This window comes from Arachis hypogaea, chromosome 16 (assembly GCF_003086295.3).
Source record: "Arachis hypogaea cultivar Tifrunner chromosome 16, arahy.Tifrunner.gnm2.J5K5, whole genome shotgun sequence".
Classification (NCBI taxonomy): domain Eukaryota; kingdom Viridiplantae; phylum Streptophyta; class Magnoliopsida; order Fabales; family Fabaceae; genus Arachis; species Arachis hypogaea.
This window is the reverse complement of record NC_092051.1, coordinates 113,853,754-113,925,842: the sequence shown is the minus strand read 5'-3', so window position 1 is coordinate 113,925,842 and position 72,089 is coordinate 113,853,754. Positions and strand designations below refer to the sequence as shown.

The 72,089-nt window shown below is 34.2% G+C and overlaps 1 protein-coding gene and 1 non-coding gene across 2 annotated transcripts; both read right to left on the bottom strand.

Moving 5' to 3' along the window:
- Nucleotides 1-47,700: 47,700 nt before the first annotated feature.
- Nucleotides 47,701-47,808, bottom strand: LOC112760615 (small nucleolar RNA R71). Its single transcript, XR_003181047.1, has one exon. It is a non-coding gene; the product is annotated as a small nucleolar RNA R71 (small nucleolar RNA).
- A 13,002-nt stretch (nt 47,809-60,810) lies between these two features.
- Nucleotides 60,811-64,600, bottom strand: LOC112754683 (translocase of chloroplast 34). The gene is made up of 8 exons (XM_025802394.3): nt 64,446-64,600; nt 64,000-64,112; nt 63,749-63,856; nt 63,536-63,660; nt 63,157-63,421; nt 61,832-61,900; nt 61,588-61,749; nt 60,811-61,331 (listed from the first exon to the last, which is right to left on the bottom strand). Exons 2-8 carry the CDS (start codon nt 64,096-64,098, stop codon nt 61,218-61,220), a joined length of 942 nt encoding a protein of 313 aa, XP_025658179.1. The 5' UTR covers nt 64,099-64,112; nt 64,446-64,600; the 3' UTR covers nt 60,811-61,217.
- Nucleotides 64,601-72,089: the final 7,489 nt, after the last annotated feature.

Genomic DNA, 72,089 nt, shown 5'->3' with positions numbered 1-72,089 from the left:
TCCCAGCATTTTCTGTCTTTTCTGCACATTGCGCATGTCACGCGTACGCGTCAGTCACGCGTACGCGTCGATGGTCAATTTCGCGTGTCACACGTACGCATCAAGTACGCGTACGTGTCGCTATGAATTTCTCCAAATCACGCGCACGCATGAGCCATGCGTGCGTGTCGATGCTCGCTGGTTGTCTCCTTTATTTCTTGTGTTCCTTCCATTTTTGCAAGCTTCTTCTCCATCCTTTAAGCCATTCCTGCCCTATAAAGCCTGAAAATACTTAACACATGGATCACGGCATCGAATGGTATAAAAGGGAATTAAAATACACAATTTAAAGGCTTAGAAAGCAAGTTTTCAATCATAAAACAAAACTAGGAAGGAACTGTAAAATCATGCAAATAGTATGAATAAGTGTGTAAAGACTTGATAAAAGCTACTCAAATCAGCACAAGATAAACTATAAAATAGTGGTTTATCATGTCCTAGTAATAATAGAAGACTAGTGAAGGAAAAAGAGTATGCTGTCTTGTAATATGTTAGGTAGCTATCTCGTTAAAAACTTTACCAGGAAAAACCCAAAGTGGGATAAAAACCATGGTTAAGAAAAAGAGTACAGCCCGTATTACTCTCCCTAATAATTACATCACTTGATATCTCTTAGTCGGCGCATTCCTATCTTGTATACTAGCTTCTCAAATGTTGAAGTAGGTAGTGCTTTAGTGAACATATATTATCATTGGAACGGATTTGTTGAACGTCTATATCACTACTTTGTTGAAAATTATGAGAGTAGAAGAGCCTTGGTGAAATGTGTTTTGTTCTATCTCCTTTGATGTATCATTTTTTTAATTGATGTATGCAAGTAAAGTTATCTTCGTGTATGACTATTCACATTTTCTTCATAGGTAAGCCACACATATCTTGGACATGTTGGGTGATTGACTTAAGCCAAACACATTCTCGAGTTGCTTCATGAATTGCTAATATTTTTGCATCATTTGAGGATATTGCAGCTATAGTTTGCTTTGTTGAGCGCCAAGATATAGTTGTGCCTCCACATGTGAATAGATAACCTGTTTGTGATCTACCTTTATGCGGTTCAAAAAAAAATCTGCATCTGCATATCCAACTAATTGAAACGTTAATTCATTGGAGTAAAATAAACCCTTATCAACAGATCCTTGAAGATATCTTAGTATATGTTTAACACCATTCTAATGTCTTCTAGTTAGACAGGAGCTAAATCTCGATAACAAGTTTATTGAAAAAGCTATATCTGGTCTTGTATTGTTAGCGAGATACATTAGTGCGCCAATAGCACTAAAATAGGGTACTTTAGGACCAAGGAGCTCCTCATTATTTTCACATGGTTGAAATGGATCTTTATTCACATCTAGTGATCTCACCACCATTGGAGTACTCAATGGGTGTGCCTTGTCCATGTAATTTTTTTTCAAAAGTTTCTCAATATAAGTTGACTGATGGATGAATATACCGTCTTTCAAGTATTCAATTTGTAAACCAAGATAAAATTTTGTTTTACCAAGATCTTTCATTTCAAATTCTCTTTTTAAATAATCCACAGTTTTTGAAATCTCTTCAGGTGTCAATTATTTCAACTAAATAAATCTTTATTATTAATTGAAAAATTCACGTTAAAATTGGTTGCTTGTATCATTAACCGTTTCTCCTTTTTTGGATGAGAGGAACTTATCATGAATCCACTGATTGCTGCTGCTTCCATTGTTGCTGCTGGATTGGTTGTAGGGCTTGCTTCTATTGGACTTGGGGTTGGCCAAGGCACTGCTGCAGGACAAGCAGTAGAAGAGATTGCACGACAACCAGAGGCAGAGAAAAAATACGGGGTACTTTATTGCTTAGTCTAGCGTTTATGGAAGGGTTAACAATTTATGGGTTGGTTGTAGCATTAGCACTTTTATTTGTGAATCCCTTTGTTTAATTCTAAAAAATAGAAAAATATAAATACATATCTGTTTTTACGTGTACTTGATTTGCTACTTTTGCTTTTTAGAATTATATTATTTTGATTTCACCTCAAAAATTCTTTTTTCATTTGTCCAAGAATGCAGTGCAGGAGAAGGACTCTTTTAAGGTAAAGTTGAGAAATTAACATACTGCTTACCTTATTCCTTCCCTTTTTAGCACAATGTCACCCTTTTTATTATTATTAAAAAATCTTTTTAGAAAGTGTTTATTTATTAAAATAAAACAACTAGAGATTTTGCAATTGAAAAAAAAACTAGCTAAAAAATATGATGTTTAAATAATTAACATATACTACAATAATAACAAATTTGGATTTAGATTTTTTTTATGAACACACATGGGCATCGATCGTTTATGTATCCATCTTTCAATAAGTACTCACTGAGACGTTTATACCACAAAAGTCCAGATTGTTTGAATCCATACAAGGATTTTTTAAGTTTTACTGAATAAATCTCTGGAGAATTATTGTATGCTTCAGGCACTTTGAGTCCTTCAGAGACTTTCAAATAAATTTCTTTATCAATTGAGTTGTATAAATAGGCTGTAACAACATCCATTAGGTACATGTCAAATTTTTTATGCACAGCCAGACTAATCAGATATTTTAATGTTATTGAATCCACCACAGGAGAATATGTTTTCACATAGGTAGTACCAAGTTTTTGTGAGAACCCTTATGCTACTAGTCATGCTTTGTATCTTTCTATTTCATTTTTCTCATTTTGTTTGTACACAAAAATTCACTTATATCCCACTGGTTCTAAACCTTCAGGGGTTTTGACTATAGGACTAAAATCTTCACGTTTTCTAAGTGAAGTTAATTCAGCGTGAATTGCGTCTTTCTATTTTGGCCAATCATCTCTCTATCTGCATTCTTTGACAGATTTTAGTTCATAATCCTCATCTTGCTTTGCTATTTCTACAGCAATATTATAAGCAAAAATGTTGTCGACAACAGTATTCTTTCAGTCCCATATTTTTCCAGTAGTGACATAACTTATCGAAATCTCTTCATTTTCAGGTACCTGAACCTCTTCGGAGATTTCATCAATAGTTATATCTTCGGATCTCCTTTGAGTATTTGCTTCCATATTGTGACCATTATGATTGATTATCTCTCTCCTTTTTCGGGGATTTTTATCCTTTGAACCGATTGGTCTTTAACACTTTAGGCGTGGATTGCTTTTATTTGCACTAACAATTTGACCTTCTAAAATATTTATTTTTATTGGTGTATTTACAGCTAGAATGTGAAATTTTGTTACTCTCTTTAGGTCAGTAAATGCGTCTGGCAATTGGTTTGTAATATTTTGCATATGAATTAACCTTTGTAATTCTATTTCATATTGTCTAGTGCAAGAATCTAAATATAATAACAACAATGTATTCCAAGTAATTTTCTTTTCCAACTGCTTATTTTCTCCCCCTTAATTTTGAAAATTTTGTTTCATCGAAGTGACAATCAGAAAATCTTGCCTTAAATAAATTACCCGTCGTGGATTCAAGATATTTTATAATTGACGGGGATTCATAACCAACATATATCCCCAATCTTCTTTGGGTCCCATCTTTGTATGTTGTGGTGGAGTAATTAGGACACAAACTGCACATTCAAATATTCTAAAATGAGAAATATTTGGCTCCTGACCAAAAGCCAGTTGTAAAGGGAAAGATTTTAGGTAACTTGTTGGTCTTAAGCGTATAAGTGCTGCAGCATGCAAAACAGCATGCCCCCATGCTGAAATGGATAGTTTATTTCTCATAAGTAATGGTCTAGCTATTAATTGAAGGCGTTTAATCAATGATTCTGCTAGACCATTATGAGTGTGCACATGAGCAACAGGCTCTTCTATAGTAATTTCAGTTGACACACAATAATCATTAAATGATTGTGACCTAAATTCACCAACATTATCAAGGCGTATTGCCTTTTATAACATGGTTTGGAAAATGAGTTTTTAATTTATTTATTTGAGCTAACAATCTCGCAAACGCCATGTTGAAAGTTGATAGTAAACAAACGTGGAACCATCGTGAATATGCATCTATTAAAATAATGAAATATTTAAATGGTCTACATGGTGGATGAATGGGCCCACATATGTTACCATGAATGCGTTCCAAAAAAGATGGTGATTTGATCCCAATTTTTTTTTAGATGGTCTTGTAATTAACTTTCCATGAGAACATGCAAACACATGAAAATTCATTAAATTTGAGGATTTTATGTTCTTTTAGAGGATGACCAGATGAATTCTCGATGATTTTTCTCATCATAATTGAACTCGGATGAGCTAACCGGTCATGCCAAATTGTAAATATATTTGTATTTGTAAACTTCTGGTGTACTATGGCATGTGATTCCACATTGCTAATAGTGGTGTAGTACAAACCTGAAGAAAGAGCGGTAGTTTCTCTGACATGCATTTTTCTTCTGATCTCATAGTTGTAATATAAAGATATTCGTTGTTTTCTTCTCTTGCAGTTTCTACATGGTATCTATTTTGGCGGATATCTTTAAAACATAGTAAGTTTCTATGAGACTTACTTGAAAGTAGTGCATTATTTATGAAGAACTTAGTTCCTTTAGGTAATACTATAGTAGCTCTTCCGGAGCCTTCAATCATTTTTGCACTACCTACAATCGTACTTACATTTGCTTCCTTTGTAACAAGAGAGACAAAATATCTTTTGTCTCTAAGTATTGTATGTGTTAAAGCACTGTCAGCAAGACATACTTCTTCATTGTTGAATTTGAGCAAAGTGTGAGAAATATCCATATATTCATTACGAAAAAAATAAAAATTACCATTAATGGAAAAGATTAAAAAAAATTAAAAGAAAACTTGAAATTACAATCAAAGAGAGAAAGGAAAAAAATAGCTAAAAAGATTATCTAAAATGAAAGATTTCTTGATTAATGTTCTTCTAAAAATAAAATTGCATCATCCAAAAAAAAATGTCATTGCTTGGGCCACTAAAATCAAAGGTTAATGAAGTCATTGATGAGGATAAATGTTGGCTTAGAAATTTTCAAAGGATTTTCAACTCAATATCGCAAGTATAGCCTAAACTGACAAGTGATCCCCAATCGAAGTTTAGAAGAATGTCATAACAATCAAATCAATTACCGAGAGTAGAATCTCGGGTCGTTTTCTTTAGAAATTGCAATAGGATGCACATCATTGGTTAGGAGTTTTTGGGGATTTTTTAGTTGAATGCGGAAAAAGTAAAGTGACTAGAATATAAAAGTAATGATAACTAACAATTAAATTGAAACAACTAGAACTATCAATCAAACAATTAATTAACCAACAAGCATGCAACAAAAGGATAGCAATAATAGTGGCATATAACTAAATGTAAGGAATCAAGCTAAGAAAGATAAGAAATCAAAGTCAACAACAGAAATGACAAAAGATCAATATAAGAAACTTTGGCTAGGGGTGAGAATTAGAATTTATATCCTTATTGTCTTCCTCAAGTGTGACAGTAAATACCTTTTGCTCTCACTGGTGTGCGAAAACTGAACTCGCACAACTTCACCAGTAAGTGCACTGGATCGTCCAAGTAATACCTCAGGTGAGTGAGGGTCGATCCTACGAGGATTGTTGGATTGAGCAAGTAATAGTTGTCTTGTAGGCCTTAGTCAGGCAAATAGAAAGAGAGTTGTTGTTGTTGAATTCGCATAAACAAGAAAGTAAAGAAAAGCAATTAAAGATTGGTAAAGAGATAATATATGAAAGCAGTTAAGGCCTCGGAGGTGCTTATCCTTCCGGATTAATCCTTCTTACTCACTATTCCAACAATGAGTGATTCATTCCATGGCAAATCATTGATGATTAAAACCTAATTTATTAGCGAGTTAATCTCCCCTAACCTTACTAAAACGCCACAAACAAGGTCAATTCTTTCAGATTAGAGGGTGAAGCTCAGAAATCTAGTTTAGCGCCACAAAAACCTCAATTACCCAAAGCTAACCAGATTATATGTCACATATCTAATTAGCCCAGATAAATTGCGATTTAGGAGGAGTGCTTTCAAGCTGTAGCCCAAGCGAGATAACTTTATCGAGAATCATAAGTGCTCATGTAGAATAAGGGATCATACTGTCATTTCACCCCATATTTATAGGATTAAGAACGAAAACAACACCTTAGAATTGAATCAAACATTAATTGAAATAGAAGAGTAATAGTATTAATCCATAGAAATAAGTAGAGCTCCTAACCTTAACCAGGAGGTTTAGTTACTCATGCCTTAGAAAAGTAAAAGATGATCTGAAAATAATGTTCAATGCTTCGCTAAACCTTAGTGATATCCTCTTTAAAAAGGAAATTCCTACCTTAAAATATGTTAATGTAAATACAAAAGTTATAAAGATAAAATTAGATAAGTTAAGGAGTGCTAAAATCCACTTTGTGCCCACTTTGGTTGTGTGCTTCGGTCAAGCCTGGAGTTCAACTTGGGATATGGGTGTTAAACACCCATTAGGGGGTGAGCTCGCTGGTCTTCTACTCCCTGGTTGGCGTTGAACGCCAGTTTTGGGCGTTCTACTTGGGAGGTCAGTCCTTCTTGGGCGTTAAACGCCAGGTGTGAACGTTTAACGCCAGTTTTGGCAGTCATTCTGGACAAAGAGTATACACTATTATATATTGATAGAAATCTCTAGAAGTTAGCTTTCTAATGCCGTTTAGATTGTGCCAATTGGACCTCCGTAGCTCAAGATATGCTTGTTGGAATGCACGGAGGTCAGGATTGACAGCATCTGCTATACTTTCTTTGTCTCTAAACAAGATTCTGCCAAATTCGCCCAAAAATCACCTAAAATAATAGAAATAACACAAAAACTCAATGTAGCATCCAAAAGATAAATTTTGCACTAAAACATACTAAAACTTAATAAAATATAACCAAAAACACTAAGAAAATGCTATGAAAAAGGGTACAAAATGCTCAGGCATCACAACACCAAACTTAAAATGTTGCTTGTCCTCAAGAAACCAAAAATAAGATAGGACTAATTGGGAGAGAAAAATACATCAGGTTTCAGAGTTGTCAATGAGCTCAGTTCTAATTACTGAATGGGGCTATTAACACATTATTTCTGAACAGCTTTAGCATCTCACTTTCCTTTGAAGCTCAGAAATATTGGCACCTTTTGGAACTAGAATTCGAATGATATTATTGATTCTCTTCTTTTTAATTTTTCTTGATTCTTGAACACAGCTTTTTCTTTTGGTGCTTTGCACCTTTTGAGCCTAGCTGTGACTCCAAGCGTTTTGTTTTCAAGTATTACCACCTAATAGATAAATGCCACAAGCACTTAACTGGGGGGAATCCTTTAGATTCAAATTTAGCTTTGCTTAAATTCCCAGACAGTGGTGCTCAGAGTTCTTAAGCGTACTCTGTATAGCTTTGGATCACGACTTTAAATGCTCAATCTCAAGTTTTTCTTGACACCTTCACACCACAAGCATATTGTTAGGGATAGCAACTCATTTAAGCTTTTTAGGCCAATGTTAACCCTCCTAACCATTGATACTCAAATCCTTGGACCCTTGTTCTTTCAATTTTTTTCTTTTTCTTTTTGTTGTTTCTTTTTCTTCAAGAATAAATCTTTTTGATATTTCAGAGAATCAATAATACTTCTCTAAATTCACTGTTCTTCAAGAGTCAACATCCTCAACCTCAATATCAATTATGCACAGTTAATTCATACATTCAAAAAATAAAGGTAAGGCCACCACATCAAAGCAATTGGAATAACATATGATATTACTCGAAACCTTGTGCATCTTTTCTATTCCTTTTTCAATAAATTTTTCTTTTAAGCTTGATGTGAGATACATAAAGCAACTTAAAATGAAACAAAGAAAAGAAAATAATATTAGAAAAGAATGAAATTCTAAATGTGATCAAGCTCTCGAATAGAAAACAGATAATAAAGTAAAGTACAAAGAAAACGGAGATATAATAGGTAAAGGGAGAATGAAACTTGACCACCTCAGTGATGGTGGTCACTGCTCCCTTCGGAGAATCCTCTGGAGTGTTTAAACTGCTCAATGTCGCGCACCTATCTCAGCTGCTCCTCTCCATGCTCCTTTGATCTTCCATCATCTGATGGAGGATGGCAAACTGGTCTTAATGTTCTATCCTCAGTTGATCAAGAGATGAAGTCAATTCCCCTAGAGATGTGTTCAATTAATCCCAATAGTCACGGAGAGGGAAGTACATCCCTTGAGGCATCTCTGGGATCTCCTGTGGAGGTGACAGAATGGGCTCTTGCTGTGGTCCGTGTGCAGCCTCCCTGACGTGCACTGATGATCGGACTTTTGCTAGTAAAGAATTCACAATAAATTCTCGTTGCTAGTATAGTTTATAAACTAACAATAATCCTTTCATACAAAAACTTGTTTGTCACTTAAGCAAATCCAATAAAAATAAACCGAAGTATTTAAACCTCGGGTTGTCTCTCAAGAAATTGCAGGGAGGTGTAGTTATTATTGGTTATGGAAAAGTATCTTTTTGGGGTTTTGAATAAGGAACAAGAAAAGTAAATTTCAAGGTAAATTAATAACCAGAAAAGCTCTTGGCAAGGTAAGAGAACTAGACGTCCTATCCTAGTTATCCTTATCAATTGGGATGAGAATTGTCCATTGCTCCCACTTAGTTAACGTCTAACTATGAAGAAAAGTCAAGTGGACCAATCAATTTGATTCCTCAAGTCTTAGTCAACTCCCAAAGAAAGACTAGCTTTAGAGGGATCCAAATCAACCATCAACGTTCAATTATCAATCAACAAAGGAGTTTGATAACTCAAGAGTCTCCAATTACTCAACCAAGGCCAAGAGCATAAAAATCTAACTTAAAACCCTCCCAAGCATTTTATCTAACACTTGGAAGGCACAACATAAAAATATAGAAAAGTAATAAGAGATAATAAATTTCAAATAACCAATTGAAAGCATCAATAACATAAATTGAAGAAAGCAATCATAAATATGAAATACTTCAAATTGTATTAAATAGAAAAGGAAATCTAACATGAAGAATTCATAAATTAAATTAGGAAAATAAATGAACCAACAAGAGAAATAGATAAACTAAAGGACTAAAACAAATAAGAGTAGAAGAAAAACTTAATTAAAGGAACATTGAACCTGAAATTGAGAAGAAATAAACCTAAAACTAAGAGAAATCCTAAGACCTAGAGAGAGGAGAGAGCCTCTCTCTCTCTCTAGAAACTACATCTAAAACCTAAAATTATGAATTATGAATATTGTGTGAATGAATGATTCCCCCACTCCGCAGCTTCTAATCTGGGTTTTTCGGGCTTGAAACTGGGCCAAAAACAGCCCAAAAATCGCAGGGGGCGAATTCTGATACACTGACTTTTTGCAGATGCACACATGTACGTCGCTTATCTTCAGAGAAACTATGGCAAATTATCTATCATTACGAAGCTCCGAATGTTATCTTTCTAACTCAACTGAAACCACCTCATTTGGACTTCTGTAGCTCAAGTTATGATCGATTGAGTGCGAAGAGGTCAGGGCTGACAGCTTAACAATTCCTTCAGTTTTCTTCTATTCCTGCCCTATAAACCCTGAAATCACTTAACACACATATCAAGGCATCGAATGGTAATAAGAGAGGATTAAACATAGCAATTTTAAGGTCAAAGAAGCATGTTTTCAATCATAGCACAAAATTAGGAAGGAAAATGTAAAACATGCAAATTCTATGAATAAGTGTGAGAATAATGGATAAAATCCACTCAATTAAGTACAAAATGTACCACGAAATAGTGGTGCATTATGTACCATACCCCTTCTTGTGATAGGTCTTTCCTTATCAATTAGGGTATCCCCTCCTCTGCGAACTCCAGCTGCATTGCATAGGCAATAAATGACGTGAGGGAACGCTAGCTTGCTTGGGTGGAGGCTTTTTTGGCTACCTTGTAGATTTCCTGAGGTATTACCTCGTGCACCTCCACCTCATTCCTGAGAATGATGCAGTGGATCATCATTGCTCTCTCAATTGTAACCTCAGAGTGGTTACTTGTGGGGAGGATGGAGCGTTAGATGAGCTCCAACCATCTTCTGGCCACGGACTTAAGGTCAAGCCTACCTAGTTGGTAGGGCTTGCCTTGTGTGTCCCTCCTCAATTGAGCTCCAGCCATACAAATATCAGCAAGAACTTGCTCCAGTCTTTTGTCAAAGTTGACCCTTCGAGTGTAAGAGTGCGGGTCACGTTGTGACCGAGGCAATTGCAGCGCCAATCTCACACTCTCAGGGCTAAAATTTAGGATTTGCCCCCTGACCATGGTGTGCTAGTTTTTGGGCTTTGGGTTCATACTAGTGTCATGTTTTTTGATGAATCAAGCATTGGCGTAGAATTCTTGTACCATTAATACTCCCACTGCTGAAATGGGATTGGCCAGAATTTCCCAATCTCTTCTCCAAACTTGGTGTAGGATCTCCGGATACTCATCTTCCTTAAGCCTAAAGGAGACCTCAGGTATCATTCTTTTCTGCCTCACCACGTCAAAGAAGTGGTCTTGATGTGCTTTGGTGAAGAATCTTAAATTTTCCCAAGGTTTGGAAGCAGAAGCGGGGGATTTTCTTTTTCTCTTTCTTGAGGATTCTCTGATTTTTTGTGCCATGGAGATTAGGAATAGAAAGCAAAAAGCGGAGCTTTCCAACACCAAACTTAATAACTTTTTTCGTCCTCGAGCAAATAGTAATAAAAGAAAAGAAAAATAGCAGAAGAAGGAGAGGGGTGGGTTCGGTCATATAGGAGGGAAAATAGAGGGGGAGGGGGAGTTTGGATTTGAAGTGGATGGGATTGGTGGAAAAAGAAAGTGATATGATTTATGAATGGGTATTGGGAAGAGAGAAAGTGGGTTGCGAGAATCAAGGAAAATGATGGGGATGTGATGGATGAATGGGGATGGAATATTGGGTGTAAGAGGAGAGAGAAAGAAAGGAATGAATGAAAGGTAGGGTAGGTGGAAGTTGGGTGGGACCCACTGGTTTCTTAAAGCTTCGAATTTGAATGCCCATGCTCCCTCCCTGGGTGTTCAACACCAGGTTTGGGCGTTGAACGCCAGGGGTAGACCTCTCTTTTTTTAATGTATGGTGGGGCGTTTAACGTCCAAATGGGACCAAAAATTTGGCCCTGGGTGCTCCTGAATGGGCGTTGAACGCCCTTGCTTCCTCCCCTTTCTGGTGCTAGGTGCCAGTTTTGGCATTCAATGCTAGTAAAAGGTACCTCTAGGGTGTTCTGTTTTCACTCCTATGCATTTCTGCTTCTATTCTAGGTGCTACACATGATCACAAACGTTAAAAAGAAGAGGAAAACTATGGAAATTAATAGAAAATAAAATAATATGAAATCAAGCTAAAATGAAAGAAAGAAAAAGTACTATACGTATGGTTGGATTGCTTCCCAACAAGTACTTCTTTACCGTCATTAGCTTGACGGACAGCTCCTTTACGGAGGTTGATAGGGGCTCAAAGCTTCACCCCTCATGATGAACTTCCTCCCTGTTCTCTCATTGATCAACTTAACATGCTCCAGAGACAGGATCCAGTTCATTGTATGTGGAATGACTGGACTTCTAGTGAAGACAACTCGCATGCCAGGTGAGAAGTCTTCAATTGGGATCTTCTTGTTCCGTCAGCCCTTGGGTACTTTCTTCTTAGTACCTTCCTCCTCAGTGGTTAGTGGTGGCTGCCCAACACCAAACCTAGGTTTGATGTCTGGGGGCTCTGTAAGGCTCTGCACTGAGAGAGAAGGCTAAAATACTAAGTGTTGCACAGTAGTACCTCATTTATCCAAGAGAGAGTGAGGGTTGGGAATCTTAAACAGGATATGATCCTCCCAAAGCCTCAGAATCACTCTCCTTTTTCTACATCAATCAAGGCCTTTGCAGTAGCTAGGAAGGGTCTTCCAAGGATGATGGAGTTATTCCTGTCCTCCCCAGTGTCAAGTATCATGAAGTCTACAGGGAGGTAAAGGCCTTCTACCATTACAAGGACGTTTTCACCAAGCCATATGCCCGTTTCAGGGACTTATCTGCCATCTCCAGATTCTGGTGGGCTGCACCTCTTAGATCCCCAGCTTCCTCATCACAGAGAGGGGCATAAGGTTGATGCTTGAGCCAAGGTCGCACAATGCCTTCTCAAAAGTGATGGTCCCTATAGTACAGGGAATAAGGAAGCTTCCGGGATCTGACAGCTTTTGAGGCAGCTTCTTTTGGACTAGGGCGCTGTATTCCTTAGTTAGCACCACCATCTTATCTCCCTTCAGGGCCGTCTTTTCAGAGATAGCACTTTTCAGACAGGCCATATAAGGGGGTTTCTTCTCCAACACCTCATCAAAAGAGATATTGACTTGCAACTTCATGAGGACTACCAAGAACTGAGCAACTTGCTCATCCTCAGGCTCCTCTTGCATGTTTGGAGAGGGTTGTTCTTCAGGCTCCTCCATCTTCATAGGGACGTGCACGGTGACACTCCCAGTCTCCTTCTGAGCCTTGATCTCCTTCAGTTCCTCAGTAGCAGGTTCCTCCTTGGGTTCGGCCTCAGCTTCCATAGTGAAGGCCTTGCACTCTTCCCTTGGATTCACCTCAATATTACTTGGAAGAGTGTTGGAGGGTGCCTCGGGTATCCTCTTGCTCAACTGACTGATCTGTATCTCTAAATTCCGAATGGAAGACCTAGTTTCTGCCATAAAATTATAAGTGGTCTTGGAGAGGTTAGAGACTATGGTAGCCAGGTCAGAGAGGCTCTGTATGGTCGTCTCTATCTACTGCTGAGAGGGTTGGAACTGTCTATTGTTGAACCTAATCTAGTTAGTTCCTCCCTGATTATTGTTGAAGCCTTGTTGAGGCCTCTGCTGATCTCTCCACCCGAAGTTGGGGTAATTCCTCTATTTCTGATTGAAAGTATTCGAATAGGGATTGTTATTGGAGTTTCTGGAGGAATTTTCCATGTAGTTGACTTCCTCCATGGTGGTCCAAGCGTTGTCACCAGCGTCCCCTTCATAAGCTGCCTCTTGAGAATTGGTAGCTGAGCTCTGCACTCCACTCAAGTACTGGGAGATCATGTTGATCTGCTGGGACATGAGCTTATTCTGTGCCAAAATGATATCCAGAGTGTCCACCTCCATGACTCCTCCCTTCTGAGTAGCCCAGTGTTCACAGGATTCCTCTCAAAAGGGTACATGTATTGGTTGTTGGCAACCATTTCAATGAGCTCCTGCACCTCCTCAGGCGTCTTCTTCATGTGGTGTGAGCTACCAGCCGAGTGGTCCAGTGACATCTTAGACATCTCAGAGAGGCCATCATAGAAGATATCCAACATGGTCCATTCTGAGATCATGTCTGAAGGGCATCTCCTGATCAGCTGCTTATACCTCTCCCAGGCTTCATAGAGGAATTCTCCCTCTTTTTGTCTGAAAGTTTGGACCTCCACCCTAACCTTACTCAGCTTCTGAGGTGGAAAGAACTTGGTCAGAAATCCATTGACCACCTTCTCCCATGTGTCTAGGCTCTCCTTAAGTTGAGAATTCAGCCATAGCCTTGCTCTATCCTATACAGCAAAGGGGAAGAGTATAAGCTTGTAAACCTCCGGGTTCACTCCATTAGTCTTGACAATATTACAGATTTGTAGGAAATCAGATATGAACTTGTTGGGGGTCCTCCTGCAGGAGTCCATGAATCTGGCAATTCTGTTGTACTAGAGTGACCAGTTGAGGCTTTAACTCAAAGTTGTTTGCACCAATGGCAGGGATGGATATGCTGCTCCCATAGAAGTCAGATGTGGGTACAGTATAAGAGTCAAGGACCTTCCTTACGTCTCCTCTATCGTTTGGATTATCTGCCATTGCTGTATCTTCAGCTTCTTGCTCAAGAGATTCCGTAAGATTTCTTCTGGCTCTGCTATCTTGAGCTTGTTGCAAACGCCGCCTCATGTTCCTGCTCATAAACAAGAAGAAACAAACCAAGAAAAGAGAAAGAAGGGAGTTTCTATGTCAGAGTATAGAGGGCTCCTTGTTAGAATACTTTAATAAAAATATCAAATGAGATAAAGTATTGAGAATAGAGATGGGAGGTTTTGTTCAAAAAGTTTTTTTTAAAGAGTTTTCGAAAATAAAAGAAAAAGAAAAGTTAAGAGATTTTTCAAAAAAGAAAAAAAGAAAAGAAAAATTAAAGAGACACCAAACTTTTAAAATTAAAATAAGATAAAGCATGATTTGAAATTTAAGATGCAATTTTAGAAAATTAAAAAATCAATTAAAGATTTTGAAATTCAAAAATTAGGAAGAAAAAGTCAAGAGAAAGAAATAAGATATGATAAGAAAATCTTTTGAAATTCAAATTTGAAAGAAAGAAAAACTAAAGAAACGCCGAACTTAAAATTAAAACAAGATAAAAAAATAATTAATTAAAAAGATTTGAAGATAAAGATAGAAGATTTGGTTTTAAATTTTTTTCAAAAATTAAAAGGGAAATGTTAAATAAAGATTTTGAATTTCAAAATTTAAGAAAGAAAAACTAAAGAGACTCTAAACTTTAAAATGTGAATTTAAAATAAAGATAAGATAAGATAATAGAATTTGAAAATCAAAGAAAAAAAAGGAAAAAAATAAAGATCAAAGATTAAGAAAGATAACAAGATGTGATTAAAAAAATTAGATTAAATAAAAAAATTACTTACGGGACACCAAACTTAAAATTTGAAATCAAGATAAGAAAAAGATAAAGAAATTTTCAAAGAGTCAAAGGAAAAAATTTTTTGAAATTCGAAAAGAAAAAGAAAACACTAAAGAAATACCAAACTTAAAAATTTTGAAATCAAATAACACTAATTTTGAAAAAAAAATTGAGAGAGAAACACTAAAAGAAACTAAACGTAAAACTTTAGAAATCAAACAAGGGAAAAACACCTAAGAAAAAAATCAAACAAAAGAAAATAAAAGGTAAAAACAAGATAGAAATCGAAAGTTCAATAAGGAAAACAAGATCAATTTTTGAAAATCAAGAAGAAATAATTAAACAAAAGCGAGTAAAAGTACCTAATCTAATCAACAAGACGACCGGTAGTTGTCAATCACGAATAATCCCCAGCAACGGCGCCAAAAACTTGGTGGGCAAAAACTAAACTCGCACAACTTCACCGGCAAGTGCACCGGGTTGTCCAAGTAATACCTCAGGTGAGTAAGTGTTGATTCTACGAGGATTGTTGGATTGAGCAAGCAATAGTTGTCTTGCAAGACTTAGTCAGGCGAATAGAAAGAGAGTTGTTGTTGTTGTTGTTGAATTCGCATAAACAAGAAAGTAAAGAAAAGCAATTAAAGATTGGTAAAGAGATAATATATGAAAGCAATTAAGGCCTCTGAGGTGCTTATCCTTCTGGATTAATCCTTCTTACTCACTATTCTAACAATGAGTGATTCATTCCATGGCAAACCATTGATGACTAAAACCTAATGTCTTAGCGAGTTAATCTCCCCTGACCTTACTAAAATGCCACAAACAAGGTCAATTCTTTCAGATTGGAGGGTGAAGCTCAGAAATCTAGTTTAGCATCACAAAAACCTCAATTACCCAAAGCTAACCAGATTATATGTCACATATCTAATTAGCCCAGATAAATTGCGATTTAGGAGGAGTGCTTTCAAGCTGTAGCCCAAGTGAGATAACTCTGTCGAGAATCACAACTGCTTGTGTAAAATAAGGGGTCATACTGTCATTCCACCCCAGATTCATAGGATTAAGAATGAAAACAACACCTTAGAATTGAAACAAACATTAATTGAAATAGAATAGTAATAGTATTAATCCATAGAAATAAGCAGAGCTCCTAACCTTAACCAGGAGGTTTAGTTACTCATGCCTTACAAAAGTAAAAGACGATATGAAAATAATGTTCAGTGCTTCCCTAAACCTTAGTGATATCCTCTTTAAATAGGAAATACTAATCCTAAAAGATGTTAATTTAAATTTGAAAGTTACAAAGATAAAATTAGATAAGCTAAGGAGTCCTAAAATTCACTTTGGGCCCACTTTGGTTGTGTGCTTCGGTCAAGCCTGGCATTCAACTTGGGATATGGGCGTTAAACGCCCATTAGGGGGTGAGCTCCCTGGCTGGCGTTGAACGCCAGTTTTGGGCGTTCAACTTGGGAGGTCAGTCATTCTTGGCCGTTAAACGTTAGCTGTGAATGGCAGTCATTTTGGACAAAGAGTATACACTATTATATATTGATGAAAAGCTCTAGAAGTTAGCTTTCCAACACTATTGAGATCATGCCAATTAGACCTCTGTAGCTCGAGATATGTTTGTTGGAATGCACGGAGGTCAGCATTGACTGCATCTGCTATACTTTCTTTGTCTCTGAACAAGATTCTGCCAAATTCGCCCAAAAATCACCTAAAATCATAGAAATAATACAAAAACTCAAAGTAGCATCCAAAGGATGAATTTTGCACTAAAACATACTAAAACCTAATAAAATATAACCAAAAACACTGAGAAATTGCTATAAAAAAAGGGTACAAAATGCTCATGCATCACTCAATTAGTTATTTTCTAACAATTGAAGGAAAGTTAAGTGAGCACAATTAACTCTAGTCCATAAGTCCTAGTCAATTCATGGTGAAAGACTAGATATAGTAGAGTTCATGCTAATTAGCAACCTTCAATTACCAATCAACACTAGATTCTTACAATTCAAGAGTCTCTAATTACTCAATCCCAAGGCCAAAAAAGAAAATCTACTCCATAATTATAACATTTTCTCAAATACTTGGTGCGCAATGATAAAAGACATCATGAAATTGAGAAAGCAATCCAAATTAAAGCTACCCACTATCAACAATCAACAATAACAAATCAAATAACACAAATGAAACATGAAAAATATCAATACATTATTAGAAATTAAATCCAACAAGATCCAAAATCATAACCCAAAATAACTAAGGTTACAAGAGTGCTAAGTAAAATTAGAGAAGAGGAACTACAATTATAATCATAAAAACTGAAATTAACAATGGTCTAATCCATGGATTGAAATAAAAGTGAACAAAGAACACTAAAACCTAGAGAGAAGATGGAGTTTCTCTCTCTAAAAGTCAAAACTATGTAAAAATCTAACTAATGGAATGTTGTGTTCAAGCTTCCTTCACCCCTCAGCCTCTAATCTTCGGATTGGGCTTGAAACTGGGCCAAAAAGAGCTCAAAAATTGCCCCCAACTTCATTTTTTCATGATTTTCCACTCTTTCTTGCTTATTTTTCCACTTTTTTCAATCTATCCTTGATTCCTATAATCTGAAATCACTTAACAGGCATATCAAGGCATCGAATGGAATTTAAGGAAATTAAAATTAGCATTTTTAGAGCCTAAAAAGCATATTTTTATAATTAAGTGCAATTTGGAAGAAAATCACAAAGGTATGCTATTTAAGTGAATAAATGTGAGTTTATGTGATAAAATCCATTTAATTCAAAAAAAAAAATTATCATCAAACATGGATTCATCAGTCATCAAGATCTGCATAGATATCATTAGTGGATTTCAAATTCATTTCAACACCGTTAGCTTTAACTTCATCTCTTTGAATAGTCAAATTGGTCTCTTATTTTTGCCCTTTTCTCTTGATAGAGATTTGATATAGCTTGACAAAATGTTCAGGAGTACGACATGTACGTGACCAATGATCTTTTAATCCGCATTGATAGCACAAATTTTTTACATTTTGTGAATTGTTGCTCGGAGCACGCTTTTCATGTTTATTCCACTTTCAATTATGGGTAGGAACCCTATTGTTCCATTTGCCATGCTCACGCCCACGTCTACAGTTTTGACCAATATTTTGATTGTGATTTCTTTTATGTTCACGAAATGCCGCATTCAATTCAAGGAAAGCGGTTGAGCCAGTAGGACAGATTTCATGGTTCTACATTAATAATTTATGATTTTGTTCTGCTAATAGAAGATAACTTTTTAGATTAGAATACCTTTTAAAATTCTTTTCACGGCATTGTTGTTGCAACAGCACGTTAGAAGTGTAGAATGTGGAATAAGTTTTTTCTATTAAGTCCTCATCTGTGACATTTTGGCCACACAATTTCAGTTGAAAACTTATTTTGAAAAGTGTAGAATTTTATTCACAGACTATTTTAAAATTTTGCAACCCTAAGTGTATCCACTCATAACGGGCTTTAAGCAACAATACAGTTTTTTGGTGCTCATATCTCTCTTTCAAATTTGTTCATAGTTCTTGTGGACTTTTAACAGTCAAGTATTCTACTTTCAACCCCTCATGGAGATGATGACACAAAAAATTAGTGCCTTAGCCTTATCTTTACTTGACGATTGTACCTCTTTTTTTTTGGTATCTCCAAACTTTTTGGACCAAGTGGGTTTCAACATCAAGCACCCATTCTAAATCATTTTTACCAGTTAAATAAAGAGAGGCAAATTCAAGCTTTTGAAAATTTGACATGATAGCTCTATAAAAACAAGTAAATAATTAAGAATAATAATATTAATAATACATATAAAAAGAAAAAAAGATAAGTAAAATGATAAATAAATAAAAAAATAAATAAATCAATTTTGCTTCAAAAAATTGATAAAATGTATTATTTCTTTTAAGATAGTAAAAATAATTTAAATAAACTATTAAAGTTATACATTCATGGCTGAAAATGTAAATAAAATTGTGATACTAGCACTACGAATGCTATATCTTTACTTAAAAGAATATTTATGTTTATGATTCAATTCGGGAAATGATTATGTTTATAATCAATTATTATTCACCTCTAAAAATAATTTTGTATATAATTAATTATCATTCACTTCAGGAAATGATATTAATATTAAATAAAATGTTATATTTATACAAAAAAAATAAATAATATAAATAAATCAAATAAGAATAATAATATAACAAACTAAAGAAAAAATGAAAAATTATCAAAAAAAAAGAAAGGAAAAAAATGGCATATATATATATATATATATAAAAGCATATGTATATAATTTTTTTATAAATGCGTTTTTCTTTTTTTTTTATTTTAATCCATATATACATATGCTTTTATTTTGAATTCATATATATATATATATATATATATATATATATATATATATATATATATATATATATATATATAATTAATTAACAATGATGTTTAAGAAAATGAGAGAAAATAAAGTGAGTAGTCAGAAAAAGATAATTATTTAGTCATAGAGTAGAACTCGTGTTGATAACATGTTATGAAATAAGGATTAGGGTTTGAGAAAAGGAGGAAAGAGAATAGAAAAAATGATAGATAATTCTATTATTGATTGTGTAAATTAGAAAACATGAGAGGGACTATTGATAGCCAAGGATCCAATTCTTAGCCAAGAGCCTAACGCCTTGCTAGGGCATCCACAATAAATATATTTAAAACAAATCTATTTTAAATAAAAATATGTTTTGAGTATGTATTCAATATATTTATTATTTAATTTAGTTTAAAATTATATAATTTTGAGTATATATATTGTTCTAGAACTATTTAAATATTTGAGAAAAGGACAAATAAGTCCCTGACCTTTTACCCCACAGACATTTTTGTCACTAACCATTGAAAAATATATTTAAATCCCTGACCTCCTTAAAAATAGGACGAATCAGTCCCTGCGTCAAAAAGCCACCGTCAGACCCAACGAAAAAGTCTGACGTGGCTCCCCTTCTGCTTACCTGGTATGACGGCTGCCAACGTGGCACGTTAGGGAGATGGAGCATTTGGAAAGTGGATAAATAAGTCTCTGGAGCCCAGAACGACGTCGTTTATATCGCTGCCTCTTATATACACTGTTACTCCTTTACTTATGTACAATGTCCATAACACCCACACAGTTGAGAGAGAATAACATTAAACCCTAAGAAGACCAACGATCAAACGCAAGACTCTGTTTCTCCCTCCAAAATCACTACCCAGACTGAGAAGTTTCCAGTGCGCATTCATTGTCGAGGAGGGAGAACCATTCAATGTTGTCTGATTTGCCGTCTTCGTCACCGGAGGTAAGAATCCATTGCGCTGCTTAGTGAGTCGATTTTCAGGTTCAATGGTTATGGAAGTATAAACTGTTTTGTGAAAGGATTGTCTGTGCATAGTGATAGTAGTGGTTAAAAAAGTATGTGCATGATTCCCGTGAGAGTGATTGAATGTTAGGGCAAAAAGAAGTTCTTGGTTGATTTCTATTTTCGTATTTTGTTTACGGACATTGCTGTTTGAGTGTACGCTTATTTGATCATTGATTTTTGTGTTTTTATTTTTGAAGATGGTTGATGTGTTTGTGGTGCCAGTTTTTCACTATGGAGGTAGTTTTGTTAGAACGAGTAATGGAACCCTTGTTTATCAAAATGGGAAGGTAGAGAAGTTTCCTGAAATGGACCTAAATTTTGTGAATTTTAGGGACTTGATCGCACTATTCAAAGGCTTGGGGTACCAATCATACAATGCAGTTTATTTGTATGATCCAATGAGTGCTGATGTTGAGTTGAGATTGCATATTTTGACGGGGGATGCAGGTATTAATGCCATGCGTGAGAACAAAATGAAGAATACAAAGACGAATGAGTTTTACCTGTACTTTGACCACCCTGTTGATGAGCCTGAGATTGTGGAGGATGGTGGAAACAAAGGTAAGAGTCCTGTGTTAGAAGAGGTTCAGAGTTCATCTTCGAATGATGGGTATGAGAGTACGGAGGATGAGCCCTACAAACCTCCACCACCCGGATTTGAAAGTGATAGTGATGATAGTGCTGCTGACAGAGGAGGCAAGAGGATTAGTAAGAGAAAGGAAAAATTTGTGTCTCCAAGTAAGGCATCTAGAAAGAAGCCAGTTGCAAAGAAGACAGGTGTGAAAAGGAACAAGAGAAGTTGGGTAAAGAAGGGACAAAACAGTAGAATGGGTGCATCTGAGGTGAAGAGAAGGCAGCAGGGTAGAACTGGGCCCAATGAGAAGCAGGCCAGGACTGGGCCCAATGAACAACAGCCCAGAAGTGATGTTGGGCCGGGCCCTAACGAAAAGCCCAACAGAGATGCATAGCCCAACATAGATCCAACTTTGAGGTTTTATGTGAGTGGGTTCCAAGATGATGATGATGATCCCATATATGACTACTATTCTGAGGATTTACACACTCCTATATCATCAGATGATGAATCCAGTAAGCAAATATTTCCTGAGTTTGATGATGAATATGCTTTTGGAGAGGGACAACTTGAATTAGGGACTAGGTTTGCAACCATAGACAAATTTAAGAAAGTTGTGAAAGACTCATTCATTGCTGAGGGTAGAGAGCTTAGGTGGATTAAGAATGACAAGGAGAGAGTTAGGGTGGGATGCATGGATGATGAGTGCCCGTGGTTAGTTCATTTGTCATACAACAAGTCATTGCAATGCTATCAGGTGAAGACTTATAAAAACGAGCACACGTGTGCTCGGGACCTGGGTAGTAACGCGGCTGATCAACATTGGATTACTAAGAAGGTGGAGAAGAAAATGAGTACACAGCCCCACATGAAAAAAAATGAGGCCGTTGACTTTCTAAGAGAGGAATTCTCACTCACTGCACATCCAAAAATGGTCTATAGAGCAGTTAAAGAGGCGAGGGAAAAGATAATGGAAAATGAGAGGGAGCAGTATAATAATGTTAGGGATTATTTGTTTGAGATTCTGAGAAGCAACCCTGGGTCCAGGGCAGAACTCTGTGTAACATCTATTCCTCAATCCCCTCCTGTGTTTGATAAGCTTTATATAGGGTTAGAGGCATGCAAACAGGGTTTCAAGAGTGGATGTAGGCCTTTGATCCACCTTGATGGTTGTTTTCTGAAGACATACTATGGTGGACAACTCCTAACAGCAGTGGCCCAAGACGCGAATAATCAATTCTATGTTGTTGCTTATGGAGTTGCAAGGTCTAAAACAAAAGAGTCTTGGAAGTGGTTTATGACTCTACTTCAGGAGGATTTGGGTGATGTGCAGACTCACAGGTGAAATTTTATATCCGACCAACAGAAGGTAACATTCATAACTCTTTACTTAGTTGGTTAATAATGCAACTGATTAGTTATTACTGGTTTCTGATTAATAATGTTTAGTTCTGCTTGCTTTTATGATTTATTCACTGATAGGGTGTGGTTAATAATGCAACTGAGTAGTGATTACTGGTTTCTGATTCATAATGTTTAGTTCTGCTTCCTTTCATGATTTGTTCACTTATAGGGTGTGGTTAATAATGCAACTGATTATTAATTATTGGCTCTGATTAGCAATGTTGAGTTCTGCTTCAGTTGGAGAGTTAGGCACTCATTAGGGTATGATTAATAATGCAACTTATTACGCATTACTGGTTCTGATTAGTGAAGATTTGTTCATGTATTGTGTTAGGGATTGCTGCCTACATTGAAAGAAGTTATGCCAAATGCCCATCACCGAAACTGTGTGATGCACATTTAGAAAAACTTTATCAACCGGTTTAAGGATTTGTATATTCGGGAGGTGGTTTGGGAATGTGCAAAGTGCACTACCATACCCAAATTCAAAGAACAGATGGAAAGACTCAAAGGCATTAATCAGGGAGCATGGGAATACCTATCTAAATTTGAGCCAGCTACCTGGATGAAGGCATATTTCTCACACGGACCAAAGGTGGACAACCTCACAAATAACATGTGTGAGGTGTTCAATGCAAAGATTGTCAACTATAGAAGCAAGCCTATCCTCACAATGTGTGAAGAAATTAGATGCTATCTGATGAGGAGGATGGTTAAGCATAAAGATCTGCTTGGCAATTATACTGGAAAGCTCGCACTTGTTCAGCAGAAGAGGATGGAGCGTCTAATAAGGCCTAGCAATAAATGGCGTGCAGACTGGACTGGTGACGAAGAACGTAAGAGGTTCGAAGTAAGTCGTAAAGCTACAAAGGTGGACATGGACCTCATCAGGCAAACTTGCTCGTGCAACAAATGGCAGCTCACTGGTTAGTGTTAATTTATTGTTAGGCATTATATCAATGCATGTCCATTATGCTTTAATTGCTGGCTGAATGACTTGTGGTCCATGATGTTAGTTATTTATGGTTGATTCTATTCTGGTTGTAAGGTTTGGTGATATTCTGGCTTTAATTACTGTTATCCTGTGTTAGGCATGCCATGTATCCATGCCATTGCAGCAATAAGAAAGAGGCATGATCATCCGGAGGATTATGTGCATCCATGATTATGCATGGAGTCAATCCACAAGATGTATGCTCATTGTATTCAGCCTGTCCCAAGTCAGGAATTTTGGACAAGGACTAAGTATTCAAGGCCGGATCCTCCCATCATAAAGAGACCAATAGGCAGGCCAAAAGTGCACAACAGACAGAAGGATCCAGCTGAGCCAATGATGCAGTAGGGTGAAAAGCTGAAGAGGTCATTCAAAGTTACTTGTAGTAAGTGTGGTGCAACGGGGCATAACTACAAAACTTGCAAGGGGGCTCCATCTGACCCCAACTAGAAACCTAAGAAAAAGAAGGCTAAGAAAGGTTTCACATCTCAGGCATTGACAGTCCTCTCACTGTCACAGTCAGCTCCAACTGATAGTGTAAGTAAACTGTTGAAGGACTAATATGTCTTATTAATTTATTGTCAGGGATTTATGTGTCATATTTCTTAGTGTTTAGCTATATCATGTGTCTGATTTTTGTATGCTAAGGACTGTCTGTGTCTAAATGTTTGGACAGGATGCTCCATCTAGTCAGGTTCACAGTATACCTACTCAGCAACCCATGCCTGATGTCACCCCAGGTCCTTCTAACCCTGTGGCAGCAACATCAGTAGCACCCCAAGTCAAGCCAGGTCCAGTAACAAGAAGGATACAGTTTAGGCCTCCACTCCAAGTTCCATCCACAACCCACCAAAACGCTCAAGCAACTCCATCAAAGATGAGGCCCAAGCAAAGGATATTCAGGCCACCAGCTCCACTAAACCCCAGTCCACTCCCACCTCAAAGTCAGCCTGGCCCACATCCTCCTCAAGTCATCCCAGGACCAAATGCAGCAGCTACCCAGGAGACATTAGCAGCAGCAAGCACGACTACAACTGGCATGTTCAAATTCATCCCTAATCCACCTTTCATGGTGCCAAAGAAGTGAAAAACTGTGTGACTTTGGGCATTCTACTATGCCTTGTATTAGCTTTTAGTAAACTTGCTTTTGCATTTTGGCTGAGTTTTAAGATGTGTGATGTTATGTTTGTGAGGCTGACTTTTGATTTGTCATGTTTAGCTTCATCTTCATCAAACTCTGTACTTTAGGAGACTATATCATTTTGGAAAGCTTTAGGAAACTCTTTATGTTATTGAACATCAAGTTTCATGGATTATGTATGCTACTTTTAAGCCTAATTCTTCAGCGTTTCATTGTGTATGTACTTATTCAAAACATAATTTGAACATACTCATATTATAACTACAGTTGCATTTAGATTACAGGATGCATAACTTGCCAAAATAGCATGATTCAATACACAATAAAAAACTTTGCACATCCCTTTCTCTATCATGATGTTAATACTTCATCTCTCAAGCAACAGATACATAAAAAGCAACAAATACAGCACATATAATCACAATAATACACCAAGCTAATGGGTTCTTCTTCTTCTCTAAAGCAACAATCTTCTCTTCCAAAATAGCCATTCTATGATCTAATTCCTCTTCCTCTTCCTCTTCTATATCTTCACCATGTTTCCTGTCACAGATGCAACAATTGCTTCCTATTCTGGCAAGATGCTCATCGACCCAAACAAAAAATTTGCAATGACCTTCCTTTTCCTGTCAAAATTCCCAAAATCAGATACTATCTGCAACCATCTCACATCAAACCAAAGCCAAAATTCCTTAACTTACCTTATAGAATGGACAACCCAAGAAGATTCTGTTAGGGTTGCTAACGGTCTTCGACATATACATTATTGCATAAACTCTGCAGAAACACCTCGGGGCGACGGCATCGTTTCCATCTCCAGCATGAAGCGCAAATGGAACTGAGCTTGAACCAGACTTCTCTTGTCTAACTCCACTTACGCTTCTTCTTGAGGTTGATGATGCCCCCTTCGTAGCCATTGTTAACATACGTGGAACTCTTCTCCTCACCACCAGCCACCAGCCTGAACGAAGAACCCAAACGAATTTCAGGCTTAGGGCAGCGATGTAAACGACGTCGTTCTGGGCTCCAGGGACTTATTTGTCCACTTTTCAAATGCTCTATCTCCCACACGTGCCACGTTGGCAGCCGTCATGCCAGGTAAGCAGAAGGGGAGCCACGTCAGACTTTTTCGTTGGGTCTGACGGTGGCTTTTTGACGCAGGGACTGATTCGTCCTATTTTTAAGGAGGTCATGGATTTAAATGTATTTTCCAATGGTCAATGACGAAAATGTCCGCGGAATAAAAGGTCAGGAACTTATTTGTCCTTTTCTCTAAATATTTATACTTGTCGAGTGAGGTTACTGGGCTCGTTGTGTAGATCTGGAAGCTTCAAATTCGCTGCGACGCCTCAGCTTTTTTTAAGTTGTCTTCGTTTTTTCCGCCTTAGTATTCCATGTGCATACAATTATACTATTGCGCTTCCATGTTTGCTCTCCTCCTTCGGTGGAACTTGTAAATGGCTCTCACGAATAAGTGAGTACCCTTGTAACTGAAGCTATATATATACTAATGATAGTATTACAAATATTAATGATAGTATTACAAGTTAGCCTATGTAATTATCTAAATTAAGTTAGTATTTGACCTTTTTAATTAGGTATTTTTTAGGTATTTTTTAAATATTCTAATGTATATAACTTATTAGAATAAGTTCATTTGAGTTTGGGTATTTGATACTTTATGTAGTAAGTAAAAATGTATATAACAACAACAATAATAACAACAATGTTAGATTTTATAAACAAATTTGAAGAGGAAAATGCACAATGTCACACGCTCTAAAAAGGCATCTAAAAATTAAAATTTGAACTGCTATTATAATTTGCTTTGACATGGTCATACCTTGTTTCATTCAAAATAACTCAGTCTAAGAACAGTATTTTGACATTCGTTGCAGGATACTATATTTTACGTCCAAGAACTTTCTTTGCCATGGAGAAAAGACGAGTTAGTAGACATTCTGCTATTTTTTTACCTTTATAAGGTGGTATTGACTATAATAAATCTACTAATGATTATTTAGTAGTAGCAGTATGAGGTGACGAACATAAATAGAGACTTCAATGGGATTATTTCTCTCTTAGAATCCATTCCTGAAAAAATATTGGAAAAGGAAACATGAGAAAAGTGAAATGAGGGATCAAAAATGGCTATTTAATCTACATTAATAATAGAATTATAAGTTAGCATATGTAATTATCTAAATTTAGTTAATATTTGACCTTGTTAATTAAGTATTTTTTAGGTACTTGTCCATACTCTAATATATATAGCTTATTAGAGTCAGTTCATTAAGATTTGGGTATTTAGTACTTCATGCAATGAGTAAAAGTATATATATATATATATATAGTCACCAAAAAAAATATTTATTATATTATTATATACTATATGTATTTATTGAGAAAATAATATTAATAAATATCATATAATCATAAAAAGAATAATTAAAAGGAGGTTACGTATCTCATTATTTATCTATCTATCTATCTATCTATCTATCTATCTATTTATTTATTTATCTATCTATCTATCTATTAAAGCTTTGAAAAATGGTACAATATTAATGTGTTTCATGTTTGCAGTGACGAGGTATTGGCGACAACAAACAAGTTTAGTAAAATTTGTGACAACTTCAAGTCATTAATTTTCAAGAAATAGGTACATGAGGATGTAAGTGCATAATTAAACTAATATCTCTAGCATAATTTCAATTCTTAATAAATTTATTAATTACCACATAGGTGTTAGATTTGGTGGCTACCGTGAAGGAGAAAGGAATAGAATGTCAAACACACTGGTATTTGCCAGCTGTATTTTCGGTACATCATGGCTTTTTCAAACTTGTTATAGTTTTTATTTATTTTATCTTATTGTATAATTGGTGTCACTGACTTAGTCCCTAACTATTAAATTCAGCAATTCATACTGGAATGTGATACCAAAATTAAAATTTTATTGAAATATTATAAAAAAAAATTCATGAAAAAAGTTGATGAAAGTCTAAAAAAATATATGATTTAGTGTATTTTTTTATTTTTTCATTGTTTAATGGCCTTTATCTTTATGAATTGATCTATACTTTTTATTTAAAATTTTTTGTATCTATTAATATTCTAATACGTGAAAGTTAGTATTAGATTTTTTTTACCTGTCAACGAGAACAACACACATTGGTATCTAGTTATTTTTTATTTGTGCAATCATCAAATAATTCTGCTAGACTCCCTACCAATTATTTCAAATAAAGAGAGAAAGAGATCGAGGATTGTAAAGTTGGCAAATTAACTTTTCTCATCTTCACTTTTATGACATTTTTTTAAAGGCTTCAAATATCATCATTTATTTAATTTTTTTTATATGAATAGGCAAAATATCTTAAAGATATGCTCAAGTATGACTCATTATATAAATACAACACTCCATTTAGGCGACAGATACTTGATTTTGCATTTGTGGATACGCTAGAAATAGGAGAACAAGCTCCTGGCTCATAAGGAATATCTGTATTTGTGTTTTCCTGTTTGAAATATTTATCTGCATAAGTTAATCACATTTTATTTAACACAGTAATGATTATGGAGTATAGGTGGCAACGTGGATGACAAACTACAAAAAGATGTATAGTTATACAATAAATGTAATTTTCTTTTGCTTAAAAAAATGGTACCTCATTTACTAATGTGTATGTATGGTTTTGTTGGTAATCTAAAATATTTATATTTTTTAGGTTAATGATGGTATAAGGATACGACTTGCGTTGGATTTGATTCTAAGGCCTCACAACTTGATGTTGCATAATGTCATTACCTCTGCAACCAAGAATTACAATAAGTATAAACAAAAAGATTCAAACAAAAATTAAAAATTCGTAATTGTCATATAGTCATTTGATTTATATTAAGAGTTGTTAGTTTCATCTTTTTTACTTAAAAAAATTATTATGCACTATATTTTCTATAAATTCTTTTGAAAATTTATGTTTCTATTTTTAGTTCAATTATATTTGAATTTAGATGAGACTTAATTTTTACTCTAGCATTTCTATTCCTTGAACCACTTCTACGTTGTAAGCTAGGCAAGTTCTCATATTTGGAATAATATTGAAAGTTACTAGTAAAGGGTAAAACTCATTCTAATAGAGATAAAATTTATGAATCTCATCAATTTAAAATCTAAAGTGAGACATATCTGAATAAATGAAGGCTTCACTTTACACCCAAACTGTAACACCCTACCATACAGAGCTTTATGCTTAAGCCATAAAATAGAGGTGGTGTGATATTACGACCTCTAAAATAAAATATACATATAATAATATTAAAAAGGATACAGTATACAAGGAGTCTTGAAAAATGGATAAAACAAAATTGTAAAATAAAAAGTGAAATGCTCGGGGAACAAGATTTCTTGCGTGCGAAGAAAACTAAAGATTCACAAGCGTAAATAAACAGAAAGTAGGAATAGATGGTCAAGAATACAAAATAACAAGCCCCTAACTCAGCCTGCGAAACTAAGGCTGGCCGGAGAATATTTACATGCAATATATATATATATATATATATATATATATATATAACCCAAAGTCCAAAATACATATATAAAACCCTAATTCTCCATAAACCTCTAAGAGGTACAAAATAACACAAGTATATATATGAGGAGAGTCTACACACATATAGCAAAAGTCCAAAAGTAAAATCCCAAAATTAATCCACTTCGCTGCAGAAGCTCCAGACGCCTACCGAGGTGCCTGTCGACCTGCATTTGAAAAATAACAACATAGTATGGGATGAGAACCAAAGGTTCTCAGCATGGTAAAGGTGCCACGCACATAAGATATAAGCTCCTGGGAATGCCAGAGGCAATCCTAGAACACCGACACTCAGATTATAAAACTTAAAGAACTAAAGTAGAAACCATAAGTCAAGGTGGTTTACTAGGGATTCCTAACTTAACCAAGTCTTAAGCCTAACTAAATCCCTAACTTGTCTGCCTTTCTTCCGTTCCTCCAACTCCGGTGAATTTACAGAGATAAACAAATAAACAATGGCAAACACAGATAGAATACAAGTAATACAGATAGCAAGTATAACAATTAGCATATTAAAATCATTTAGGCCATCCCAATTAATGCACAAGCAAGCAATTTAAACAATATACACATGATGTATGCCTGTCCTATGGCTGTTGATATCAACTGTCGGTTACATAGCCAGCTGGTGCGGAATTTAAATTCCACAAACTAACCGACAAGTGCACCGGGTCGTACCAAGTAGTACCTCAGGTGAATGAGGGTTGATCCCACGAGGATTGATGGATCACGCAACAATGATTAAGTGATTGGCTTAATCAGACAAATAGAAAATGGTGTTTTGAAAGTCCAATTGCATTAAACAGTAAATCAGAGAATCAGGAAAGTAAGCAATAAACAAGTAGTGAATAATATATGGAGAAACAGTTAAGGCTTCAGAGATATCTATTTTCCGGATTGACTTTTCTTACTAACTATTTTAATCATGCAAGATTCAATTCATAGCAAACTATATGTGACTAAACCCTAACTCCTTAGACCTTTTTAGTCTCCCCTAACCTTTATCAACCGCCAATTTCTTGGTCACTTAATTCCAATTAGAGGGTGAAGTTCAATTCTAGTTATATGCCAAAAAACTCTAATTACCCAAATATAAGAGGATTATATGTCACGTATCCCGTTAAATCTAGACAATTAGTGATTTAGAAGAATATGTTTTCAAGCTGTTATTCAAGTAAAGAACTTTTCCAAGTTATACAAGAACTCAATTAGAACCACGGTCATACTTCCGTTCCACCCAGATTCATAAGATAAAGAATGAAAACAATTCTTGAATGATAAATCAGTACATAAATTAAAATAGAAAAATAATAGTATCAATCAATACAATAGACATAGCTCCTAACCTTAACAGTAGAGGTTTAGTTGCTCATGGTGCAGAGAGAAAATTAGAATTCTGAAAACTGTCAATTGCGGAATGAGGTAAGAGAAGAGAGGAGCCCGAAGGGCTGGTTCTTTTTCCTTTTATATTTAATCCTAATAAATGTAAAATATATTTCCTAAAACTAAATAATATCTTTTCCTAATTATAAAACTAATAAAAGTTTAAATCAAAATTAATTTAATTGATTCACGTATGCCTATAGACGAATTAGGGACCACTTGACACATTAAGGTTGACGCCGAACTTGAAGAACTTCAAGTTTGGCGTGGAGGAGACAGCGTTGCTTTCTCTTGCTTTCCTTGAGTTGACGCCGAACTTGAGAAAACTCAAGTTCGGCGTGGAGATGGCAGTGCGATTTCTCTTTGGAGGCTTTGCTGGAGCCAAACTTGAATAAACTCAAGTTCGGCATGGAGATGGCAGCGTGCATTCTTCCTTGGGGCTTCTTGGTGGCGCCAAACTTGGAAGGATCCAAGTTTTGTATGGAGGTGGCCGTGCGAAATAGAAGAAAAGGGTATACTATTATATATCGTTGGAAAGCTCTGAAAGTTAGCTTTCCAATGCCGCTAAAATCACGTCAATTGGACCTCTGTAACTCAAGTTATTTTTGTTTGAGTGCAAGGAGGTTGGGGTTGATAGCATTATTCGCTTTCTTCCTTTTCTGCTACAAAATTCCATCAAATCCATCCGAATGCTACCTGAAATAAAGAGAATTGCACACAACTCAAAGTAGCATCCATAGTGGCTAAAAGATATTTAAATCTTGATTAAACTCAACAATTTGAATGCAAATTCACTAAGAAAAGATGGAGAAGATGCTCACACATCACCAGCCCAACATATCCTGGTAGCTAACCGTAGACAGTCCCTCTGTACGCGCATCCCTAAGCTCAAAAATAAACCATGGGACAGAAACCAAGCTAGCATGGGGGAGACAACACCTCAAGCTCAATAATATTTCATCGGATAAATCCTAAGCTGACATGGGGGAGACAACACCCCAAGCTCACAATTATATATATATGCATGCCGATGGGGGAACCCAAGGAGTTAGAGTGTCCGGTCACATCTTACATACAGGGGTTAGCGAATGTCTCAATCATATTCAATTATAATTATATTACATCTTTTATTCATTCATTAACTCGTATGTGCACCTCTGACATACTCACAACATTATCGCACCTCATCAATAAATCATAATCATTTAATAATCAATCATATTTAATTGCTCTCAATATTGCCTGATCTTCTTAACAGCCTCATACATTACTTTTATTATCTTATTAACTCAAGTGCGCTCTTCTAACCACAAGTTATATTTCCTAAATCTTTCTTCAAAGCCAAGTTAACTACTTCTCCATAGCTTAACCTCTTCACCATACTTACAACTAAGGTGTAGGGTCTAAAGAGTAAAAATAAAGATTTAGAGGTTCAAAATTAAGTTTTAAAACATAAAAATCCACTTTGCTAAAAACCGAAGTCACGCGTACGCCTGGGCCACGCATACGCATGGGAGTGCATTACTGAAAGGTCACGCATGTACGTGGGCCACGCGTAAGCGTGGGCGTACAATTTTCTACGCTCGTGTACGCAAGCACCCTACTCTCGTTCGAGAGATACCCAAGCCGAGTAGGTTGGTCACATCGCGTGTAGTGGTCGCATACCCAAGTTATGCAGAATAGCAAAAATGCTGAATGTTGCAAAATTTTTAGCTTTGCACTCCAAACTTCCGATGTGCATAACTTTTTTGTTTTAAAACATTTTTCATCCGTTCTTCAAATGGCGTAAACTTCACGAATCCTATTTTTATTTGAAATAAATTTAAAATAATTTGGGAATCCAGAAGCCGAGTTATAACTCACCGATGTTTGGCCAAAAATCATATTTTTCACAAAATCCTTAAATCTCTATCTTTACCAATTTCTTTTACCAAACTCAAACCTTTACCACTCAAATAACACCAACCACATCCAACACAGCCCATATCCTATCACAACCATTCAGACCTCAAATTAATCATACTTATTCCCAAAATCTCAATTATACACACACAATTCTGACTTTATCAATATTCATGTATTCTTATTCATTTTTCTCATTCATCACCATCGAAATCATCATTCAAAAAATTATTTCACAACATCAACTACATTCATGCCATAAAACCAACCAATTTATCATTCCTCATCAAATCAAATATACATTGTCAACTAAATCACCAATTAAATTCCAACACTTATAATTCAATGTATCCTAAGTCGTCTTGCCTAAGTTTTCACAAGACATTATGTATTAAATACGAGAAACCAAAACCATATCTTGTATGATTTCTCTCCTAAGCCAAAAACACCCGAATTGGCGAGGTCACAAGCCTCTAACACCGAAACCTCAGCACTCAAGGCTTAAACAAGCATTCAATCTCTTCAATTGAGTTCCAATCTCACATATACACTACCTAACACATATTATCACATTCATGTGCACCAACTTAATGCTCATTCACAATTAACCAAGGGATTCACTAGGGTTTGAGCATCCTTACCTTGTATGTGCCTTAATCAAATAAGAGCCCGCTAATTCTCTAAGTTAGATCGACCCTAGAACATCAAATTCACCAAAACCTCAACCTCTAAGCTAATAAATTTTGAAATTAAGAAGAGAGAAATTAAGAAAGAAAACGTGACTTCCTTACCCTACAACGTACTGGGCTTTGTAGAGTTCGACGCTGTGGTCGCGTGGCCGCAAACGATGTAGCGACCAGAGTTCTGGATCAAAAATTATCTTGATTTGATTTGAGGGTTAGGATTTGTAAATTCTCCTTCCTCTCTTCCTGTGTTTTCAGCGTTCTTCAATGAAGAAAGAAAGGGATGAGCTGAAGCTCATTTATGTTAAGGGATTGGGTTGGGCCTTGGGCCCAATACAGGCTCGGTTCGCCCGGTTCGATTTGTTCGGTCCAATCTTGGGCCAAATTCTTTAAAATTAGTGTCAAAATTCTTATTTTAATTAGTTCTATTTCATTAAACTACAAAAATTCATATTTTAAATTTCTATAATTAATTATTAATTTATTAGCTAATTACTTATTAATTTCTCGAGTTTTACACAAACTACTTCATTAAGAATTAATAAATAATTGACTCATTCTGTTCAGCGAAAAAATATCAAAGATTATGGAGAGCAGAAACTATTTTCAACAAAAATCAAAGATACATGAAATAACCAAAGTTGAAATTTAGAAGTAACATCAAAGTGAAACTACTATAATTTTCATTTCAACATTTGCCTTCAATATCAATTAAGACATAAATCACTTTTAGTCAGGTATATTTAAGTTATGGCATGAATAACACAAAGGTTATGATTTATGACATCAGCAATCAAGGATGATGACATAGTGAAATCATATCTAAAATGGATTGCATAACTGAATTTGAGCATCTACTATTTTTAATTGCAATAGAAGGGGGAGATAGTATGCATTTATCCATCATAGTTAAATATCTTAGTGAACCTCCATCTCTATCAGATGTGCAATCATTGTCTCTGAGGTAGCAAGTCTTTCTCTTATCTTTCATATCTACTTCCATATTTATGACTTAGACCTGAGTTTTCTCTATTCAAAATTGCTTTCATCTAATTCTTTATATAATGAGCTGCCTCAGTTGTTATGCTCAACCTCTAATAATATTGACCTGGAACGTCTTCTATTGTGATGGTCTGATTTTTTATCTTTAATATCACCCAAAGTAAACAGACTTGGATTTCTATTTTGTTTTTTTTCTTCAATTTCAGGTCTATAAATTATCAGTTTCTTACTTATTTCAGCAGCTCAGGCTGTCGCTAACTCTATTGTAGACTTCATGGTGGCCGCTTTATTGGCAGTCTATTGTACAGTCATGGTTTGTTGTATAAGCAAAGCTTGCTGGAATTGCATCTGTTGCATTGCCAAAACTTACTGCATCATCAAAGAAAGAGATGATGAAGCAAGGGAAGAATTCACAACAGATGATTTTCGCGGAAGAGATTTTGCCATCTCAATATTCAAAGATCGGCCACTGACATCTATGTTATTTAATGCCAAATCAGCAGTTGCTTCTTTAGGTTTTGAATATTCTATATAAGCAAAATTCTTTGAATCAGCAATTGTGCATTCAACAACTGTGCCACAGAAGCCAAAGAGTTGTTTTAGCTATCCAATAGTGAGAAGTGGACTCAGATTGCTAACTTGGAGAGTTTTCTTCAATGCATCATCATTACTAGCTTTTTCAGGTGAGGCTGATTAAGTTACCATAGATGATAAGAATAAAGCAAGAAATACTTAAACAAAAAATAAGAACAACATAAAAAAATGTAACTACCGAACATGACAAAAAGTCACCAACAGAGAGCACTTCTTGTATAAGAGCTTTGTAATACCAAACACAGCAACAAACAAAATTAACACGCCACAACATACCAGCGGAATCTTTTACTGACTGAGCTTGCACCTGAGCTGTATGGGCTTGAAGTGCTTGGGCAACGACTATTGCCTGTACAGCAGCCATTGCAGCAGCAGATGGAGCCATAGGAGCTTGGCTAAGTGTTCCCATTGAGGTCGTTGCAGCTAATGCAGTCATTAGCAAATTATGAGGTGGGTGATTCAACTTACAATCGACTTTTATACAGCGCCCATTAAGATAATCACGGCAAACTTCCCTTAATGAGGTCCCAATTCCAAGCAAAATAGCACCCTCAGAAGCTCCAGCAACAATCCCTTAAATTGATGCTTAAGTTTTTCATTTTATCAAAATTAACAACTAATATAAAATCACATAAATCAAATCAAATTACATTAATTACAAAGATCATAATAATGCTATAATAATTAAAATCACAGAAATCACAGAGAGGATGTTATCAGAAGGGAAAGGCTGACAACGGTGATAAAAAATGAGAAAGACAGCAACGCTCTCTGGAATGAGAAAGATGACAACGCGCTCTGACCCGACGACGTTCTACTCAGCTGGGTGAGGCGCGCGCGAATGCTGCGGTGACCTTGGCAGGGCACCTTGGAGGAAGAGACGAGTATGAAGAGAAGAGAGGGAGTTGAATGAGAAACCCACGATAACAAAGAACAAGTGATATTTTTTTTTAGATTTGTTTATTTTTCTTGATATGAACAATTGATTAGGGTTCATGGAGGATGTCAATAAAATTAAAATAATCTCTTTTAGTATAGATAAATAATTAAATGTGTTTTTGTTTTTGTTCTTTAAATTATTTAAATTTTGACACGGTAAGATTAAACAATTTAATTAATTTTAAAAGGTTATTTTTGTCTAATATAAAAAAAAGGATATTTAAATATTTTAAAAAAATTAAATAAAAATATTTTTTATTTTTATTAAATTATAAGGATGTTTTAGTAAAAATGGTAATATAATATATATTTTTTTAAAAAAAGATTAGATGCTGAAAAATAAATTTTATATGACTTATTATTATTTGTCTATATTTTAAACGTATCGATACATATAAATTTATCATCGTACCAAAATAAACATCAATAGAAATTAAATTTGATTTTAAAGCGCATCAAGTTTTATACAATAATAAGTTATAGCGAATGTTATTTAAGAAAATGTATCATAAAATGTTGCAAACTCGAAATAGAAAACCGGAAAAAATTTGCTACTCATAATATATATTTTTAATAATAACATCTCCAATTTCATAATTTGACTACACTTCTACTTAGATCAATAAGATTACTAATATAAACTTTAATTATGACGTACAACGCACATTACACATGTATGTAAAATAAATATAGATGCACTTGTATACTAAACGATCCTCCACTCCACGTTGACAGGCCTTATTGTTATTATATTATATAGTATATGATATTAGTCGAGTTCTAATATACTTAAAATATAGGTGCAGTCAACTTTACGTGAAGTTGATAACTGAGAGTCGTTAAATGATTTGATTAATTTGACTAAATTTTATCTAACGGCTCTCAACTATCAATTTCACGTAAAGTCGATTGTACCTGAGTTTTCGTCTTATGATAATTATAGTGATTATGAAAAGTTGTTAAAATTAAAATTTTTTTTTAATTTTTTTATATTTTAATAATAGCTATAGTTTTTTTGACAATATTTTTTAAAAAAAGTTCTTAAATAATAAAAAAAATATTATTTTAATTTTAATAATACGTTTTAAAATATTATAAACATTGTAGTTACCGTAGTATCTATGCACTAAAATGATCTAATATATTAATATTATGATATATGATTACAGATGCATTCTTATTCATATTATACTGGTAATATTTCAGGGATAGTGCTCCTTATTTATTTGTATTTTCTTTATCATACTATATGGCTAAATGCCTAAATTTAAAACCAGCAAACAACGAAACGCGCTAACCAATGACTTGAGAACAGCACCAACGATTACTTCGACGACAACATGGGCTACAAGAAATCCTGTTGGAGCAAAATTAGGGCAATCAAGAATTGGGAGAGTCGTATACACTATGCATCTACCAGCTACCATATCAAGAAATAAATCACCATTGAGAGTCGAGTTTTCGACTGTAATGTTGAAGGATCCGATTTGATCCGTTATGGAATTGGCCATGTCGGTTAAATTTGTGCCTTGCCCGCATGACAAGGTTACATTCACACCAGCTGCGCCGCCGCTACTTCCGCCGTTGCAGGGCACCTGACCGCTAACTCGTACTTCTTGAATCAGAGTTGGAATTAGATCTTGAGCATGGCCTGTTGATGCTGCAGAAGCTAGCAGCAGCGCAATGAGAAGCAAGTATGGCGAAGAAGAAGCAGCAGCAGCATTACTTTTCATTATCATCGCCATGTATAAAACTGAAAGTGCTCAGTTATAGAGCAGTATGGAGTATGGACTTGGAGCTGTACGTATGCCGTTATTTATAGAGCATTCAATAGTTATTTATTTTTATAATCTTTTTAATAAAATTTATTGTTGGATTAAAATCTTTAGATCTCAACGATTATTGTCAATGGAATGAAATTTTCTGGTTACTATAATTAAGAAAATAAAAATATTCTTTTACAGTAACTAACAGTGAGAAAGTATTTAAATGTATTTTTTTGAGAAAATTCTACTCCCCTTTCGTGCAAGATGCTAAAATGATACTCCTTCTCCTCTATTTATAAAATGTACATTTCCCTCACTTATAATTTTTAAAGAAAAATTTTTTTTAATCCATTTTAATTTTTTTGTGTTAACTAATGTTAATTTTATCCATTTTTCAAAAAAAAAATATTTTTTACAAAAATACCCTTTAACAAAAATTATTTATTATCATTAAATTTTACTTACCAAAATATTCTTTAATAAATTATTTTTTTATTAATTAAATTATATTTTTATCAAAATATTTTTTAAAAAATTTAATAATTAAATTATTTTTTCTAAGATACCCTTCAATAATTTTTTAATTATTAAATTATAATTTTACCAAAATTTTTATTAACATTTTTTTATATTTTGTTATTAATTTTTCGATATCAATATATATTATTTTAATATTAAAAAAATCTTGATAGGATTATTTTTCAATATTAATATCAATATATATTAATTGTTATACATATTAACAATGGTCAGATTTGTTTATTTAATGTTAAAATAATATACATTGATATTAAAAAAATTAATAGTAAAATATAAAAAATGTTAACAAAAATTTTGATAAAATTATGGAAGGATATCTTAGAAAAAAATAATTTAATTATTAAATTTTTTTAAAAATATTTTGGTAAAAATACAATTTAATCAATAAAAAAATTATTAAAAAATATTTTGGTAAGCAAAATTTAATGACAAAAGAATAAAATTTTTGCTAAAGGGTATTTTTGTAAAAAATAATTTTTTTTCTTGAAAAATGGATAAAGTTAACATTAGTTAACACAAAAAATTTAAAATAGATTAAAGACGAGGTTTTCTAAAAATTATAAGGGAGAAAAATATACATTTTATAAATAGAGGGGAGGAGAATGTCATTTTAGCATCTCGTAGAAGAGGAGAGTGAAATTTTCTCTATTTTTTTATCGAAAAATAACAATAGAACAAATAAGAAAGAGAAAATAAAAAATAAAAAACTGCTTAATAAGTAAAATAGTCTCACTGAATGTAACTCTCAAATTCTTTTTAAAGTAACGAGAGCTCCACTTGGTGAGTATGAGTCCTCGTTGCTATCTTTATCATGATGTCTGCCACTTTGTTTGCATCTCTCAAGATCAACCAGAGGTCAACACGTCACTTTCAAGACCAGAGTTATCCTGAAATTATTGACAAGAATAAGGATATTTACACAATCTATTTTACAAATAACATCTCTTTAACCCAAGTCCCAGGCTAGAAGATATCATCTCCAAATAGCAAATAACTCTCCTTGCAGAAAATTACGACTCTCAATCATTTCCAAACAGCCTCGTTGCCAAATTCCATTCCAATCTCTGCTAACACAGACAAAACCAACACGATCATCAGTACTAGGATAACTTGCATCATAATTAATCTTAAAAGGACCCACCGAGGGGGGAATTCATGAGCCACTAATGATATAGGAGATAGAAACTCGTTGCAACTCAAAAAATTTCGAAGCTCCTTTTCCAAGGATAAAGTCATATTAGTCATCTTATTCAGGGGACAAGACTCGTGTGGATGAAAGATCTCAGTATTCCTGGAATGCCAAATTTACCAAAGACTAGAAAAGAATCTAAAAGGGCGCTCTTTGCTATGAAGGAAGAACTAGTTCATCAAATCCAAAAGTTGATTAGAAATATCCAAAGCCTGCCAAACTAGCTGAATTTTTGGACAATTCCGAATACAATGAACAATTTATTCCTGACCAGAAAAACATCACAGAGAGCTATCCGTCAGTGGGATATCTCTCCTGAAATGAAAAGCAGCAGTGGGCAGAGCCTTCCTAAGACAAAGCCAGGCCAAGAATTTATATTTTTTTGGAACAAACTGACACCAAAGCCAAAGTCAATTTCCCTGGTCCTCCCAAGCAAACTTCTTTTTACTGAGCCACAAGTAATCACTACGAGAGTCATAAACCTTTGACATCGCACTAGACCAAAACCATCCTACCACTGAACCTACTTGCACTTCCGGATTATAGGAAAGAATGTCGCCTTGCAAAAACTGGTTTAGAGGAGAATAGATATTTTGAAGGTATCACTGTCCAGATGACTAAAGATCTAAGATCCATATATCTGAATCAGAAATGTGAATATTATTCATCTTATGACAAAGTTGTCCCTCTTTTCTCCAATTAGAAAACCAAAAGTTCTGGTTTAGATCCCTAATGCACCAAACAAAATCATCCTTTAAGAGATCCCAAGTTTTACATATACTCTTCCAAACATAAGAGTCTGCCTCTCGAGACTGACTGAAATAGTCTCCGAGAGAGGAACAATATTTTTTTGCCAACAATTGAATCCATAACTTATTTGGATGATGAAAAAATTGCCAAACTAGTTTTTCAAGAAGAGTAACGTTAGCACAAAACGGATCTCGAATTCCCAAACTACCAAACTTTTTAGGGGTGACTAACACCTTCCAACTAACCAGATTCATGCATCTACCATCAGCTTGACCTTTCCAGAAAAAGCTCCACATGATAGATTCCATCTTATTGAATATCCCTTTAGAGAAAAAAGATACTTGCATGCGGTAAGAAAGAATCATAGCCACTGCTAAATTGATCAAACATAGTATTCCTGCCTTGTTAAGCAATATCCCTTTTCAGCTGGCCAGCCTCCCCCTGAATCTGGTCCAGAACATCATTGAACACTATTCGCGTCACCTGAGAGTGACTAAGGGTAACCCCTAGATACTTGCCCAAGTTTTGGACGAATCTGATGGATGATACCCTAATGAAATTTTCTTTCTTTGTCGCTGAGACATTCTTGGAGCATAGCGCTTTAAATTTTTTCATATTAACCTTCATCTCAGAGGCTCTGCAGAAGTTATCCAAAGCAACCATTATATTTTGAACTTGCCATTTTCAGCTTTATAGAAAAGAAGCAAATCATCGATGAACATCAAATGAGAAATTCTTGGACCCCCTCTAGAAACAGCAACCGGCTTCCACAAGCCCCTATCAACTTGATGATTAATAAAGTAGGGCAATCTCTCCATACATAACACAAATAGATATAGTGACATCGGGTCTCCTTTTCTGAGTTCCCAGCTAGGAGTGAAGCTATTTAATCTCTCGTCATTCCTCAGGATAGACAACGAAGAAGCAGTGACACAACGCATAATCAGATTGATTGTAGTGTAAGAAAAGCCAAAACTCACAACTCACAAAGGTATGTTTCAGAAATCTCGTCCAATCAACTCTATCATAGACTTTTTTCAGATTAATCTTAAAGGCCAAAGTGCCTTTCTTGGACTTCATTTTCTTCATGAAGTGGAGAACCTCTTGCGTAATAATGATGTTGTCAGGGGTTCTTCTTCCTAGAATAAAACTTTTTTGAAGGGGCCCAACAATGTCTGTGAGATGAGGATGAAGTCTATTGACCAGGACCTTCATTATAACTTTGTAAACTACATTACAGAGATTGATATGTCTGAAATCCTTCATGGAAATAAGGATTTCTACCTTCGGAATAAGAATCAAGAGAATTTTCATCATTCTAGATCAATATCCATACCAGAGAATGCTTGACTAACCATAGTCCAAACATCAAAATCAATAATCTCCTAATATTCTTTGAAGAAAAAAGCCGGAAACTCATCGGTACCCGACGCCTTAAAAGAATGCGTACTAAAAATAGCCAACTTAACTTCCTCCAATGTAACTGGCACTACAAGGTTACAACATGCGTCCTCATTCAAGGAAAGAAGTGGCACTTCACCAAGACATCCCAAATCCGCATCCTCTGATTAGTGGAATAAGCTTTTAAAAAAGGACTCAACTTCCCTAAAAAGGACATCTGGATTTGTTTTCCACACCCCAATCTGGAGAAAGAGACCATGAATTTTGTTATGCTTCCTTTACACTAGAGTCTGAACATGAAAGAAATTGGTATTTCTATACCCGAATTTTACCCACTGCTCTCTAGATTTCTAAAACCACAGAAGTTCCTCTTGCACAAGAGTGCTATTGTAATCCTCAATCAACTGTCGCTCTTTTTTTTCGGATAGAAGAATCTTCCATCGCTTCCAGCCGCTTCTGTAGAAAATTAATTTGGCGCTCCAACTCGCTTTTTCTAACAAAAATATTGCCGAACACTTTAGAATTAACTTCTAGAGAGTTCTTCTGCACTTCCAAAAGCTTTTCATGCACCTTTCTATAGCCAGACCACCATGATTGAGTCATAATATCTCTATACCCCGGATGGGTAGTCTAAGCCGCAATAAACTGGAAAGGTCTATTCCCCTTTCGGCTAGGGCTTTCCTTTACAGCGAACTAGGATGTGACAATGATCAGACTGAAGTCTATTTAGTATTTTTGCATAAGCCTCAAGAAATAGAGATAACTATCCACTATTGACACAAATCCGGTCAAACTTTTTCACCACCTCAACATAATTTTTCACCCTTCTGTACCAAGAAAATTGTCTCGGTAGTCTTTAAGTCAAATAGATTGCTATCCCCTAATGAGGCAGCAAACCAATCTGCGCGTCGACTCAAAAAAAGACAACTCTTAGATTCATGAGAGAAGAAGACTTCATTAAAATCACCAAGAATGATTCATGGCCCACGAAAAGATGAAGACTAAGTCACAAGATAATTCCACAAAAGAACTCTGGTATTAAAATGAGGACTACCATAAATACCACTACACCTCTAAATTACATTATTTAACTGAACTTCCACTGTAACACACTGATCAAAAGCATCTACCCACTTGTAGCAAGCATCCGGTATTGTAGAAAGGAATTAGATACCCCCTTATGCCCTGTTGCTTCCACTATACCAATAGAATGATAACCAAGCCTTTTTCTGAACAGTTTCAAGTGTTGAAAATGACAATGAGTTTCACCCACAATAAAAAAGATAGGTTTAAATTTCCTAACAAACTTTTTGCGATTCACCCTGGCTAACTTATTAGATGCACCCCTAATGTTCCAAACTATTATACTTAAACTACCCATAATATAAAAATAGAATAATAGAACAGCAGTGAATATAAAATTAGTTCACCAACCTCAAGACGTAAATTACAGGACAGACTCCTTTATCTCTGCCTTCCCTCGTTGCATCATTTGACATCGAGATTTTCATCCTGGTGGTACTGCTGCTGTAGCAACCTTCGCGGAAGTATCCACTACCGTGATTTCATTCTACTCCGTTGGCGAACTCTGCAAGGATGGCAGTCTTGACCGTTTTCAGAGGAAGGAGCCGCGGGGCGCTGGGGTCTAGTGAGAACGCATCTCCATTCCTCACACGCTACCCACGCTGTTGGAGAATGGTTTGAGATCTGATCTTAGCTCGTGAAGAAGCAGACCCGTCAACAAGAGGAGCATGTAACATGGGCCTTACTCTTCTATCCAAACCTTTACTTGAGTATTCCCTTCATTGGGCCTTAAAAATTTGCTTTTGGCCCAACTTATATTTTTTCTTCCTTAATACTTGCTCCAATCCCAACCCACCTCTTCATTCCTGCATGCCTCTTCAACGTGAACCTCATGCAACTTATCATCCCATGAATCATCATTCATATTAAGTGCTTGTTTAGACGCCATTAAATCGATAAAAAAGATCTTTTTATTTTTTAATGTGTTTGAAAAATTTCTAATAGTAAAAATAAAAGCACTAGAAAAATTAAAAAAAAAATCTTTTTTTTCTTAAATAAAAGATGTTTTTCACATAATAAATGAACAAAAAAAATACTTTTATCTTATTTTACCTAAACATAATTGATAGATAAAAAGATCTTTTTACAGAGATATCCAAATATAAAATCACTTTTACTTTTCTAAAAAATCTTTTAAAAAAATATCATTTTTAAAAAAAATTGAGATTAGTGTCCAAACAACCCCTAAGTCCGTGATCCTCGCCAACAACCATGCCTATCACAACATCATCTGCTGCATTTTATTTTTGAATTTTTTTATCATTAATTGGCTTTGACTTTTTACTAACCTTGGTCTTGGCAGTGCCAAGATCGACACCCTTCCCTTCCGTGGTGATTCTACCTAAGCATTGTGCCTTATCATGGCCATAACGTGCACAAGAAGCACATATCAGATTTAGACGATCATACTCCACTGCATGAGTTATCCCTTTCACAATAATATTCTTGATCACTAGCAATTCCAGATTTATTTGAACACATTGATGAGCGGATAATTTATACGCTTTTTGGCATTGTTTTTACATAGTTTTTAGTATGATTTGATTAGTTTTTAGTATATTTTTATTAGTTTTTAAATAAAAATCACATTTCTGGATTTTACTATGAGTTTGTGTATTTTTCTATGATTTCAGATATTTTCTGACTGAAATTGAGGGACTTGAGCAAAAATCAAATTCAGAGGCTGAAGAAGGACTGCAGATGCTGTTGGATTCTGACCTCCCTGCACTCAAAATAGATTTTCTGGAGCTACAGAAATCCAAATGGCGCGCTCCTAATTGAGTTGGAAAGTAGACATCCAGGGCTTTCCAGAAATATATAATAGTTCATACTTTGCCAGAGTTTAGACAACGCAAACTGGCGTTCAACGCCAGCTTTCTGCCCTATTCTGGAGTTAAACGCCATAAACAGGCTGCAAAGCAGAGTTAAACGCCAGAAACAGGTTACAAACTGGTGTTTAACTCCAAGGAAGACCTCTACATGTGAAAGCTTCAATGCTCAGCCCAAGCACACACCAAGTGGGCCCGGAAGTAGATTTCTGCATTATTTACTTATCTCTGTAAACCCTAGTAACTAGTTTAGTATAAATAGGACTTTTTACTAGTGTATTTAGAGGAATCTTGGGATTATCTTTTGATCATTTGATCACGTTTAGGGGCTTGGCCATTCGGCCATGCCTGGACCTTCATCACTTATGTATTTTCAACGGTAGAGTTTCTACACACCATAGATTAAGGTGTGGAGCTCTGATGTTCCTCATGAATTAATGCAAAGTACTATTATTTTTCTATTCAATTCAAGCCTATTTCTTCTCTAAGATATTCATTCGCACACAAGAACATGATGAATGTGATGATTATGTGACGCTCATCGTCATTCACACTTATAAACGCGTGCCTGACAAACACTTCCGTTCTACATGTAAACAAGCTTGAATGTGTATCTCTTAACCTTCTGATCTACGATCAGAGTTTTCGTGGTATAGGCTAGAATTATTGGTGGCCATTCTTGAGATTCGGAAAGTCTAAACCTTGTCTGTGGTATTCCGAGTAGGATCTGGGAAGGGATGGCTGCGACGAGCTTCAAACTCGCGAGTGCTGGGCGTAGTGACAGACGCAAAAGGATTACTGGATCCTATTTCAGCATGATCGAGAACCAATAGATGATTAGCCGTGCGGTGACAGCACATTTTGGACCATTTTCACTGAGAGGACGGGATGTAGCCATTGACAACGGTGATGCCCAACATACAGCTTGCCATGGAAAGGAGTATGAAGGATTGGATGAAAGCAGTAGGAAAGCGGAGATTCAGAAGGAACTAAGCATCTCTATACGCTTATCTGAAATTCTCACCAATGAATTACATAAGTATCTCAATCTTTATTTTACGTTTTATTTATCTTTTAATTATTAAAACTCTATAACCATTTGAATCCGCCTGACTGAGATTTACAAGGTGACCATAGATTGCTTCAAGCCGACAATCTCTGTGGGATCGACCCTTACTCACGTAAGGTTTATTACTTGGACGACCCAGTGCACTTGCTGGTTAGTTGTGCGAAGTTGTGACAAAGAATTAAGATTATGAACGTGCGTACTAAGTTTTTGGCACCGTTACCAAGGAATGAACGATCATGATTTCGTGCACCAAGTTTTTGGCGCCGTTGCCGGGGATTGTTTGAGTTTGGACAACTGACGGTTCATCTTGTTGCTTAGATTAGTTAATTTTATTTTAATTTTAAGTTTTTGTTTTTATTCTTTTTATTTTCGAAAAATTTTCAAAAAAAATAATAATAAATTATTCTCTGTTCTTCAAAATTTTTAAGAAGGAATTCTAGAGTTTTTTCATGATCTGTTGAAGCCTGGCTGGCTGTCAAGCCATGTCTAAATTTTTGGACTGAGGCCTCCACTTATCATGGCAAGAGCCCTTGGACTCTCATCTAATCAGCTGTTATATGCCTGATTTGTATCTGCTGAAGCTTGGCTGGCCATTGGCCATGTCTAGTGTTTTAGACCGGAGCTTTCACTGAAAGCTTGGCTGGCTAGTAAGCCATGTCTAATTCCTGGACCGGAGCTTTAGACTAAAATTGCATAATTCCTGGAATTCTCATTAAAAATTTTGAAATCCTTTTTTTCTTTTTGCAATTAATTTTTGAAAAAAAAATTCAAAAAATTTTTAAAACTATAAAACCAAAAATAATTTTGTGTTTCTTGTTTAAGTCTTGTGTCAATTTTTAAGTTTGGTGTCAATTGTATCTTTTTAATTGTTCTTTAATTTTCGAAACTCATGCATGGTGTTCTTTATAATCTTCAAGTTGTTCTTGATGATTTGCTTTGTTTGATCTTTGCATTTTTATGTTTTGTGTCTTTTCTTATTTTTCATATGTATTTTCAATTTGTTAGTGTCTAAAGTTTGAAAATTTCTAAGTTTGGTATCTTGCATGTTTTTCTTTTCTTAAAAATTTTCAAAAATAAGTTCTTGGTGTTCATCTTGACATTCAAGGTGTTCTTGGTGTTCATCTTGACATTCAAAGTGTTCTTGCATGCATCATGTGTTTTGATCTTGAATTCTCATGTTTTGAGTCTTTTCATTGTTTTTCTCTTGCATCATTAAAAATTCAAAAATAAAAAAAATATATTTCCCTTTTCTTCTCATAAAATTCGAATATTTGAGTTGACTTTTTCAAAAAATTTTAAAATCTAGTTGTTTCTTATGAGTCAAATCAAATTTTCAATTTAAAAATTCTATCTTTTTCAAATCTTTTTCAAAAATCAAATCTTTTTCATTTTTTCCTTCATATTTTCGAAAATTTCAAATTGATTTTCAAAAATCTTTTTCTTATTTTGTTTCATAATTTCAAAATCTTTACTAACAATTAATGTGATTGATTCAAAAATTTTAAAGTTTGTTACTTGCCTATTAAGAAAGGTTCAATCTTTAAATTTTAAATTCATATCTTTTAGTTTCTTGTTAGGCAAGTAATCAATTTTAATTTCCAAAATCAAATCTTTTTAAATTTCTTTTTCAAATTTTTTTTCAAAATAAATTTCAATCACATCTTTTTTAAAATCAATTTCAAAATCTTTTCTAACTTCTTACCTAACTTCTTATCTTTTCAAAATTGATTTTCAAATCTTTTTTTCAATTAATCTTATCTTGTTTGATTCTTATCTTTTTCAAAACTACCTAACTAATTCTCTCTCTCTAATTTTCGAAAATTACTAACCTCTTTTTCAAAATTTCTTTTTAATTAACTAATTGTTTTAAATTTTAATTTAATTTAATTTCGTTTTTCTTCTTAAAATTTTTGAATTTTAACTGTAATTTTTATTTTTATTTTATTTAATTTTCGAATTCTTTCATCTCTCATCTCCTTCTAATTATTTATTTATTTACTAACACCCCTCTTTCACTCAAAAATTCGAACCCACTCTTCTCCTCTGTGTTCGAATTCTTATCTTTTCCTTCTTCCATTCTTTTTTTCTTATACCTACATAAGGAATCTCTATACTGTGACATAGAGGATTCCATATTTTCTTTCCTGTTCTCTTCTTTTTCATATGATCAGAAACAAGGATAAGAACATTCTTGTTGAAGCTAATCCGGAACCTGAAAGGACTCTGAAGAGGAAGCTAAGGGAAGCTAAAGCACAACTCTCTGGAGAAAATCTAACAAAAATTTTCGAAAAAGTAGACATGGCCGAAAATAATAATAATGGTGGAGATGCAAGGAGGATGCTTGGTGACTTTACTGCACCAAACTCCAACTTACATGGAAGAAGCATCTCAATCCCTGCCATTGGAGCAAACAATTTTGAGCTAAAACCTCAATTAGTTTCTCTGATGCAACAGAATTGCAAGTTTCATAGACTTCCATCAGAAGATCCTTTTCAGTTCTTAACTGAATTCTTGCAGATCTGTGATACTGTTAAGACCAATGGGGTTGATCCCGAGGTCTACAGGCTTATGCTTTTCCCATTTGCTGTAAGAGACAGAGCTAGAATATGGTTGGACTCTCAACCTAAAGATAGCCTAAACTCTTGGGAAAAGCTGGTCACGGCCTTCTTAGCCAAGTTCTTTCCTCCTCAAAAGCTTAGCAAGCTTAGAGTGGATGTACAAACCTTCAAACAGAAAGAAGGTGAATCCCTCTATGAAGCTTGGGAGAGATACAAGTAACTGACCAAAAAGTGTCCTTCTGACATGCTTTCAGAATGGACCATCCTGGATATATTCCATGATGGTCTGTCTGAATTATCTAAGATGTCATTGGACCATTCTGCAGGTGGATCCATTCACCTAAAGAAAATGCCTGCAGAAGCTCAGGAACTCATTGACATGGTTGCAAATAACCAGTTCATGTACACTTCTGAAAGGAATCCTATGAGTAATGGGACGCCTCAGAGGAAGGGAGTTCTTGAAATTAATACTCTGAATGCTATATTGGCTCAGAATAAAATATTGACTCAGTAAGTCAATATGATTTCTCAGAGTCTGAATGGATTGCAAGCTGCATCCAACAGTACTCAAGAGGCATCTTCTGAAGAATAAGCTTATGATCCTGAGAACCCTGCAATAGCAGAGGTGAATTACATGGGGAACCCTATGGAAATACCTATAATTCCTCATGGAGAAATCATCCAAATTTCTCATAGAAGGATCAACAAAAGCCTCAACAAGGCTTTAATAATGGTGGAAGAAACAGGTTTAGCAATAGCAAGCCTTTTCCATCATCATCTCAGCAACAGACAGAGAATTCTGAGCAGAGTCCATCTAGCTTAGCAAATATAGTCTCTGATCTATCTAAGGCCACTCTAAGTTTCATGAATGAAACAAGGTCCTCCATTAGAAATCTGGAGGCACAAGTGGGCCAGCTGAGTAAAAGGGTCACTGAAACTCCTCCTAGTACTCTCCCAAGCAATACAGAAGAGAATCCAAAAAGAGAGTGCAAGGCCATTACCTTACTTGGTGTGGCCGAACCCAGAGAGGAGGAGAAGGACGTGAATCCTAGTGAGGAAGACCTCCTGGGACGTCCATTGACCTATAAGGAGTTTCCCTTTGAGGAACCAAAGGAATCTGAGGCTCATCTAGAGACCATAGAGATTCCATTCAACCTGCTTCTGCCCTTCATGAGCTCTGATGAGTATTCTTCCTCTGAAGAGGATGAAGACATTACTGAAGAGCAAGTTGCTAAATACCTTGGTGCAATTATGAAGCTGAATGCCAAATTATTTGGTAATGAGACTTGAGAAGATGAACCTCCCTTGCTCACCAATGAACTGAATGCATTGGATAGGCAGAAATTACCTCAAAAGAAACAAGATCCTGGTAAATTCTTAATACCCTGTATCATAGGCACCATAACCTTTGAGAAGGCTCTGTGTGACCTGGGGTCAGGCATTAAGCTTATGCCACTCTCTGTAATGGAGAAACTGGAAATCTTTGAGGTACAAGCTGCAAGAATCTCACTAGAGATGGCAGACAATTCAATAAAACAGGCTTATGGATTAGTAGAGGACTTGTTAGTAAAGATTGAAGGCCTTTACATCCCTGCTGATTTCATAATCCTAGACACTGGGAAGGATGAGGATGAATCCATCATCCTTGGAAGACCCTTCCTAGCCACAGCAAAAGCTGTGATTGATGTGGACAGAGGAGAGTTGGTCCTTCAACTAAATGAGGATAACCTTGTGTTTAAAACTCAAGGATCTCCTTCTGTAACCATGGAGAGGAAGCATGAAAAGCTTCTCTCACTACAGAGTCAACCAAAGCCCCCACAGTCAAACTCTAAGTTTGGTGTTGAACCCCCACATTCAAACTCTAAGTTTGGTGTTGGGAGGTCCCAACAATGCTCTGATCATCCGTGAGGCTCCATGAGAGCTCACTATCAAGCTATTGACATTAAAGAAGCGCTTGTTGAGAGACAACCCAATGTTATTTAATTCTATCTATTTATTTTCTATTGTTATTTTATGTTTTTTTTAGGTTGATGATTATGTGGAGTCACAAAAACTACTGAAAAATAAAAAAACAGAATGAAAAACAGCATTAAAAATAGCTCACCCTGGAGGAAGAGCTTACTGGCGTTTAACGCCAGAAAGAAGCATCAAGCTAGCGTTAAACGCCAGAAACAAGCACCAGACTGGCGTTTAACACAAGAACAGAGCATGGAAGTGGCGTTAAACGCCAGAAACAAGCAGCAAGCTGGCGTTTAACGTCAGACTTGCATTCTAAGGGCGTTTTGCACGCCTACTTGGAGCAGGGATGTTAAATCCTTGACCCCTCTGGATCTGTGGACCCCACAGGATCCCCACCTATCCCACCTCCTCTTCTCTCCTCTTCACACCTTTTCATAACTCTCTTCCCCAAATACCCTTCACCAATCACCTCCATACCTCTTCCCTATATAAACCCCTCAACACTACTCCATTTTCACACATTACAACTACCATTTCTCCCCCTTGGCCGAATACACACTTTTCCCTCCATCTCCTCCATTTTCTTCTTCTTCCACTACTTTCTTTCTTCTTTTGCTCGGGGACGAGCAAACCTTTTAAGTTTGGTGTGGTAAAAGCATTGCTTTTTGTTTTTCCATAACCATTAATGGCACCTAAGGCCAGAGAAACCTCAAGAAAGAGGAAAGGGAAGGCAATTGCTTCTACCTCTGAGTCATGGGAGATGGAGAGATTCATCTCAAAGGTCCATCAAGACCACTTCTATGAAGTTGTGGCCAAGAAAAAGGCGATCCCTGAGGTCCCTTTTAAGCTCAAAAAGAGCGAATATCCGGAGATCCGACAAGAGATTAGAAGAAGAGGATGAGAAGTTCTCTCTAATCCTATTCAACAAGTCGGGATCTTAATGGTTCAAGAGTTCTATGCAAACGCATGGATCACTAGGAACCTTGATCAAAGTAGGAACCCAAATCCAAAGAATTGGCTTACAATGATTCGGGGGAAATACTTAGATTTCAGTTCGGAAAATGTAAGGTTGGTGTTCAACTTGCCAATGATGCAAGAAAACGCACGCCCCTACATTAGAAGGGTCAACTTTGATCAAAGGTTGGACCAAGTCCTCATGGACATATGTATGGAAGGAGCTCAATGGAAAGTTGACTCAAGAGGCAAGCCGGTTCAATTGAGAAGACCGGACCTTAAGCCTGTAGCTAGAGGATGGTTGGAGTTCATCCAACGCTCAATTATTCCTACTAGCAACCGGTCTGAAATTACTGTAGACCGGGCTATCATGATCCATAGTATCATGATTGGGGAGGAAGTGGAAGTTCATGAGATTATACCTCAAGAACTCTACAAGGTGGCTGACAAGTCCTCCACTTTGGCAAGGTTAGCCTTTCCTCACCTCATTTGTCACCTCTGCAATTCAGTTGGAATTGACATAAAGGGAGACATCCTCATTGATGAGGACAAGCCCATCATTAAGAAAAGGATGGAGCAAACAAGAGATCATGGACCTCAACAAGAGCATGAGGAAATTCCTCACCATGAAATCCCTGAGATGCCTCAAGGGATGCACTTCCCTCCACAAAACTATTGGGAGCAAATCAACACTTCCCTAGGAGAATTAAGTTCCAACATGGGACAACTAAGGATGGAGCACCAAGAGCACTCCATCATCCTCCATGAGATTAGAGAAGATCAAAAAGCTATGAGGGAGGAGCAACAAAGACAAGGAAGAGACATAGAGGAGCTCAAGAACACCGATGGTTCTTCAAGAGGAAGAAGACGCCACCCTCACTAAGGTGGACCCGTTCCTTAATCTCCTTGTTCTTATTTTTCTGTTTTTTGTTTACTATGCTTTATGTTTATTTATGTTTGTGTCTTTATTACATGATCATTAGTGTTTAAGTGTCTATGTCTTAAAGCTATAAATGTCCTATGAATCCATCACCTCTCTTAAATGAAAATTGTTCTAAAAACAAAAGAACAAGAAGTACATGGTTTCGAATTCATCCTTGAAATTAGTTTAATTATTTTGATGTGGTGACAATACTTTTTGTTTTCTGAATGAATGCTTGAACAGTGCATATGTCTTTTGATATTGTTGTTTATGAATGTTAAATATGTTGGCGCTTGAAAGAATGATGAAAAGGAGAAATATATTTGATAATCTGAAAAATCATAAAAATGATTCTTGAAGCAAGAAAAAGCAGTGAAGAACAAAGCTTGCAAAAAAATGCGAAAAAAAAGAGAAAAAAATTGGCAAAAAAAAATAATAATAAAGAAAAAGAAAAAGCAAGCAGAAAAAGCCAAAAGCTCTTAAAACCAAAAGGCAAGAGCAAAAAGCCAGTAACCCTTTAAGCCAAAAGGCAAGGGTAAAAGGGATCCAAGGCTTTGAGCATCAGTGGATAGGAGGGCCCAAAGGAATAAAATCCTGGCCTAAGCGGCTAAACCAAGCTGTCCCTAACCATGTGCTTGTGGCGTGAAGGTGTCAAGTGAAAACTTGAGACTGAGCGGTTAAAGTCGAGGTCCAAAGTAAAAACAGAGTGTGCTTAAGAACCCTAGACACCTCTAATTGGGGACTCTAGCAAAGCTGAGTCATAATCTGAAAAGGTTCACCTAGTTATGTGTATGTGGCATTTATGTATCCGGTGGTAATACTGAAAAACAAAGTGCTTAGGGCCACGGCCAAGACTCATAAAGTAGTTGTGTTCAAGAATCAACATACTGAACTAGGAGAATCAATAACACTATCTGAATTCTGAGTTCCTATAGATGCCAATCATTCTGAACTTCAAGGGATAAAGTAAGATGACAAAACTGTTCAAAGGCAAAAAGCTACTAGTCCCGCTCATCTGATTGGAGCTAAGTTTCATTGATATTTTGGAATTTATAGTATATTCTCTTCTTTTTATCCTATTTGATTTTCAGTTTCTTGGGGACAAGCAACAATTTAAGTTTGGTGTTGTGATGAGCAGATAATTTATACGCTTTTTGGCATTGTTTTTACATAGTTTTTAGTATGATTTGATTAGTTTTCAGTATATTTTTATTAGTTTTTAAATAAAAATCATATTTCTGGACTTTACTATGAGTTTATATATTTTTCTATGATTTCAGGTATTTTCTGGCTGAAATTGAGGGACTTGAGCAAAAATCAGATTCAGAGGCTGAAGAAGGACTGCAGATGCTGTTGGATTCTGACCTCCCTACACTCAAAATAGATTTTATGGAGCTACAGAAACCCAAATGGCGCGCTCTTAATTGCGTTGGAAAGTAGACATCCAGGACTTTCCAGCAATATATAATAGTCCATACTTTTCCTGAGTTTAGATGACGCAAACTGGCGTTCAACGCCAGCTTTCTGCCCTATTCTGGAGTTAAACGCCAGAAACAGGTTGCAAAGCAAAGTTAGACGCCAGAAGCAGTTTACAAACTGGCATTTAACTCCAAGGAAGACCTCTACACGTGAAAGCTTCAATGATCAGCCCAAGCACACACCAAGTGGGCCCGGAAGTGGATTTCTGCATCATTTACTTATCTTTGTAAACCCTAGTAACTAGTTTAGTATAAATAGGACTTTTTACAATCTTGGGATTATCTTTTGATCCTTTGATCACGTTTAGGGGCCTGGCCATTCGGCCATGCCTGGACCTTCATCACTTATGTATTTTCAACGGTAGAGTTTCTACACACCATAGATTAAGGTGTGGAGCTCTGATGTTCCTCATGAATTAATGCAAAGTACTATTATTTTTCTATTCAATTCAAGCCTATTTCTTCTCTAAGATATTCATTCGCACACAAGAACATGATGAATGTGATGATTATGTGACGCTCATCGTCATTCTCACTTATGAACGCGTGCCTGACAAACACTTCCGTTCTACATGTAAACAAGCTTGAATGTGTATCTCTTAACCTTCTGATCTACGATCAGAGTTTTCGTGATATAGGCTAGAATTATTAGTGGCGATTCTTGAGATTCGGAAAGTCTAAACCTTGTCTGTGGTATTCCGAGTAGGATCTGGGAAGGGATGGCTGTGACGAGCTTCAAACTCGCGAGTGCTTGGCGTAGTGACAGACGCAAAAGGATTACTGGATCCTATTCCAGCATGATCGAGAACCGACAGATGATTAGCCGTGCGGTGACAGCACATTTTGGACCATTTTTACTGAGAGGACGGGATGTAGCCATTGACAACGGTGATGCCCAACATACAGCTTGCCATGGAAAGGGGTATGAAGGATTGGATGAAAGCAGTAGGAAAGCGGAGATTCAGAAGGAACTAAGCATCTCTATACGCTTATCTGAAATTCTCATCAATGAATTACATAAGTATCTCTATCTTTATTTTACGTTTTATTTATCTTTTAATTATTAAAACTCTATAACCATTTGAATTCGCCTGACTGAGATTTACAAGGTGACCATAGATTGCTTCAAGCCGACAATCTCCGTGGGATCGACCCTTACTCTGTAAGGTTTATTACTTGGACGACCCAGTGCACTTGCTGGTTAGTTGTGCGAAGTTGTGACAAAGAATTAAGATTATGAACGTGCGTAATAAGTTTTTGGCGCCGTTACCAAGGAATGAACGATCACGATTTCGTGCACCACACATGCACGAGCATATCTCCTTTTTTCTTTGCCAATTTAGTGGCCATGTCTATTTTGATCGGAACACCTATCGCAGAAGCAATACGCATCACAGCCTACTCTAGGTAGCACCATATTGAAAGTCTCGAAACTCGAATCCATACAAATGTCAACCTAAAGGACTCTTCACATGGCCAAAAATTTATATCCCATGGTTTTACAGCGACATAATGCCCTTTTATCAACCACGAGCCACCAAGCATGACTTTATCACGATCCTCAGTAGCAACAAATTTCACCAAAATATACCCAAATCCCACGTTTAGAAAATCGAAGCCACCTTTAATGCGTTAGACCATTTGAAACTTATGTGAAAGAACTGTGTAACTGTAGTTTTTGTCCAAGACCTTGACCACTAAGGCATCTTTATAAGGTTCTGCCAAGCAGAGTTTTACCTCTTTTGTGAAGCTAACAAACGGAGGTTAGGAATCACTTTGCTTATCTATTACTGTCGTTATACCATCCCCAGATAGAAATCCTACAAGTGAAAGGGTCTTAGATTTCTTTGCACCAATAACTTTATCTCTAAAGGAGGCCTTTGAAGCCTTTGAAAATTTCTCTGAGAAAAACTCTCCTTGACACTGGATGCACACTGATAAACCACTATTTTATGATTTATCTTGTGCTCAATTGAGTGGATTTTATCAATCTTTCATACACTTATTCATACAAAATGCATGGTTTTATAATTTCCTTCCTGATTTTGTGCTATGATTGAAAACATGTTTCTTTGGTCTTAATTTAGCTATGTTTAGTCCTCTCTTGTTACCATTAGATGCCTTGATATGTGTGTTAAGTGATTTCAGGATTTATAGGGTAGGAATGGCTTGGAGAATGGAAAGGAAGCATGCAAAAGTGGAAGGAATACAAGAAGTTGAAGGAACTGCAAAACTGTCAGCCTGACCCTCTCGCACTAAAACGGTCATAACTTGAGCTACAGAGGTCCAAATGACGCGGTTCTAGTTGCGTTGGAAAGCTAACGTCTGGTGTTTTGATTTGATATATAATTTACCATAGTATCCGTACATCTAGGCTATGTGAACGCGTGCCCCACGCGGACGCGTTGCAGTGACGAAAATCAACGTGGCAAATTTCGCCCTCGGCGATTTCTGGGCTGTTTTTGACCCAGTTTTCGGCCCAAAAAATATAGATTAGAGGCTATAAAATGGAGAAATCCATTCATTCATAAATCATGTTTTCATATTCATAATTTTAGGTTTTAGATGTAGCTTTTAGAAAGAGAGGTTCTCTCCTTTCTCTTAGGATTTAGGATTTAGATTTTTAGAATTAGGATTCCTTTCAGTTTATGGTTATTTCTCTAGTCACAGGTTCAATATTCCTTTAATTTATTTTCTACCTTTATTGATTCTATTACTTTAATTGTCATTTATCTTTTCAATTTGGCTTATGAACCATTCATGTTAGGATTTTCTTAATTAATATATTTTGAGGTATTTCAGATTTGATTTTGCTTTAATTTATTTATGAATGCTTTTAATTTAATTTAAGATATTTTCTCTTTTTGGCCTTAGTTGAGTAATTAGTAACACTTGAGTTATCAAACTCAACTGTTGATTGAAATTGGAATTCTTTGCTGGTTAATTTGTACTCCAATAACTCTAGTCTTTCCATAGGAGTTGACTAGGACTTGAGGATCAAATTAATTAGTCCACGTGATCCTTCTTTGTTTAGCAAGGGTTAATTAAAGTGAGAGCAGAATCCAATTCTCATCACACCTGATAAGGATAACTAGGATAGGACCTCAATTTCTTACCTTGCCAAGAGATTTTATTAATTATTAATTTATTTTTCTTGTCATTTAAATTACTTGTCCCTTATTTTAAAAACCCAAAAATATACAATTTTCCATAACCAATAATAAATCATACCTCCCTGCAATTCCTTGAGAGACGATCCGAGGTTTAAATACTTCGGTTATAAATTTTATTGGGTTTTGTTACTTGTGACAACCAAAGTTTTTGTATGAAAGGATTATTGCTTGGTTTAGAAACTATACCTGCAACGATAATTTATTGTAAATTCTAAACCATCAATCTTCAGTTCATCACACACCCACCTTCACTCTTCTCCTTATCTCTTTTGACAGCATGATTGTCATCCTCTATGTGTTTCGCTTTTAAATTCTCGCTCCCGCTCTTTCCTTCACTTATTTTCTCTAAAAGAAAACTATTAATAAAGTATTCAAATGTATATGTTTCTGATGTAATAACGGTCAACAAAACTTTTAAAAACTACTTTTGTAATTTGAGAAAATTTCACTCCTCTCTCTTGCGAGATGCTAAAATGACACTCCTCTCCCCTCTATTTTATAAATGTACATTCTCCTCCCTTCTAACTTTTGAAAAACTTCCTCTTTAATCCATTTTAAATTTGTGTGTTAACTAATATTAACTTTATACATTTTTTAAGAAAAAATAAATTATTTTTTAAAAAAATACCCATTAACAAAAATTTTATTTTTTATCATTAAATTTTGCTTACCAAGATACTCTTTTGATAAATTATTTTTTTCTAAAATACCTACCCTGCAATAATTTTTTAATATCAATATATATTATTTTAACATTAAATAAAAAAATCTTACCACTGTTAATATATATAATAATTAATATATATTAATATTAAAAAATAATCTTACTAAAATTTTTTATTTAATGTTAAAATAATATATATAAATATCAAAAAATTAATAGTAAACTATAAAAAAATTATTAATGAAAATTTTGGTAAAATTATAATTTAATAATTAAAAAATTATTGAAGGGTATTTTAGAAAAAAAAATTATATAATTATTAAATTTTTTAAAAAATACAATTTAATCAATAAAAGAATAATTTATTAAAAGATATTTTAGTAAGCAAAATTTAATGATAAAAAATAAAATTTTTAATAATGGGTATTTTTTTTAAAAAATAATTTATTTTTTCTTAAAAAATAGATAAAGTTAACATTAGTTAACACAAAAAGTTTAAAATGGATTAAAGAGGAGGTTTTTTAAAAGTCAAAAGGGAGGAGAATGTACATTTATAAAATAGAGGTGAGGGGAGTGTCATTTTAGCATCTTATAGAGAAGAGAAGTGTAATTTTCTCTTGTAATTTTTAATTAGAAAATCAGAAAGTTAGAGAATCAACTTTTAAGTAGTAAATATTAGTTAATTTTATGTTAGGATTTATAATTAATCATTAAAATCAGTTATTAATATAAAATATATATTATAATACAAAATATATATTAAAAATGAGTTAAACAACATATATATTTATACATAAATATATTAATGGTAGCTAATTTTAGTATATAAATAATATTTTTGTTATAATTTAAAAATTTAAAATTTAAGATAAAAATAATTTTTAAAAAATTTACTGATATCATTAAAAAAATTAATTTTCTGATATTACTCTTATAAAAAAACCCTAAAAATTAGATTTTTGTAGCCATAAAAAATGCTTAATTTTCCTTCAGTATGGTACACATTAAGCAAATCCATTTTCTTTGAACTCTATGAACTCGAGCCTTTTCCTAGTACATTAGAGTCAAGTAGAGTAGGAAGTGACCTTATGAGTTAATTCATCAATACAAATTGTAAGTTAATTCATCGATAAGTTTCACCATATTAATCTGTTGCGCCATATTTCATAAAACTTGTAAGCAACATCATATTTTATTATACTTTTTTCCTTCGGTCGAGATCATATACCTTTATTTTAATATATTATATTTTAAAAATATAAGTAATTTACTATATATATATAAATTTTTTAGGTTTGATTAACTTAATTATATAGATAATATAATACAATTGAACTGTTTATTGACGCAACTATTTTTAGATAGGTTGAAAAATATTATTTATTATTAAAGCTCGCCTAACCTCAAAAAATATGGAGGAAATCATTTTGGCTAGAACCTAGAATAACTTCACCAACTTGGAAAGTCAATGGTTCAATGTAGCAGAAATTATTACTAGATAGTTTGAATATTAGTAAATACGCAAAATAATTCCTGAAATTGTATCTTGAATTGACTTTTAAAATTTCTAATTAACATAATTTAAAACCTTCTAAATTTTTATTTGCCACTCACATTAGCCTTTGGATTTATCTCCGTTAATGACGAGTTGAGTTGGCACGTTAAGTTGTCAACTTGTCATAGCATACTTATGAAAATGTTGTCGTTTTGCGAGAGTGAAGAAATTACATAAAATGACCTGTGAAAGATAGGCAAAGGTAGAGTAATAGTCGAAGGGTTTTTGTGAAAATTCACTTTAGGAAAATATATCATTTAACCGTTATCAATGTGATGTTGCATTTTTTTTTTTGTCTTATTCACAAAGTCACAAAACGGTATTTCTATTTATATAGAGTGGTAACTTAATTTTTCCTGTTCATTGTTAACAGAAATGAACCTAAGAACTAACATAGTCACGAATTAAAATTTAGAAGTTCATATTGATCTAATTCAAGTTTAAAAATGCTATTTGTACACCAAAATCAGTCACTAAAATCAGCTATCAAAGTATTTGTGTATAAATACATGTGTAGGTATATATCAAGAGGGACTTCAATTGCAAGTGGATAATGGAACTAAAACCAAATTCTAGCACGACCTTTAGGTACAGGAAGGTAGATTGAAAGAGGTATTCCCGAGTCTTTACAAAGTGACGCTGAACAAAGAGTGCTCAATCCGTGAGTGTGGCATTTGGGATGTTATATTTGGAGATGGAGCCTACACTGGAAAAGAGCTTTATGGGAATGAGAGGAACAAGACCTTGTAAAGCTTCTTGTAATTTTGTCAAAAATCGGAATTAGACAAGAAGAGGTAGACACTTTGAAATGGAAGCATGACAAGCAAAGTAATTTTTCTGTTAAATCTTTTTTAGATGTGGTATATAAGAATAAGGAGATAGGAGTGGAACCCAATATGTATAATTTCACGAAACAATTGTGGAAAAGTATTGTGCCTCCACGGATTGAGTTGCTGATGTGGTTTGTAATTTTGGAAAGATTGAATACTAGAGATAGATTATGTAAGTTTAAGATTGTACCAGAAGTGGAATCCTGTTGTGTCTTATGTAAGGATAGGTTGGAGACGGTACATCATTTGTTTTTTTCATGTGATCGTATATGGAAGTTGTGGGGATCAATTTTGGTGGATTGGAGTGTGATTTGGGTTTGGTCAGGAACCACCAAAGAATGCTTTGAGGTGTGGATGGATAGAAAAATAAGGAAAGATATGAAGGAAGTACGGATGGTGTTATTTTTCTCTGTAATATGGTGCACATGGAAATGTAAAAATAACATTGTCTTTAATAATGGAGTGTTGGTATTAGAGAAGTTAAAGGAGGAAGTTGTAGAATGCACAAATCGATAGTGTCAAGATCGACAATGTAGGAGTAATTGATGTACTTATGAGTGCAAATATCAAGTCTAAGGGGAATAAGAAGACATATGAAGTTGGTCTTTGATGCATGATTTACTGATCTATGGAAAAGGCAAATAAGTTGGAAGGAGTATGATCATGATTTGATGTTGTATATCTGATCAGGTTCTTTTTTAAGTGTCTTGAGAGGAGCTAAAATCATTATTTTCTTTTGCTTCCTATTTGCTATTTAATGCTAGTTTTTATGTTTTCTTTGTAGTTGTTGTCCTATTTTTGTTGCTGTTTTTTGGAACTACGCCAACTTTATTTGGAGTTGGGTGAAGATGTAATTATCTAAAAAAAATACATGTGTAGTTTAATTTATTTTTAGTGTATATTTATATTTCAGCATGTATTTTATACTAGTAGCTAATTTTGGTAGCTGATTTTAGTGTACATGTAGCATAACTCGTTAAAGTTTTGAGTCAATTTGAGGCACAATGCAAATTTTAAAGGTGATTTTGGACAGTCACTTGTTTGAACATACATGAAATGTATTTAGGACGTGCTTCAAGAGTTTATGCTACAATTAAACCCCAAGTCATAACCAGCCTTGAGGAAAACATTCCTCTAAGCAAGCCTACGATATTTTCTTCTTTTTGTTTTTGGTCAGCAGCAATTCACAAAAATAACAAAGTTTTCCTCTCAGAATAACAAGGTGATATATTTCGGCCTAAGCTTGGTTGAATTACATACAAAACACAACTGTTGAAGGTGCAGAGACCGAGGTAGTGAGAGTGCAAGTTAATGAGAAGAGCTGAGAGAAAGGACTGAAGGGGAAAAATTATGTACTAACTTGGACTAAGGAATCACACTTCTTACACTCGCATAATCCTGCTTATATAGTGAAGCAATCCGGCTCAACAAGCTGCTAACTAACTGCTTTCTATAATTAGCAATCTAACAAACTGACCAATTGAACTAACAAATTGAACTCCTAATCTGCGAAACTAACTAAATTGGATAGACGACACCTTACAAACATGCACATCAGGCAATCTGACTAATTGAGCTAACAAAGCCTTTTTCTTTTCCAAAAAAAAAAAAAAAAGAATAAAGTTCCAAGTTTATAACTCATTCCACTTATTGTATAATGTATCTGCAGTTAAACACTTCCTAATAAAAATAAAAATTGCATCCATATCCGGTTTCCTTTTCAGGACCATTTCTTTTTGAAAAATACTGAAAATTACATAAAGAAGTATCAAACTGTCAATCATAAACTGTCTGATATAATCAGATTCAACGCTTATCGAAATTTGGGAAAAACAATCTTCCCTTATTAAATTAAGACTAAAATATGGATAAGCAACTAGCAAGGTAAACATAAATTTGTATCTAAATCATTAATTTGCAGAAGGAACCAACTTCACAGGCTCACAGCATACAAAGAATCCTCTCAAAAGCCGAATAAATATCTGTTGCCGCAGACTACTAGCAATTTGCAGTACATGGAAACAATTCTATGTTCACAAGGAAAATAAGTAGACAATGGATAATTGTAGCAGCACCGGGAACCAATAACCGAAAGGAGTTTCTTGAAAGCGATGGCGTGCACCGCTAATATCGATTTCTCCTCCGAGATGCTGCATCCCGCAACTCCCATGCTGGCTTACTCTCGTTCTGGATGTCATTCTGGATCAGTCCTTCTATTGGCTTCATGACAAAGAAATACTGCAGACGGAGAAAGAATTAAAAAATGAGAGCGCATCGCTTCTCTGCAAGTGTAAAGAGGAAACAAGAAGGAAAATCTATTTGACTGGAGCACCATTCCTGTTTTTGCATGTTAAATAAAAGATTTCGGGGTAAGCAAGATCTACTCTACTCGAGATGAAACTTACGAAAATTTTTAGAGGAATTTCTCTCAATAAGTTGAGAAATTGTTCTATTGTGGTGCTAAAATAGACAACTGGAAAAGTTCAAAGCTTACTTGGAGAGCAAATATAAGAGGAATCCACAATTTTCCCCTTTGATTAGGATTTGGCCCTTCAATCAGCTTCTTGTCGACATGAACAGACTCATTTTTGTTTAATGCGATTTCTGTGATTGTTTGCACTAGATGAGGAATCCAAGCAATTCCATTTGGAAGAACCTATCACCATGAACCATTCATTGTCTAAACAAGATTGACAAGTAAAAAGAGAAGATATTATGCTATGAACTAAATCTCCGACCTTTTCATCACTATCGTTCTTGTTGCATCTCCCACTGTTCTCGACCAAAACAACAGGAACGCCAGCAGCCTAAGATACCCAAAAACGAGGGGGAAATATAAGCATGATTTTAACAATTATCTTCTTTTATGACAGAAAACAAATAAATAAAAGAGACACAAGAAAAGAACAAGCGAAGAAAGCAACAAATATATTGGAGTGAAAAGTAATTTACAAATTAGATCATTAGAATGATGCTCTAAAAACCCAGAGTATATACCACAGAGAAGTCAAAAACCAAGCATTTAGAGATTTATAGTCCAGAATGAAGGTAAAGCAACAAATTTTCTGTCTTAGCAATATTCCCTTGAAATTAGATACATTCACTCCCATAAGATATAACATACATTAGACTACAACAAGTTTTCTCTTGACTCGCTACAACATCTACAAACATGTATGTAGGAAATACAACATAAACCTAAAGGAGTCAGTATGTAAAGGTCAAATGGCAATACAATAAAGCAGGCTACTTGTAGAAATAAACCCACTTATGAACAAACACAGTGAAAAAGAAGTCGCACCAAATTTTCAGGCTATTCCTCCGTGGCAATGTTTTTATAAAACTGGGCCAGTCTTTCAAGTGTCCAAATGAGAAGATCAAGTTTTCAAGAATAGACAAAGTTTGAATGAACAAGAGCCTCCATATATTTATGTATATTTAATAAAACAAATAGAAAAATATTAACATGTATCTAAATATACTAACTCCATCATATGGATCACACTAGAGAAGTGAGGGAAGGGAAAGGGGGGGGGGGGATATAGGGATAGCTCAGTGGCAGGCTAGATATCACCACTAATAAACTCATTACCTCAAAAGGTCATACCATAATAAAATAATTCAAGCTGTAAAGATAAAAGACAGCATTCACATGCTGGTTGAACACCAGCCTACAAAAGCACCGCAGCCGGGTTCAAATCCTAGATTACTCTATTTGTGCAGAATCAACCATAAATTGTACTGTTTCTATGGGCCAAGCAACGTATCTGTTTTACTAAGATTTAAGGCTTAATTGGACCAACTGGTAGATCAATTCATGGTTAACCTTGACTGACCAGCTAGGTAAAAAGCACTTACATCATAAAGACATACATATAAACTGGTCAAGTTGCATAAATCGAATAGTGGGAAAACTACACTTCTCATTGCAAAACTAAGAAAACAGATTCCGAGATGAGGAGGGAATGCCTAGGGAAAACAAAGAATCAACTAAACGGAGGTCTTGCCATTCAAAGATCATAGTTCCTTGACAGTTTTAAGACCTAAATACATAGGCAAATACCTGAAAGGCATCTTTCTTTATCCGGGCACCCAATCTAACAACTTTCAATAGAGCCTCAGATCTTTTCGAGAAGAATTCATCATAAGCCAAACCATCTGGTGGAGAGAACTGAGCATGTGTTAGAGCTACTATAGCCTTACTCCATATTGCTTTGCCAAAACTATCTGTTATAGCTTTGACGATCAACTTGTCCAAGTTGTCCACTCTGTACGCATCCAAGCGATCCACGTAAAGCAGAACATCTATGGTCTTGTTCAAAAGGAAACTGCTCAGGCACACAAAAGAGAAAGGGAATGAGAAAGAATAACACGAGTCAAGAAAATAAAATGACCAAAACAATCCTTGCAAGTGGAATGCCATATGGGAAACATAAGCTTACCGTTTTATTATATCAAGCGCCATATCATTGATGTATCCCCCTTCAATTAGACCAGGAGTATCAATAATGTTTAACGTAAAACCCGCCCTTGATCGCGATATCATCATCGGCCGTGGACTTTCCGACTTTCCATGAAAATTAAAAAACATTGAATCAGAATTAAACATTAACAGCCAATTATAGCGGAAAAACAACTGAAGCACAATTGCATACCTGAAATGGGCTAATAGAAACTAATCTTTCCCCAATGATGGAATTGACAGTTGAAGATTTCCCAACACCACCTTTCCCCATCACAAGTATGGTCAAAGAGTTCACATTCTACACCAAAACAACCATACAAATTTTCACTACGCTATGCAAACAACAATAGTTCAATTAAACTAACCAGCATGAGTAATTGTCTTTATCAAACACATAATTTTAGCGGGAAAAATATCAAAAAATAAAATAAAAAACAGAACCTCTTGTTTAAGCTTTCCCAAGAGCTCAAGCAACTTTGTCTGGGTAGCAGGCGCAAAGGTATTGATTCCTGTCCACTCACGCGTGAATTGGGGCGCCATGGAAGGATGTTTCACTAAATCAACATCGAAAATGAGACAATTATCAAAAAGTAAATTGAACAAGACAAGATTATTATTATGTTATAGTGCGAATTCCACAAGACAGTGACAGAAACCTAGTACTACTCGAAACAACAATAGACACTGTTACTAAGCATTGATTCAGCAAAATTGGGAAACGTATTTGAACAAGCCAGTGCAATAACCACAAAACCTCTTAACAATCCATGATTAGAAAAGGTAACTAAATATAGTTTAAAAAGAAAAAAACAAGGATAACGATGGAAATGATAAAGAGAGACAAAGGAGTAGAATTGCGGAGAAGAAAAGTTGGGTGTTTAGTTTACCTGAGTGAAGGAGGAAGAGAGAAATGGGAAACGGTGGGAATAGAATGAATGAGGTAACCGCCTCCCTTATCCGACTAATCCAGCTTTTAAACAGCACAGTGCGTCTGTCCTGTCTCTCATGTCTTGGATTGGCCCCTCTTACCTCTTAGCTATATTGAGATAGACAAGTGTTATTTATACTATAGTAGACATCTAAATTAGTAAAATAAAAAAAAATTAATTGAACTCTTTGATCTTCAATAAATATGTATTATTCTAGATTCTAGATTCAAGCCTATACATTGTAGATTATATTTATATAATTTTATATTTTATATTAATCTAAAACTATTTGACGACAAATTTTTTTTACAGAAAAGTTTATGATAAGATAAAATTTTAAAATATACATAAATGTGAGTTGTTAAATTATAGTTTTATTGATGTTCAAAATTTACAGTGTTTTGTAACAATAATCATCATGATAAATAAGTGTAATTTAATAATTATATAAATAAAATTAAATTTTAGGATATAACCTATATAAATTTTTCTTAAAATGTCATGGGTAAAATTTTATTAGCAGCATATTAGTTGAATTTAGTGTCTTTTAAAGGATGTAGAAGTCAAAGATATTTATTGAAATAAAAATAAAATTTTTAAATTTTTAATAGTTTTAAATACTTAAATTGTGTTTGTTTCTGAGAATAAGATAAGATAAGACACTAAAAATAAGATATAAAAGATAAATATATAAAATTTAATGTTTTTTATTCTATTTGGTGATAAAGTAGAACAGATTATAAAAATTTAATTTATTTTTATTTTTTTATTTAAAAAATTTGAGAAAAAAATATAATAATAAAAAGTATAATTATGAAAAATTAACAAAAATAATAAAAAAAATAAAAAATAAGTTGTGTTTCTTGTTAGTGTCTCTGTATCTTTTTTGTCAGGATTGACACAAAATACACTAATTCAGTGTCTTGAATACAATGTCTCTAATCATGTCTCATCTGTCAAATATGATTCTGTGTTTCTGTGTCTCTATCTCAGTGTTCCGTCCCTGTAAATAAATACAACCTTAAAATTTTTAATTAAAAATATTTTATCTTATTAAAATTTACATTTATGACAACTACTTCAAGTGGTCTAGGAACGAAAAAGTTAAATAATATACCATTTTTTAATTTAAATATGATTGTTAAAAAGAAAAAATAAATTAGAGTAAACTACTAAATTGGTATTTAAAAATTTATATTACTGACAAAAAAATTTTAAAAGATGTTAATGATAAATAAGTCTCCGTAAGATATAAAATCGCAATAAAAAATATTTTAGAAGTCAAATTTTGATACAAATTTTTGCTATCATTATAAGAAAAATAAGATATTTTTATCTTTAAAATTTGGTAATTTTATGTCAAGTGAATTTTTTAAAAAATTAATTATGAATGACCATATTTAGTTTGAAAAATAAAAAGAAAAATACAGAGATCAAATTTTGCTCCGAATTCTTTTGTACACCTTCTCAATATTTATTCAAATATTGTCACAAAAATTCGGATCAAATGGATAAGTTGTTTGATGAATATGCAAGTTTTTTATCGTTTACAAAAAAATAATATTTGTTGATTTTTTTTGTCATATTTTTAAATAATTCAAAAACTATTTTGTCGATAACATCTTTTAAAGATCTTTTTGTCAGCACTAATTTTTTTACATACTGAATTGGTAGTTAACCCAATAAATTGTTATTGTAATACTTATTAGAATCATATTATATATACACAAAAAATTAATTATCGAATCAATTATTTGTATAAAATATATATTTAAAGTAGCACATGTATTTAGGCAATTTGTCATGAACATCTCTCCAAATGAAAATTTTTATTTTCAATGGTAATTGTAACCCTAAATCAATTTCTAGATTGTTGGATTCCTCATCACTGTCGGGAGGTGATTAACCGAAGCATGAGAAAACGCATAAGTAACCCAGTATCCGAAGGCAATATCATATTGTTTGTGCTTGTTTGAGACACATTGGAGCTTATCAATCTCATTTCATTCAGTGACAAGGAAAGAATGCAAACGCTGACATTCGTAGAAAAAAAGGCGTTTACTAAATCAACATTCGATCTATGATCCACTATAAATAAAATTTTCACAAAATCGATACTTGTTATTGAACTGCTGTTGCTATAATCTTGAATAAGTATGGAAGGAGTAGCCAGGAGCCCTGCTAAATCTGTACATTTATCCCAGAATCAATACTCCATCTTATGCCCTTTTTTACAACTTTTCTTCCCTCTAGTAAACTCTGCTAATCACATGAGTTGAGCCCATTTTTCTTTAAAGAAGGGATTAGTATATCTGTAATATCTACCTTTTAACATATGGGCCAGCAATGAAGTTAGATTAATACTTATATATCAAAATTGTTTACCTAACAAGAGAAGATTTCGGGTTCAGAGATCTTTAAACCCTAAATCCTCCTTTCTTTTTGGTTTAGTCATAATATTCCAATTAATCCAAGCCAACTTTCTTTTCTACCCTCTTTGTTCCCACAAAAATTCCTCATGATTTGGTGTATCTCTTTTAATAGGGAGTCAGGTAATTTGAAACAAAAAAGAATATACATTAGAATTGCCTCTCTAATAGCTCTATTTAACACATATCCATCACCTGCAAATAATAGATTTCTCTTCCAAGCATGGACCTTTTTTCTGGACTTTATCCTTAATAGTTTCAAACGTAGTCATTTTAGATCTTTGAACCACTAATAGAAGCCGCGCCCCAGTTATTTGTCCTGAGCTCCTACATGATCTATGTTAAGAGTGGTTGGTAGTTACTGTTTGATATGAATAGGAGTATTCTGACTAAAAAAGACTGCTAATTTATGAGGATTAACCTTCTGAGCACTAATCATTTCATAGTCACATAGTAACATCAAATATTAGAGCATGATTTCTTAGTTACCTTACTAAATAGGATAGAGTTGTCAGCAAAAAGTAAACGGTTAACTGTCAGAGATCATCTGTGAATCTGAATCTCCTGAATAACCCTATTTTGCTCAACCTTATATAACAGATAGAATAGTTCTTCCGCACAAAATAAAAAAAGATAAGGTGACAAGAGATCTCTTTGACGAATATCCCTTGTTAGCTTAAAATAGCCATAAGATTGTCCTTCCACAAGAACTGAACAAAAAATAGTAGTGACTAATTCTTGGATCCAAAAAATCTACCAATCCTAAAACTCATTTTTTCCATAATAACCCATAAAAAATTTCACTCGATTCTATCATAAACTTTACTCATATATAATTTAGTAGCCATTTCATCTGAAAAATCATGTTTTTTTTTTGTCTTAAAATAGTGCATATATTCACGAGCTATAAGAATTGTCAGAGATAAGTCTAACTTTTAAAAATGTATTCTATTTAATTTAAAAAAAAAAAGATAAATCTTAATTATTTATACTAAAATCACTTTAGTTAAGAGGAAATATGTAACTAATACTTTGGTTGCCTCTCACGTAAATAAATTTTATTTTCTTTGAGTTTCTATCCAATTAATTTTAGATTTTTGTGAAATAAAATAAAAATATTATTATTTTTCATAACAAATTTTTTTATCTTTACTTTTTAACATATACTTTTTTGTTTGATGTAGCAACAAATTCGCCCAACAACAAGTTCACTCAATCATCAACAAACTTGTAGATTAATATTAAATTTGTCTATTACATCGATAAACTTCGTGTAAAATGACAAATTCGCCGACTAGTACGACGAATTTTGAGTAAACTATAAAACTTGTGATCCCTTCATTTTTTACACCGATTTAAAAAAAAAAAAATCCTCTTCTTTTCACTTTCATTTTCTCTCCCAGTATTTTACTTTTACTCTCCTCTTTTCTCAAGACAACTAGTTAAGTTTCAAACAAGTTTTTAAATCACTCCTTTGTTTTTAAATTATTTTTTTGTTATGTTATTTTTTTAAGTTTGGAATAGATATTTTGTAATAATTATTTAGTGTTAGATATTAATATAGAGATAATTATTTAGACATAATTAGTTAAAATATAGAGATAACTATTTAGAGTTAGTTATTTAGAAATATAAAATTAATTATTTTGAGTTAATAATGTAAAAATATAGAAATAATTATTTAGAGTTAATTATTTAAAAAAATCTTATAATTATTTTGACTTAATGATTTAGAAATATAGATAAAACTATTTAGTATTAATTATTTAGAAATATAGAGATAATTATTTAGAATTAATTATTTAAAAAATATAAAAATAATTATTTAGAGTTAATTATTTAGAAATTAGTGTAATAGTTATTTAGAATTAATTATTTTGAAATTAGAGTTAATAAGTGAATGAGATATTTTGTTAAGGATTTAAAATAATGTATTAGATAACTTAGTGTATAGATTTAATATGCTCTAATTTGTGTGTTTTGTAATCTTAATTATTCGGAGATGTATGTTGATATTAATTATTTTAGTATTTCGAATAAATTTTTGTACTTTTTATTGTTAATTAATTAGAGTTATTTATTCATATGTGTGTTGTAAAGTATATATGTTAGCTGAAATTTATAGATATTTATTTTGTAAATATTTTATTTTAATTATTTTAATGAATCAAGACTTACTAGATTATGAGAATACCTTATATATTAGGTCATGCAGAATATATTACTGACAGATTTGGCAAGCTAATATAACGTTTAAGTTATGTTTTTAATAAATAAATAAATTGGATTATTTCAAGCATGTATTTGGCATAAATTGTTTTTTTTAGTCTAATAGTGTGTTATGGACATATTAAAATTTACTTACGAGATCCAACAAACATATTAAGATACATTTTAGATGGGCTAGTTTTGAGCATGTAGTCTATATAGTTGAGTGGAACCATGATTAGACTTTAGTATTCGCGTTGGTCAAGAGATAACAACCAGAGTCTTATACCTTTCACATGCCATGTGAAAAGATGACGATTATCCTACAGGATGTGTTATATAAACTAAAAACCCTTTAGTGATTGCATTGGTGGATGAGAGTAATTATACGATGGACATTCTATGAAAGACTTATGTCGACAATTATTAGGATATGTATTAGACCCGAAACACATACAGGAATAGAATAAGTGAACCGTCAATTTATCGTAGTTTTGGATGTGGTGGGTTTAATATAATGGAGGAGTAATTACTTCAATACACCTAGAGATAAATTATGCATACCTTAATTTTATATCCTTACTTCAATCTACATATTTTTCATTTTATGATATTTAAATTGCTTTTTTTTAAAAAAATTATTTACCAATTTAAATTGAGATACATAAATTTATTAATTTTTATATTTAGTTTCATTTTTACAGTCAAAAAGTAGCAAAAATCATATCTGTATGATTTTTGATGTACACAATAAAAATATAAAAGATTTAATTTCCTATTTTCACACATGTTACCAGCAAAAATAGTTTATTTTTTTCTCTCACATTTATTCAGTTACTACTAGCAAAAAATACAAAAGCCAAAAAAAAGAGAAATATCTTTTTTCTAGTTTCTTCTACGTTAAATATCTCTTATTTTTTGTTATTTTTTGCTGGCAATGATCGAGAAGATGTAAAAAAAATTGATCTATTTTCGCTAGCAATATGTGCAAAAATAAAAAATTAAATCTTTCATACTTTATTAACACAGTCACCAAAAATTATATAAATCTACTTTTTGTAGTCTTTAATTACAAAAATAAAATTAAATATACAAATTAATATATTTTTTGTATTTTGATTTAAATTAGTAAACAAAAAATTTTATTTAAATAATCTAAATTTTGAACTTACAATTACAAATATAGATCATCATAGAGAAGAGAATTGGTACATGTTTTTTTTTTGTCTAAAATTTGATTTTACTATTTTTAAACTTTGAATCAATTTTTTTTAGGTTGAATATAACTATAAAATTTTGTTATCTTGTGTCCTATGAAAATAGATTAAGTATACCATAAAAAAATATTTTAATATTATTTATTACTTCTATGCATTGAAAATGTAAAAAAAATTATTTTTACAATAAATAACATTAAAATAATTTTTTATGGTATGCTTAACCTATATTCTTAGGACATAAGATACCAAAATTTTTTTTGATAAATATATTAATATCTAATACATTAATACATATAAATATATATAATTGTTGTAAAATAAATAAATAAGGATGAAAAAATAAATATAAAATAAAAAAATATAAATAGAGGACTCTAGTATTAATAATTCACCAATATTATTATCCCAATATAATAGAGATAATAATATATAAAACTCTTTCTCTATTTCTCTCTCTCTCTATATATATATATAAATAGAGAGAGAGAGTTTTATATATTGTTATTGTGTGTGTATTTTGTCTGAGGCTTGCTTTCTATTTATACACCTACCAAGTTCACTTTTTCAAACTTCATTAAACTCAATCTCTCTTGATAACATGAGCCTCCCAATCTTGAAAAATTCAGCCTTCCATGGACATCCATATTACAACACTCCCCTTGGATGTCCATTTAGGATTATGCCTCATTAAAATCTTACTAAAAAAAACCCAATGAAAAAAAAAACTTTAGTGAAGAAAAAATAGTACAATATCCTTTGTGACGGAGACTATCTCGTTAAAAACCTTGTAAAAAAAATCCAATAGAGAGAAAAACCTTACCAAGGAAAAAAGAGTACAGTCTCCCCCCTCTTGTTGATATTATTTAATATCTCGAAATCGACGCATTTCAATCTGATGTACCAATCTTTCAAAGGAGGATTTTGGAAGTGACTTTGTAAATAAATCTACCAGAATATCGCTTGAGCGGATCTGTTGGACATCAATTATTTCTTAATTTTGAAGGTCATGAGTGAAGAAGAATTTGAGAAAAATATGTTTTGTTCTATCACATTTGATGTATCCACCCTTAAGTTGAGCAATGCATGATGTGTTTGCAAAACCCAGATAAACGATATATATTTAATTGCAAAAAAATGTGTATCGGCGTTACAACTAGCTGTACTAGCTTAAGTCTATCTGATATTGCGTGTGAGAGAATTAAAAATATGGAAATGACGATAAAAAGATTTAGAATAGAAAATCGAACACTTATCTTAAAAGATTTGGCTCACGATAGAACCAACGGACCAAAAATTACCAAATGGGCCCATCTTGGGCCCAAAGCCTAAACCCAAGGCACAAAACCCCCCACACTTAGCGAACATTTCAGCCATTCACCCTTAATGAGAGGGAGAGAACGGATAGAGAAGAGAGGAAGAGAGTTGGAACCCTAAGCTACTATTCATCTCTCACTTCAAACCCACATAATTTTCAATTCATAGTTTTGATCAAAGACCCGTTTACAGCCACGCATCGTTCTCGTCACGCTCTTCAATTCTATCTAACTATTGCGGTAAGAAATTTTAAAATCCTTTCCCCATTCTTTATTTCTCTTCAATTTTGTATTTTTAGTCTGGGTATTGTGGAAATTTTAGTTTTTCAATGATTAGGGAAGGTTCAATCTTGAGTTTTAATGGAGTTTTAACCCAAGGTTATATGAGATAAGTTAAGGAAGCTCAATCCCCTCATTATCCCTAATTTTAAG

Excerpts from the sequence above, each read along its gene's own strand:
- LOC112754683 (XM_025802394.3), bottom strand. The coding sequence starts at position 64,098 with ATGGCGCCCCAATTCACGCGTGAGTGGACAGGAATCAATACCTTTGCG. Across the intron at positions 63,857-63,999 it reads TGGGAAAGCTTAAACAAGAG|AATGTGAACTCTTTGACCAT; the intron begins GTTCTGTTTTTT and ends GTTTTGGTGTAG. Across the intron at positions 61,901-63,156 it reads TAAAGAAAGATGCCTTTCAG|GCTGCTGGCGTTCCTGTTGT; the intron begins GTATTTGCCTAT and ends TGGGTATCTTAG.